Source organism: Biomphalaria glabrata, chromosome 3 (genome assembly GCF_947242115.1).
Source record: "Biomphalaria glabrata chromosome 3, xgBioGlab47.1, whole genome shotgun sequence".
Classification (NCBI taxonomy): domain Eukaryota; kingdom Metazoa; phylum Mollusca; class Gastropoda; family Planorbidae; genus Biomphalaria; species Biomphalaria glabrata.
This window is the reverse complement of record NC_074713.1, coordinates 28,066,166-28,138,254: the sequence shown is the minus strand read 5'-3', so window position 1 is coordinate 28,138,254 and position 72,089 is coordinate 28,066,166. Positions and strand designations below refer to the sequence as shown.

Genomic DNA, 72,089 nt, shown 5'->3' with positions numbered 1-72,089 from the left:
AGGCTACACTCTTAAAACGGCAGGTGGTAAACTGTTACCTATATTAGGACATATACGGCTTAATTTTGAAATAGGAAGTCAACCATTTAGTCATGATTTTCTGATCGCCAATGTTGTCGACGATTGCATCCTTGGTCTGGATTTTATGCAGGAATTCGGTTTATCTCTAAACATTGGAAGTAAAACTGTAGAATATGGACACATAGAGTTCCCATTGCTTGATGATGGTGTGGAAGGCATTCAGGTGAAACGAATCGAACATACGACCATACCAAAATGGTCTAATCTGTCAGTAAACAGGTATCATAAAAGGGACAAACTGGAAGGCCAGCTACATCCTAGAAAAGCGGAGAATGAAACATCAACCAATCATTGTTGTGGCTGTACGGGTAGTTACAAGGAAAGTGTTGGTGGTGGCAGCACTGTCATTGATCATAATGACAAGTCGTATGAGTCTAGCTTTCAAGATAAGGAAAGTGACAACCTTCTCAACGATAAATGCAGACTTGAAAATAAAGATGATGAAACTATAAGAGGGACCTATAATCAGAGTGAAACTATTGCTTTCGATGTCCCTGATATGAGTGCTTCAATGGGCATGACCAATGTTTATCTACCAGTACTAACTGCAGACAGAAATTTAATAAGAACTGAACGGTCGGCACCTCGAATGGACAATTCAAATGCCAGAAAAATCATCAACAGGTCTGGACTTGACAAATGTGTGTACGTCTGCTTTCACCAAAAAGAATAAAAGATGAATCAATTTCAGCGGAACCTGGACACTAATAATGTGGTTAATGAACATGTATAGAGGGAAATACCTTCTTAAGTTGGCTAAAAATGACTGTGTGTTTTATGGCCTGGCCTCCAGTGGAACTATAACTTTCTTACCAGAACTTCATCTGCGCTGACAATGCTGCTGCCCTGTCGTAAATCTGGTCATGTTCGGGACGAACATAACTAAGAAGGGGGCAGTGTTATGACTCTACATTGCGCACTGTCATTTGTCGCGATATTGTGTACCGTAGGACAGGATGGAGAAACAGATGAAGTCAACGATGGCCGATTTAAAAAAGTGTTGTTATTACTAAGAAGTGTCGTGATTACTCTAATTCACATTTGTGATCCGACTATTATTCTATTATTAAACTGCTGTTTTGATCTATCCCTTTCGTTGAGGTTCTTTGGGCTCGCTCTAGGCAGAGTTACAACAATACATATAGAAATGTATATGCATACGCCTTACATTCTACTTTATAGTATATAAATATATATATTTTGTTGTGACTCTAAGGTAGGCACTCAACGAAAGGCAGGAGGTAACAATAAACTAGGTATTTATTTACATTACAGACAGGCTTGGACTTCAGCCATCAAGTCCCAGAATGTCAAGTGACACCAGTCCTTTCCTACCTACATACCAATACAGACCACGACACACTTCCCAGTGCCGCCCCAGGTCTTCAACACAGTTCATAGATAGCACAAAGGACAGACCATACTTCCATCACTTTAGCCGGATCCACAACAGTCCTTCTTCCTGTCTAAAGTTGTCTCCCACTCCTTGTGTTGAATGGCGCTGTGATGCACACCATCAGTGTGGCTCGGGAGTTTGAGTTTTGAGTTTTTGGCACATCGGCACAATTTAGGTCATGTCGTGCCTGTAATCCTTCAAGGATTACTCTACTTTACAAGAGCTAAACTCCATGCTCGGGAGCGGAGTTACAATATATAGATAGATAGATATAGATATTTATTTATTTATTTATTTATAGACTTTTTGAGGAACACGTTTAGTACCATGCTTTGCCGTCCGTCACGATACTGCACGAAAGTCGCTGCATAAAAAGTCCATTTTAAAAAATGTGCGTGATATTTACATACAAATTGCATTCTTAGCCTTTATAATCAAACAGAAATGTTTTCTTTTACTGTTAGCAGCTAGTTGACCAGAAAAAAACAGTGAACTAATATTTATATTTGTTGTGAACATGTTTTTTTTTACATTATAAACATATTCGACTTTGTGATATTGAAATACAAAAAAAATCTTTGTTTGTTGACATATTGTAACGTTACATTTATGTATAATTTTAGAATTTTATGAAAAAATCTCTTGCATAATCAGTTTTATAAACTCAATGGTTTGTTTTTAGAAAACAAAAAGAGCCGTTGCACCTAAACTTTGAAAGTCATTACGCATGGTGAAATAATATTTGTCATTTCTCTTCTAGTTTTCGACCTTGTGACATGTACAGACGGACATTTTCCTCTTACGGGGGCCGCTGAGAAATGGAAACTATTCCATTGAAGTGTCTTGAGGGCGCGTGGAAGTATCGTACAGTATTAGGGACCTGGATGTTGCCTAGTGTTTTGTTAGGAGTTGTGTCTAAAAACAAAGATTACGTAAGAGGTGTCCGGAAGATCCACCCATGATTTCTCAATGCAACATTTTTTTTAAAGCAAACCTCAGAATTTGCGCTATTCATTTTTAGCTTTATCATCATAGGAATCCTTGGGCCTTTTCTTCGCCTCTTTTTTGGTATATTTACATTTTCAGCAAAAAGTTTAAAAAATAATTCCTCCTTTTAGATATAACAATCAGAAAACAAACTAGTGTAAAGAGAACCTCCAAGTAAGCATTCGAACCAGAAGATATGGATGATATGCAACATCAGGTGACAGCTGTACTTATGGGTTTTCAGCTATGCTCGAAAATATTGGGTCTATGCGAGAACAGTTGAACTTAGGGCTAGGAAACGTCAATGACAAGATAGATGCCATGGACACCAAGATAAATGTCATGGAATCGGTAATCAAAACCGAGTTATTAGCTATGAACCAACGCATACATGCTGTGGAGGAGAGAATCACCAACATTGACGAACAGATGAATTAAAGGGTCGACGCAGTGGAAGCTATTGCTGTACCTGTTATGAATACCACTACAAGCAAGACAGGTGAATCGGTGTGTACCATGCTCGGCAAGACTGATGAACCGATATATGATCTGTTGAACAAGGCAGACGAACAGATGGCTATTATATCGCGAAGAATATGCGATCCGTTACTCCTCGGAGACGCTGATAATGGTAGTGCTGTCAGTGACTGTGATAACGAGTTGTGCAAGCGTGGCTCTCACGACAAGAAGCCTGGCGATTGCTTCGAATATCACAACGATGAGCACAGACCTGCTCATGTCCAAGTGATTTCTGCTGCCTACACCCAGGCTTTCTACGCTGTGTTGACGGGAGCTTGCAGGGAGAGGGCAAGTACCAGAAGATCTGCCAACAAGGTCTTGACCCAACAGGCGCTTGTCCAGAGGCCATAACCAGCGAGAGAAGCCCTGAAGGTGGCCAGAGGAAACCAGTAAGACGTGATGCAGCAGCTGTTGAAGTTTTGCACATTGGACGTTACCCACGTGCCCTACAGGCATATCTTCCAGATGCTGCTGGGTTTGGTGACCTGTTTGATAACCAGACCTCCTGGGGGCCTTCGACTAAATTGCAAATCATTCAACGAGAAAATCTGCTGAAACGACATTCTGGATCATCTGCAATAACAACAAGAGATGTCACCTATGCTCTACGTGTCAGGTGGCTGCATTAACAACAAGAGATGTCACCTACGCTCTACGTGTCAGGTGGCTGCATTAACAACAAGAGATGTCACCTACGCTCTACGTGTCAGGTGGCTGAATTAACAACAAGAGATGTCACCTACGCTCTACGTGTCAGGTGGCTGAATTAACAACAAGAGATGTCACCTACGCTCTACGTGTCCGGTTGCTAACGCCAGCAACAGTGGTCAAGATGGAGAGATAACGATTGCGACATCGTCTCGAGAGAAACTTGGTCAACTGGAGATAGCAGTGTGGATGACTTTGTGGGGAATACGCTCCCTGCCGTCTGTCGCTCCCACAGACCGACTCCACCTGCACTGACCGACGTCCACTACCCTGTAGGGCACCTGAATCTGTTCGGGACGAACAGAGCTGAGAAGGGAGCAGTGTTGTAACTCCGTTCCCGATGGTGCGCACCAGAGCGCCATTCAACACAAGTAGTGGAAGATATGTGGAGACAGGAAGAAGGACTGTTGTGAGCTGGCTAAAAGGTCATAGGAGTCTGGACAGTCTGGTGCTGACTGCTGTCCTGTGTGATACTAAAAAACTGTATGGGTGACCTGGAGCGACACTGGGAAATGTGTCGGTAGTCAGTTCTGTGTTCTGGTATGAAGTAAGACTCTTAGAACTTAAGACATATTACTCCCTGTGACTTTATAGAAGAAGTCCAAGTCTAACTAGTAACTACTACTATTTGTTGATGCTTATAATAATTAAATACATCGTTTACTGTTGCCGACCTGCCTTTCGTTGAGTGCCTGCCATAGAGTTACAGCAATAAAGCGCTTGACTTCCGAACCTGGGTCCGGGGTTCGAATCCTGGTGAAGACTGGGATTTTTAATTTCGGGATCTTCGGGCGCCTTTGAGTCCACCCAGCTCTAATGGGTACCTGACATTCGTTGGGAAAGGTAAAGGCGATTGATCGTTGTGCTGACCACATGACACCCTTTTTACTGTTGGCCACAAAATCAGTTGACCTATAGACCACACGGTCTGAAATGGAAACTTTACTTTATGTACCTCGCACTATATTTAAATGTTTGCATGTATAGAGGAGATTTTCATAATGGCGAAAAAAAAACTATAAATGGCTCAGCTGTTTAGATCTCCAGTGTACAAACTAAAGGAAGTGGTGGATAAGTTAGCTGGGTTTTTTTTTAAATGTCTTTAATTTTTTTGTTATTGCTTTTTTTAGAAATGCATAACAATATTTGTTTTCCATGTTCATCCTTCTTTACAAACAAGGCAAGAAGTAGTTTTATTTTAAAGTGTTTCTACTGACAACTTGGGCTATAATTAGAAAGGTAATTAGTATTAAAACCTCGGTCACGACAAAGGTCCAGTTGAAACAGGAAAGTCCACAAGGCTAGAGAGTCAATCGATCATCGTAATGCGACCCTCATGATAAGAACCAGCCCAAGTCCATTTCTCTGTAACTATGTTCCTTGTTGAATCAGTCAAATAAACTGACTGACCTCCCTGGAATGCTGGCTTTAGTTTCTTACTTTAAATAGAGTGGAAATTTATGAGCAAGCAAAGCAACCTACTTGAATAGTGACAAACAACATTGATAATGTACTGCTTGTCCGTTTTGATGAGCATTTATACTTCGTATTGTTACGTATTTCTGAATCTTCTGGCTAGAAGTATTAGTAGGCACACAAATAAAAACACTGCAAAGAACTTGACGACTAAACTTTCAGTTTCATATAACTTTAATGACTATTAACTCTAACAATTCGTCGCTGTAACATGTAGCGTAGAAGAATGTACAATATCTGTCAGTTTACAGTTAGCTATACTTCGTTGCAATTCATCTCTTCAATTCGTTGCAATTCATCTCTTCTCAACTTGCACCGAGTCGTATTCCACAGAACAGAACAACGACACACTTCCCAGTGTCACTCCAGGTCTCCAAAAGCTGAACCAAGTCGTACTCAAGTCTACCGAATCAGAGCCGCACAAGTCTTACATCGACTGTATCGACTGTAACGGCTCAAGTCCACTGTAGTTCGCTGTATAGACTTTAACGACAGTAGTCCACTCCAGTTAACTCTACCCTAGTTAACTTGCATCGAGTCGTACACATTTCACTTCCACTAGAGCCGCACACGTCTTACATTGTCTGTATCGACTGTAACGGCTCACTCACGACTCCATACGACTGACTTTCACATTAACTCTCTGGCTTATATAGAGTCCCTAATCGCTTCTCCAAAGTTGCACAAACACTCCTAGTATCCTCTGGAATAACATGTCAGGAAACGTCACATCCTGTCTTTATTTATACATGTAGATTCCAGAAAACACTCGCTGCAGTGTCATCAAGTCGGGGTCACACGTAGTGACCTTTATCTGTCACTGTTCATTAGTAACTGTCCCCCTGGAACAACACGTGTGGACACGTCACATCCTGTCTTTGTTGATACATGTAGATTCCAGGGAACACTAGCTGCTGTGTTATCTCGCCGGGGTCATACGTTGACCTCTACCTATCACTGTTCATTTGTAACAGTATATTAGTTAAAATGGATAATTTCATTATACAAACAGGTAGGAATACTAGAGACTTAACTTTCATTTTTTCTATATTATATATACAAAAATATATAATATAAAATACAAAAAAATAATATAAAATATTACTTTTAAAAATAACTATCTAAGGGTAAGAACCACAAAATCACAGCCATATTTCTTGATACAGCTGGGTTTGAACTGTTTAACCCTTAAAGTGCTGAGCTGTTATACGATGAGTGCAGACCAAATGGAAGTATAATTCTGATGTTTAGAGGCGAATCTACCACACGTGTTTGTACTTCATTACCAATAATTGATACATTTCTTTCTTTTTTTTTTTATTGATTCACGTATTGTTATTGACTATGAATAATTATGTAAAGCTTCAACCTGATTCGAGGATGAGAAGTGGACACAGAAAGTGTAAACGATGTGTACCTGACAGAGGAAGTAAATGTCAGCTTTGTACAAAATACGTTTTTATACAACAGATCTTAGAAAAGGAAAAGAAACGCTCAATTACTGCCATCTTTCAACATTGCAAGATGTATATCCCTTTTTCTATATAAAACATACAATTTTATTGGCTCTTTTTTTAGATTGATTCATGTGTTGTCATCGCCAATGAATTTTTGTGCAAAGTTTCAACTTGATCCGAAAATAGGAAGTGAAAGAAACAAAGTGTGTACACAATGTGTACCAGACAGACCAATTGTACACTACTTGATAGTAAGTTTTGTAACAAGAAATTCTGGTATGGAACTGAATTAGTCATGGTACACATGAGTGCATGCTGGAGGAGAGGAAATGTTTGAACAGAAGTGGTCGGGATCAGCTTGCATATTGTACCGGGAGAATAGACCACAAGACGCCAGTATTCCATTGAGCATCGGAAAGTAGAGGAGCGGGAGAGAGAGAGAGAGAGATGTCACTCTTTCAGTGTTAACAAAGAAGAGAGTCCGCACACAAAAACTCTAATACCTTCACAGTGCGAATATTAAGTCCAACATTAATTGAATATAGTGTTGTTTTTTTTGTTGTAAAAGAAAAGGTGCCGGTACTCAGTGATGGATTGCCAAACTTTAACCACTAATAAATTAATAATAAGCGTTATAATACAAGAAATGTATTAATTGTTTCCCCACATTTAAAAAGGTGCCGGTACGCCCCGTTCTTTTGCGTACCGTCACAAAAAAGCTCTGTACATATATATACATACATATATTTATTTATTTATATATAGACTACACAAATTAGTAAAGGCGATCTAATGGTAAGATTACACTAAGATTTACAGAACAACTGCGATGCCAAAAAAAAAAAATAGGAAAACATGAATGTCGCTTCGTTCATTGACTTGACCAAAATGTAATGCCATATTTAAATGTTTAAATCTCCTTAGTCGAGAATACTAGGAGGTAATGCGGATCCAATTATTTCCCTTTACTTAGACCCTGGGCTACCCATAGATCTAAGTAGTTTCCTACAATCTCAAACGCTACAAAATAGATCTAAATCGATTTTGGCTAGCCCTGAATGAAAGGGAAACTAAAGCTCTTAGCATGATAATGATCGAGAAAAGGAAACTTAAAATAACGCAGGGGGACTTCAAAAAGAGTGAACAGCTTTGAATGTCGACAGCGTGTAGTTGGGGGGTGGGGGTTGTGAGGTTAAATCTGCTCAGATAAGAGGTTGACGACAGGTTGTCTGTGACTACATCTGACTAGTGAAACTCGTTCAACGCTCTGTCAGTACCTCCTGTAAAGTGTTTCCCACTGAGACAAGACTTAAAAGAGATTTATTCCAGAGTTAAAGGCTTGAAGTCCTGTAGATAGTTTTAAGAAAAAGTTAAAGCCACTCTAACTACTTGCAGAAGTGTAGAACTTCAAGTCATCAGAAATAAATTCTATTCCCCAAGGTTACAACTCCTGGAGATTATTTCTTCTATAAGTCGTAAGTTCTTTAAGCTTCTTTCTGCGTCTATGAATACTTTGAATGATGGATTACATTTTAATAAGCTTTGTAGGTCACGTACACTTCATTAAGTTTTAAAATCTGTAAAAGATAATAGAATAGACTTAACACATTATTTACTTGAGATTCACATTTAGCCTACATCAAGTATGGTATATGTGTAACGCTAGGATGGATTCTTCCTGTATTACTTTGATATCTTAATGCTACAGTGTACACAACGACTCTGTCTGACTGTCCAGGTCAGTTTACAATTCAGAGACAAAAAAAAAAGTTTAATTTTATGGATACTGTTCTTCAAAAATGATCTTTTCCAGATAAATAGTGTATATAGTTGTAGTAGTGTAATGAACTAGTATATATAGTTGTAGTAGTGTAATGAACTAGTATATATAGTTGTAGTAGTGTAATGAACTAGTGTATATAGTTGTAGTAGTGTAATGAACTAGTGTATATAGTTGTAGTAGTGTAATGAACTAGTATATATAGTTGTAGTAGTGTAATGAACTAGTGTATATAGTTGTACTAGTGTAGTGAACTAGTGTATATAGTTGTAGTAGTGTAATGAACTAGTATATATAGTTGTAGTAGTGTAATGAACTAGTATATATAGTTGTAGTAGTGTAATGAACTAGTGTATATAGTTGTAGTAGTGTAATGAACTTGTATATATAGTTGTAGTAGTGTAGTGAACTAGTGTATATAGTTGTAGTAGTGTAATGAACTAGTGTATATAGTTGTACTAGTGTAGTGAACTAGTGTATATAGTTGTAGTAGTGTAATGAACTAGTATATATAGTTGTAGTAGTGTAATGAACTAGTATATATAGTTGTAGTAGTGTAATGAACTAGTATATATAGTTGTAGTAGTGTAGTGAACTAGTGTATATAGTTGTAGTAGTGTAATGAACTAGTGTATATAGTTGTAGTAGTGTAATGAACTAGTATATATATTTGTAGTAGTGTAATGAACTAGTGTATATAGTTGTAGTAGTGTAATGAACTAGTATATATAGTTGTAGTAGTGTAGTGAACTAGTGTATATAGTTGTAGTAGTGTAATGAACTAGTGTATATAGTTGTAGTAGTGTAATGAACTAGTGTATATAGTTGTAGTAGTGTAATGAACTAGTATATATAGTTGTAGTAGTGTAGTGAACTAGTGTATATAGTTGTAGTAGTGTAATGAACTAGTGTATATAGTTGTAGTAGTGTAATGAACTAGTATATATAGTTGTAGTAGTGTAATGAACTAGTATATATAGTTGTAGTAGTGTAGTGAACTAGTGTATATAGTTGTAGTAGTGTAATGAACTAGTATATATAGTTGTAGTAGTGTAGTGAACTAGTGTATATAGTTGTAGTAGTGTAATGAACTAGTGTATATAGTTGTAGTAGTGTAATGAACTAGTATATATAGTTGTAGTAGTGTAGTGAACTAGTGTATATAGTTGTAGTAGTGTAATGAACTAGTATATATAGTTGTAGTAGTGTAATGAACTAGTGTATATAGTTGTAGTAGTGTAATGAACTAGTATATATAGTTGTAGTAGTGTAGTGAACTAGTGTATATAGTTGTAGTAGTGTAATGAACTAGTGTATATAGTTGTACTAGTGTAGTGAACTAGTGTATATAGTTGTAGTAGTGTAATGAACTAGTGTATATAGTTGTACTAGTGTAGTGAACTAGTGTATATAGTTGTAGTAGTGTAATGAACTAGTATATATAGTTGTAGTAGTGTAATGAACTAGTGTATATAGTTGTAGTAGTGTAATGAACTAGTATATATAGTTGTAGTAGTGTAATGAACTAGTGTATATAGTTGTACTAGTGTAGTGAACTAGTGTATATAGTTGTAGTAGTGTAATGAACTAGTGTATATAGTTGTACTAGTGTAGTGAACTAGTATATATAGTTGTAGTAGTGTAATGAACTAGTGTATATAGTTGTACTAGTGTAGTGAACTAGTATATATAGTTGTAGTAGTGTAATGAACTAGTGTATATAGTTGTACTAGTGTAGTGAACTAGTGTATATAGTTGTAGTAGTGTAATGAACTAGTGTATATAGTTGTACTAGTGTAGTGAACTAGTATATATAGTTGTAGTAGTGTAATGAACTAGTGTATATAGTTGTAGTAGTGTAATGAACTAGTATATATAGTTGTAGTAGTGTAATGAACTAGTATATATAGTTGTACTAGTGTAGTGAACTAGTATATATAGTTGTAGTAGTGTAGTGAACTAGTGTATATAGTTGTAGTAGTGTAATGAACTAGTGTATATAGTTGTAGTAGTGTAATGAACTAGTGTATATAGTTGTAGTAGTGTAATGAACTAGTGTATATAGTTGTAGTAGTGTAATGAACTAGTGTATATAGTTGTAGTAGTGTAATGAACTAGTGTATATTGCACCTGATAGCTAACAACTATATATATATTTATATATTATAGATACCATGGGCGTAGCCAGGGGGGCAACCCTCCTCCCCCTCCTGGGGGGGGGGGGATCGGAATTATGTGAATGATTTTTGGCTTTGATTTTGTTTATTTTAGGTGAAATTTTAATACTAAACCATCACTTGCCCCAGCACAACCAATGGGGTTTTGAGTTTAAAACCCCCTACCAGGGGGTTTTGAGTTTAAAACCCCCTACCAGGGGGTTTTGAGTTTAAAACCCCCTACCAGGGGGGTTCGAGTTTTAAAACCCCTACCAGGGGTTTTGAGTTTAAAACCCCCTACCAGGGGTTTTGAGTTTTAAACCCCCTACTTGGGGTTTTTGCAGTTAACTCCCCCTCTTCTATAAAACAAAAAAAAATGCAAACGAAAATCCCCTAATTCCAAGAGCACAGTTAAGGAAGATTTTGATTTTAAAACCCCCTCCAAAATTTACGATAAACCCCCTCTTCAATATAAAAAAAAGCTAATTACGCACTCAAAATGTTATGAGCGTAGCTAAATGGGTTTTGACTTAGTTTTGAGTTTAAACCCCATTTCAGCGGGGTTCGAAGGTAAAATAATAAATAATAAAAACAAAGCAAATTAAACACTCAAAATGTTTTGAGTGTAGTCAAAGGGGTTTTGAGTTTAAACTCCCCTCCAGTGGAGTTTGAAGCTAAAGAGTACCTCTTCAATATAAATAAAAGCAAATTACTCACTCTAAAATCTATGAGCGTAGCCAAAGGTGTTTTGAGTTTAAACTCCCCCGCCAGGGGGGTTTGAGGCTAAAAAATACATCTTCAGTGTAAGAAAAAAAGCAAATTACGCACTCAAAATGCTATGAGCGTTGCCAAAAGGGGTTTTGAGTTTAAACCCCCATTCAGAGGAGTTTGATGCTAAAAAAGACCTCTTGAATATAAAAAAAAAAGCAAATACACACTAAAATTATTTGAGCGTAGCCAATCCAATCGGGGGTTTTGAGTTTAAACCCCTCTTCTACAGATGGCGTTTTTTAAAAGTTTAAAACCTCTTTAGATGGTTTTGAGTTTAAGATCCCCCCTACAGAGCATTTTGAGGTGGAAAACCCCAAACAGATGATTTTGACGATAAAACTTCTCTTTTCGATAAAAAATCTAAAGCAAACTACTGGTGTCTACAGTCACTTAATTCCAAGAGCGTATTCAAGAGAGATTACACATTTTTACCAGTGGCAGGGCTCCCTTAATAAACTGCAGTGAAGTCATCTGCCGAAATTGAAAAACACTAAATGAGGCTCAACAAAGATGGCTAAGACAAATTTTAGAAGTCAGTTTTAGAGATCGGGTTTAAATCAAGGAAATCCTATGCCGAACTGGGAGTCGACTCCATAGTAAGATTGTGAGAGAGCGACGCTTGAGGTTTGCGGGACATGTTCTCCGACAAAATGAGTTACGCATAAGAAGAGTTGCAATGATATCCTAGTACAACTTGACGCCACTCATTCATTGAGGTCCTTATGGCAGGTGGGAAGAGGCTTCAGACATTACCAGTGACAGATTTTTATGGAAACAGCTTGACGTCAAGTGCTCCGAACGGAGCGGGAGGGTGTAAGTCAGTAAGCATAGCACATTAGGTTTTTGAAATAAAACTTTTTAATAGCAGGAAAATGCACTGTAGATACATCAGAATATGCATTTTGTTGGCTTTCAATATCAAAAATAGTGCTCCCCCAGACCACATTGCTGGTAATGGCAGGGAATCTACAATTTTATGGAAACAGCTGACTACAAATGCGCAAAACGGCGCGGGAGGGTCTAAGTCAGTAAGATAAGAATAGCACATTAGGTTTTTGAAATAAAACTTTTTAATAGCAGGAAAATGCACTGTAGATACCTCAAAATATGCCTTTTGTTGGCTTTCTATATCAAAATTAGTGCTTAGCGGCGGGGCTTCGCCCGCGCTGGAGGAGCTTCTAGCGCTCCCCCAGACCCCCTTGCTAGTAATGGCGGGGAATCTACTAGGGCACAATAAACGTCTTCCGAAAGAATGAAGGGTCGGAATGCAATAAAGATTATGTACACACACACATAAATACATATAAAAAAAAAAAAAATTCGCGGAGGGGGGGGGGGGGGGGTCGGGGGGGGGGAGAAAAAAATCCTGGCTACGCCCATGATAGATACATTTTCTAAACAGAAGTGCAACACTCTTGGAGATTGTCAGACATGGAGGCATATCCATAAATAGAAAGTATTTTTTTTAAATATCGAGTGTAGAGAATTCAGAAGTATTGATTTAGACAGACTAGTATTTTTAATAAACTTTAGAATTATATTTGTGCACTTTAAGAACCGTAGAATCAGATTTCTAAATCCTTTCGCTGGTAGCATAAAGTAATTTTTTTACAAACCTGATATCAGCTCACTCTGTCTATCAGGTCAAAGGGTTCGTAAACTTTATTTCTCCCACACCCAATCTCGGATCAAGCTGAAATTGTGCACACTTATGTCTTTTACCTGACAACACAAGAATCTGAAAGAACCGGGCCGGGCATGGGCATAATAAAAACTACTATTACCCAATTAGCTTTATTGTATCATGATTCTCTTTTTTTTTTTAATAAAATAAACAGGTTTTTTTAGATTTAAAATTTATTTTTCTGAAATTCGTAAAAAATGTTTTAATCAAAATTATTTATTTTGTCGGTAGATTGTTTCAGGGCTTTAACGTGAAGTATCTATATATACAATTCTCTTCATGGCTCAAGAGATTGAACAAGAAGAAGAAGTAAAGAAAGATCACTTTTTTATTTCTCCAAGTCGGACGGATAGAGTTACCCTACGAAAAAAAAGTGAGGGGCTGAGAACAAGTAGTATTCATCCGTCACAAAATAGCAGGCCAGGACTTAACCGTTGTGACCAAGAAGTCATTGAAAGATCACTCTTTTTATTTCTACCCCACGTAGTTTTAGCGGCGAAAAAAGAGTGAGGGGAGGAGAACAAGTAATCTACTCAGTATTCACCCGTCACTAAATAGCAGGGCCGACTGTTATCTGTTTTAAGTTATAAAATGATTTAATTTAATAATTTGCACCTAAAATTAGCGCGGGTCCTATGTGTGGGGCCAATTGCGGTCGCTTAGGTGGCAGTGGCCTATGGTGGGCCCTGCAAATAGCGGCGTATCTTACGCCGTAGGTTGACTATATATATATAATTCTCTTCATCGCTCAACAGTTTTGACAAAAAGAAGTAAAGGAAATATCACTCGTTATCTCTGAATGTCGGACTAGAAATACCTCAAGTAAAAAAAAAGAGGGGAGTTCAGAACAAGTAATCTACTCTGTATTCACCTGTCACTAAATAGCAGGGTGGGACTCAACCTTTGTGGGGTTCTATGCTAAACGGATTTTGCTGGGCCTAGTTTGGGTAGGGATACGGATAATAAGTGAAAATTAAGAGTTTGTATTAGAAAATAAATTTGTCTTTACTACGTACAGAATTACCTTACGAGCCATACAGTATATCATAAAAATTCTGTTTCCTACATAGATCACGCTCAATAGCAAGAATTACCAGATATTTCAATCTATCTTCGAGAATTGTTGACCATAAGTAATTCTTCATTAGTTTTAGGCGCGAGAAGCTTCTTTCACCAGATTCCACAATAACGGGTATCGCATAATGCAGGTTGTTTTTTTATCGCATTTTTAATGACACCCCAAAATTAAAATTTTTGTCTCAATATTTCAGGAAATTTTTTTTTTGGAGTTTTCAAAATATTTTAATAATTTCCGGTGATTTCCAATACTTTTTCGTATATTTTGCAATTTCAGGAAATTTTAAGGAGCTACTGGTAAATCAGGCGGCCGCGGGAATTCTCTTATAAGTTATAAAATGGTTTAATTTAATAATTTACACCTAGAATTAGCGCGGGTCCTTTGAAAGTGCGGGGCCCACTGCGGTCACATAGGGGCATAAGGCCGGCCCTGCAAAATAACGGCGTATGCTACGCCGTGGGTCGACTAATTCTACTTAACGTTCAAACTTTTAATAGCTTATATCTTCTTTTTTTTCAAGATAACCAAATGACTAGATGACCAGATGGCTAGATGACCAGATGGCTAGATGAACAGATGTCAAGATGACCAAATGGCTAGATGACCAGATGGCTAGATGACCAGATGGCAAGATAAAAGATGTCTCCTCAGCAAACAAACTTGGAACCGATTGTTGGCAAACTTATCAATCTGTCACTCGCAAGTGACAAATGTCAATCACCGAACAGAGCCGCTACAAGAGGTGTAGACCATGACAAGGCAAAGACACCCTGTCAGTCTAGGCGTGACCCAGTCCTTCACTTGTATTCACATATTAAGTACTCTCAGAGGCTAGAGAAGCAAAGACAGACCCGCACTGCCAGGGCAGAAAGAAAGAGGCGAAAGGAACTCATTCTGTCTGGTACCAAGTCTTTTGAGGTGGACAGACACAGTGGTCGATGGCTGAGTACGGATTTAAACTCAGACCACCAAGAGCAAAGTCTCTCAACCAACAACAGCTATTCGGGAATCCGTCCAAACGAGTCTGCAAAAAATAATGGGAACATTCTAGAATTCCCCCAGGAGTCAGAACATTCTCTTTTTTTTGACGAGTGTCAACATTCTAAAGAAATCATCAAGAGCCCTGACAGTCAGTATAGCGCCTTCATGCCTATTAAAGACAGAAATGCTCACTCTCCAAACAAGAATCAAATTCATATCCGCTCAACAGAAACAGGTGCATCTGCTAATCGATCGAAAATTCATTGGAATAGTGTACAACCTGGTAGAGTGACTCCTGCTCGAGTACCAGTCATTACAATCGATAGTCAGAGACTACTGTAATATACATGCCCAATTATTTGTGTAAATACATATTTCATAATATAGTAATGTTTTAAGATTTTTATTGTTTGTATAAAATATTTTGTAAAATAAAACAATGTGTAATAATTTTGTAATATTCTTGAGATCTTGACGGCGTTTACACCGTTTAGGAAAACAATAATACTTGCTTGTAATTTATTGACTACGTTTTATAGGTTCAAAATAAGCCAACGGCAAAAGCAAGAAAACATGCCATTAGTTTTGTGAGGGTTGTTTGTCAGCTGGTCTGTCTGTCTGTCATGTTCAGATCTCAGAAAATCCGATCTCATCATATTTTATAGCATGCTGAAAATTGTACTATTGGTCTGACAGAAAATCTTTTGGTTTCTTTAATTATTGAAATACTTATATAATTTATCAATGATATATTATTGATTGTTTTGTGATCCAAAGATTAGTAAAAAAAAAAGTCTTTATATTTGTAGTAGCTACTAACATTTGACCGAAAATACTTATTTTGTTTAAAAATTATATTATATATTTTATTCACTAACCGAAACATATTATTAAAAGAAATATTTCATAAGCTGCTCGCTTTATTTAATAGTGTTTCATGTACACCTGTACATGTCCAAATAGAGTCGAACGAAAATCATTGGGACCTTAATCCACATAGAATGGTTTCTTCCAGCGACCAGGAATGAAATATACGCTATTCACTAACACCACAAACTAAATGTCCCCCATTAACTAGATGATTGTTTAATTAATTAGTCCATATGTTATGACATGATTAGGAATTAGTTATTTGTTTCGGGAATAGGGTAAAGTTTTACTTAGCGACGATGACGTAAAGTGGGTTAAAAAACAAGAACGCTCTAAGCGACGCAAAAAGGAAGACGTTTCTTGTAGAGCAGTAGAATAGATATACGGATTTACGGACATAGCTGACATCGGACTATCCCTTCGTGATTATTAAATATATTTGTAGACCAACATCAGCGTCGAATACATATTTGATTGTTTCGGCCTTTCGCCGGTGTTACTGAAGTAGTTTGAGTTCAGTGTTTCTTCCAGTCAGACGTAGATCTACACTAGTTATATTTCAAAGAATCAACACCGCGCGGAAGCCTTAACACATATCATTGTCTAGCTGTAGAAAATGATGTAAAGTTTTTGGTGGTCTTTTTCCGACAGGCGACGTAAAGCAACTTTTGTTTCACAGTTGTAAGTTATTGTAGGCAATCATTCTCTGAATGTACATTCTGTAAGTTGTTGATTGTTTTCAGCTCATAGTTTCTGATAATAGTGATAAAAATATCGAAACCTGCCTTTGTATCTGCATTGCTTAGTAAATAATGGACCCATGGGTTAACCAATTTGGACCAACCAGGAGTTTGTGTTTTTACGCAAACTCTTGTTATCTTGTTTATTGTTTATATTTAGCGGTAAGAATTCTTGAAATAATTTTTAGTTTACATTTCATAATTATTTCGAAAATTACAATAAAATCATAAACTTATTAAAATCTGTTTGCAGTCCTATTACTCCTTGCTCGAGTTTGTCTTACAAAACTTATATTCATTCTGTCTGCCTGCCTGTCTTCCTGCCTGTCTGCCTGCCTTTCTGCCTGTCTGTCTGCCTGTCTGTCTGCCTGCCTGTCTGTCTGCCTGTCTGGTAAAAGTTCGTACACGTTATTTCTCCCACACTCAATCTCGGAACAAGCTGAAATTTTTCTTTTTTTTTTCTTTTGCCTGACAAAACAAGAATTACTAAAAAAAAAATAACCAATTAGTTTATTAACTATTGATAATTAATTTTTTTGTTTGCTATCGAACACGGTAAAGAAATTGTACTGATGTGGTATAGCATGAATTAGCCCCCTTTATAGCTCGTTGTGTGAGTCTTAGTGAATACAACATGAAAACTAGGAGGAGACTATAGAAACATTCGATAACTCAGTACCAAGGAGATAGAGTAGTGGCGACAAGGAACAGCTGGTAACACCAGGACAACGTGAGAACCCCCGCCAAGCAGATCACAACTCCAGTATAGGTCCACCAATTCAACTCAGTTTGGCATGCAACAAAAAATGTATCTTATTAATGTATATAAAAGAAATATTTTACATACAAAATACAATGTTAGCAACAATACTATGTCATAATGACATTGATAAATCTCCCACAAAAAAATTGCAGTGCTTATCCTGTGTAAACAAGGTACAATCACGGAGCACTTTACTGAGTATCACAGTAACACAAACAGGTGTCTAGAATCTGAAAAATATACTATAACATAATACATTGGCGAGCCCCCATAAAATCTGCCAGGTCTTAGGATTTAATTTACTAAATTAATAAATTGTCTAAGTATTAAAAGTAATATTAATTGTAATGTGTGTGTGTGTTATAATTAATTTATAATTTTATTTATATTTATAATTTATAATTTATTATTTAAGTCCCAAAGCTCAGCCTAACAGACACACCATGCACACCCAAGTGTACATAAACTAATAAATGATGTGTATGATGATTTGAATTAAACTACGGATTTAATTCGATGACATTTATACAATGAAACGGCATGTGACTAATGGTAATGATAAATGGCCATCATCGTTGTTCGTTTGTTTTTCTGTTCTCCCACGATATGTGCTGTTGTTCGTTTGTTTTTCTGTTCTCCCACGATATGTGGGTGTTGTTTTCTTCAAGGTACTGTACGATTGCAAGAATGTTTACTAAGACTGCGCGCTAATGCAGTTTTTATTTTCTAATTTGTTCTTGCATCATGTTATTCGTTGTGCTACCATTTGACATTCTCAGAGCTAAATCCAACCACGCAGTCACACACTTGCCACCCCCTAAGGCCGCTACTGCCAAGGCCAACGATAAGGCTATCCAGTACCAAAGACATACGGAGAATTCAAGAACTCAAAAGATACAGCCTGCTTCAGTCGAGCAACATGGCGTGAATGCTCCAAACGACCAAGAAGAAACGTTTTTGACGTCATATGAAAAAATACGACGAAGCGACAAGGGTATAGCAACTACTGCACACTAATAAAATAACGCAAATGACGTCATCGCCTATTGATGAAAGCGGCGCTTTTAGATTAAGAACATTTTTACTATACAACTATTTAAATAGTTGCGACCAACCGCCTTTACTAATGTCAGGTACCCATTAGAGCTGGGTGGACTCAGGGGCGCCAAAAGATCACGAAATTAAAAATCACAGTCTTTACCAGGATTCGAACCCTGGAAACCAAGCGCCTCCTTTTTTTTTAAGCTTGATTTTAACTTTGGCTTAGTTTATTTATTTCAAAATATCTTCTAATATGCCTCTTGAAGTCTTTTCATGTTTTCAAATCGTTACTTTTTTAAAAATTGTAATCAGTGTTATTTCTTAAATATTCCTAAATAGAAATCATTATATTTTTTATGCTAAAATACTAATATAAAAATTCCTGATAATAATGTTCTCATCAATTATTTTAATTAATATCATGAAATGGTACTACAAAAAAAGCTTTGCCTATAAAGAGAAGAATACTATTACAGGTTCCTTAGAATAGTTCATTTTGAACTTCATCGTTTGTACACTCTCCATTGTAGTTTCTATCACTTCATCTTTACTTTCTTCAATCAATAATATCTTGGGATAGGTACATCGGAAAAAGTGGGAAAATATGTAGGTCACAGCTAGGAGTGCGTAGACACGTGAAATACTGTATGCCCTATTAATCTTAGGGCTCGAAAACAAAAAAAGCCTTATTATTATTGGCACCGCAGAATCAAATTTAATTTCTCTTCCGTCCGTAGCTCATTTGTTTCTGAGGTGGACAAGATTAAGATTGCATTTCGTATCCTTGACATTATCATGAAAATGCCCATAATGCAGGCGTGTTTGAAACTAATCTATCCATCTTAAAAGATAGTCTACCAATTAAAGTAAAGTACCCCCCCCTTGCGATCATTGAGGCAGATGTTGTAAAGGTCGTATGTTACTGCGGCCCACGGTTCAAGGCCACCAAGAGATTTTTTTAAAATAATAAAACTGTAATCTCTCTTTCGTGTTGATTAATATTAGTCCTAATGTTTGTATCTACATAGTTCAATGTTAATCTTCTGGATACACACGTGTTCCTTAAAACAGCGTCATGTTTTAGAGCGATAAAGTACTTGCATGTATTTTTCCTCTAGATAAAATAAGAATCTGGTATTTTTGTAAGATTCTTGCTCTTTTTTTCTCTATATATTTCAACACTAAAATTAAACTGAATTTTTTTTTTAATTTATGACACACATTGGATACTTTTAAGGTCGCATGTATCCTGAGAGTGTTGGACACGTGACAAATATAACTAGGATAAATATTTATTGAGAATAAAAAGACAAGTATTAGAGTTTCTGTGAAGTCGCTAGTTTTGGTATCCAGGAACCAATGTCAGACCACTGGCGGATCCAGGAGAGGGGGGGGGGCGGTAGAGGCGATCGCCCCCCCCCATAGCCTGACCCCCCCTCCCCCACACCCGAAGGGGTAGGGGCGGACGAATTTTAGTAAAGAAATCACACAATTCGCATACGAATTTATTAGTTATCTTAATAATATATACTAATTATTTATATTTTCAACCTATTTTTTAGATTATTTCGCCCTCCCCCTAGTAGTTGGCCTATTTGGTAGGGTGGGGAGGTGGCGATGGCATCAATCCCGCCCCCCAACCACCATAAACTTTCGAGTTGGGGGGGGCGGACCAATTTATTTGTAGAAATCACAGCTTGTTAACGGAATCAATTAAATATCTATATAATTGAAACTTGTCATTTATATTTTAACTGATTTTTATAAAATGTCGTTGGCTAACAGCCAATTGGGTGGGGTGGGGCGAATAATCTACTGAATTTCCAACCTAAACCCTTTGAATGGGGGGGGGGCGGTCCTACTTTTATTTAGAAATCATAGTTTTTGAACAAAATTAGTTGCATTACTATATATATTTTTTTATGTTATGTCGCTACACTTCTAGGATCTTAGCCGATTCGGTGAGGAGGCTTGGGGGGGGGGGGCGATTGCTTCTACTGCCCTAACCACTCTAGCCCTCTTAACGGGGGGAGGCGGTGCTATTTTCATGGACAAATCAAGTCAATCATTTGACGTCATTTTTTCGTCTGGAAAGGGGAGAGGGCGGTAGAGTGAAAACGTTAATCCTCGCTCCTTTTTATGATTTCTGCTAATGATTGCATTTGGTATGAAAGAATAGGGGGTGGGGCGACTCGATAAAAGAATGTAATTTATAGCATATTTAAAATTATATTGGTGTCAGATTTTTTTATATTTAGTAATTTCTTAACTATAATACAAAAAAAAAGTATTGGTTTGTCCGATGGGCGGAAGGCAATAGCAAGTCTCGCCCCTCCCACCTAGTACAACCCTTTTTCATTTATATTTACTAATGATAAAATTTGAGATTAGGGTGTGTGCGACATAATATACAAATGGATTAAAAAATCAATATGAAGCTTTTATTATATAAATATTCAACTAATTTTTTTCACAAACTATGATTTGTCCATGACCCATATCGAAGGTTCCGCTATAACTTACAATATATGCTAAAATTCTAACAAGATTACAAAGAGAGTTTGTGTTACACAAACTCAGAGGCGGCCCCCGTCGAAGTCGGATCCTTGTCGGATCTGCATATTCGCAAATAATATTCAAGAGGTGATTTAATTTTGATGGTCAAAAGTAAGCCTAATAATGTTTCAAAGATTCAATTACCGTAAATTTAAATTTAAATTAAATAAAAAATAGTAGATTAGTTTTAGTATATTATAACATTGCAATATTGATCAAAACGTTTGGAGATGAAAATCTACACTTTTTTTTTACACTTTAAGTTTAGAAATTGAAATTCCACATCTTAATCTAGTCTATTTTAGTCTAAACTAGATCGAGAAATTCTAGATCTAAAATCTAGATCTAGTTTAAAAAATCTAGATTAGATCTAAATTAAGATATCATTCGTTTTTTAAACGCGAGTCACATAACGAGGCTTAAAAACATTACTGTACCGAGTTCTTTTTTCATTTCATTTGAAGAATTAATTCCATATAATGTCAGAGGGAAAAAAAACACTACGTCACACGGCCTAGCTAGACTAAAAATCGCATTCATCAATAGGAGCCATTTATCGAGTGTTCATTGACTTTGGTGCACCAAGAGCGTTCTTTAAGCATTTCATTTAAAGAATTCATTCCATATGACGTCAAAGGAAAAAAAAACACTACGTCACACGGCCTAGCTAGACTAAAACAACCTTCATCAATACGAGCTATTTATCGAGTGTTCATAGACATTGGTGCACCGAGTGCGTTCTTTTAGCATTTCTTTTAAAGAATTCATTCCATATGACGTTAAAGGAAAAAAACAACACTACGTCACACGGCCTAGCTAGACTAAAAATCCCCTTCATCAATACGAGCCATTTATAGAGTGTTCATAGACATTGGTGCACCGAGTGCGTTCTTTTAGCATTTCATTTAAAGAATTCATTTCATATGACGTCAAAGGAAAAAAAACACTACGTCACACGGCTTAGTTAGACTAAAATATGTTTTCATCAATACGAGCAATTTTTTGAGGGTTAACAGACATTGGTGCACAGAGTGCGTTCTTTTAGCATTACATTTAAAGAGTCCATTCATATGACGTCAAAGAAAAAAAATTCCATTACCTCACAATAGGGTAGTAGTACCGGTACCATAAAAAAATGTCTTTATTTACACGAGATATTTAACGAGGGTTCATAGACATTGGTGCACTGAGTTCTAATAGAATTTATTTAAAGAGGATCAAAGCCGCATTGTTTTTGCGTTTTGTCCGTCAGTCGGTCTGTCCGTCATCTTGATATAAAAAAAACAACAACTAAAAGTTATTAAAAATTGATTAACCTTTATTCTACGTTTCAAAACATCGCAATAATTTTTAGGTATGAACACAATTGAAAAGTTTATATAATGGATTTTCCGGATGTTTGTATAAATAGTAAAAGAAAAAGAGAATTTCAGATAAATGTAATACCGTTAATTAAATTTTTTGGATGGTCTCGTATAAAAATTAGATGTACTACAGCCATGTGGAGAGATTTTCATACCTTACTTTGGTGTTTGGATTCTGTTTTCCTTAAAAATCGGAACATTATATTAAAGATAATTAGATTTTTTAATGTTTTAGGTAGAAAGTTAAATGTACTGTAAGAGAGAAGTGAGTTAAAATATTTTTCACAAAAAATTCGTAAAAACATTATTTTGTAAATGAGAAGATTATTTGTTTATTAATTAGAAGAGGGAGTTCAAACAATTATTTGGCGTTAGTAGATTTTTAAATAAATTCGGAAATTTCTGGCGACGATTTGTAAGAAACAAAATCCGGAACATTCTTTATCGATTACAAAACTTCTATGTTATGTTTCAGCAAGAAAATTAAGTCTAAAAAGTAATTTTCATTAATCAATTTTAGTAAATTACTTTTTTTTAAAGCCCTGAACAACCTATTGTCGATATTTTTAAAATTTGTTTAAAGATGAAAATACGGAACAATTTGATATTGATAACCAAATTATAGTGACGCATTGTCAAATAATATAAGTGTAATATTAGTAAATTATGCGATTTCAAACAATCATTAGGCATAATTCATGTTTTATAAAACAATATCCGGAACATTTTTACACTTAATGAAATATAAGTCAGTTTAGAGATTTTGATTTAGCATTAATATGCTATTTACATAAAAAACGGAACAACATATTATTGATAATGTGTTTTTGCAACGTTTAAGCATGGAAATTGAATGTAATATAAGTTAGAAGAGCAAACAAACATTTGTTAGCGTTGATTAGTTTTGCACACAAAAAAATCCAGAACAATCAATTTTAGATACTTAAAACTATTGAGATGTTATGGGAGGAACATTAAAGGGTAAATCCGATTTTCAATAGCTTTTAGAGTTCTAGTTTTTTAAATCTAAGCGTGACGGACAGACCGACCAACAGACAAAACGCACAAAAATAATCTTCTTTTATTCGGATGGGGGCACTAAACAAAAAATAAATAAAATCTGATTTTTAAAAAAAGTTTAAGGAATTGGTTTAGCACCTGATCATGTTGCGACCTTACGCTACTGCACGAAAATCGCTGCATAAATAGTCCATTTAAAAAAATGTGCGTGATATTTACATACAAAGTGCATTATTAGCCTTTATAAACAAACATAAATGTTTTCTTTTAATTTTAGCAGCTAGTTGACCAGAAAAAACGTCTTTAACTATTATTTATATTTGTTGTAAACATTTCCTGTACATTTTAAAAATATATTTGACTTAGTGATACTGAAAATACACAAAAATTGTCCAACTTTGTTAGCATATTGTAACATTGCCTCCCTTACATTTACGTAATTGTTTTAGAATTGGTGTATTTTTATGAAAAAATCGCTTGCATAATTAATTTTATAAATTAAACGGTTTGCTTTTAGAAAACCAAAAGTAGCCGATGCACCTTAACTTTTCAAGCCGGATTTAATGATGAAATAATATTTTTCATATCTCTTCTAGTTTTCGAGATCTGAGTGTGACAGACGGACAGACGGACATTTTGCACAAACCTAATAGCGGCTTTTTCCCCTTACGGGGGCCGCTAAAAATGCAAAAAAATTAACGTAGAATCTAATTTGTTCACTTAATTTCTCCTCCCACTTCCGAGATTTTTTGCTTAGTGTTTTGAATTAAAGTTCTGTAACAAAACAAAGTTACAAAAATGCCTATTGAACAAAATGAATCACTTACAAATGAGCATTTTATTATTTATTTTTTTTTTCCAATACATTTTTATTCGGCGGCGATCCTCAAAGTCTTAATCTAAATATGTGGGGTATCTTATCTTTTCAAGGAACAAATCGGTTGCATTTGCAATATGGTAAGGGCCTGTAAATTCATATTAAAACATTATTCAAAATGTCCTTTTTTAATAGGATGAATAATGAGCTGTAGATACCAGGAGAATGCGTTTCTGCAGTGATGAATGCAAGAAAAGCTTTTGACGTCTGGACTTCGCCTCGATCCCCACTGGGAAAGCTTACAGCACTCCCCAGACCCCTAGCTGTCAAGAAAAAGGCATCAACATGGCTGTTTTTTGATTTTTTTGGAAAGTTTTTTTTTCGGCGGTGATCCTCAAAGCCTTAATCTAAATATGTGGGGTATTTTATCTTTTCAAGAAACAAATCGGTTTTATTTGCAATGTAGTAAAGGCTTGTAAATTTGATAAGAATATTTTTCAAGTAAATCATTATTCAAAAGGTCCTTTTGCTGTAGATATCCGGAGAATGCCTTTCTGCATTGAAGAATGCAAATAAACGTTTTTGGCCTCTGGGCTTACAGCGCTCCCCCAGACCCCCTAGCTGTCAAGTGAAAGGCCTCAACACGCCTGTTTTTTTTTTATTTTGTTTTTTTTCCGCCGAAGGTTGAGAAACACTGCTTTTTTCAAATTCCGCCTGTGAGGTTTCACACAAACTCTCTTTATAACCTTGTTGTTTATGTGTTTTTTTTTAAGCTATCTGGTTAAGACCAGCAAAAGCTTGTCTTTTTTTTTCTTAAGAGTAGTAATATTAGCGTAGGCTAGTTATTAGTTACATAATAAATGGCTTCGTATCATTTGAAACTATAAGGTTAGAGTTATCAGACATAACTGCACAAAGTTATAGATTATTTTATATTATAGTTTAATTTTTTGTAATAAACTAGTGTAAGTGTACGTCGGATGGTGTAATACTGGGTTCTTACTTCCTTAAGTACTCTAGACACGTGACGAGACAAACACTATACGACTGACTCAAGTCCGTTCAGCAGACAACATGAAGTTTATTTACAACATAATAATAATATACTGCACTCCTTGTTAGTGCTACAAGTCAAGAAATAATAATCCTATCCGCATAACAGCGGTATCAAAAGTATCAATCACGTCCGCATCTCAGCGGGTAACAATAAGAACAATTACTACTAGTGACACTGGAGCTTCAACTATAGATATCCATTGAAATACGAATAATACCTTAATATCCAATAAGCACATTATGAAATCAGCTCTCAAATATAATTAATCAACAATCCTTAGTCCATCGACTTTCATGCTATATACATATATATACACCAGTCCAGGAAGAAACGTCCAACCTTCCTGGACCGGGAGCAAGACCTTACTGACTTGACTTGACTGAACTCAAAGTCAACTTTTCATTCTACTTCCTGTTTTCTACATCAGGAATTCCACGTGTCTTTTAAACTCTTAACATGATGTGAACTTTAGATCATGCAATGTCAACTAAGACTGTGACAACTAGTTGACCTACTTTGTACTTTTCGTCTTATAGTCTTACAGAGAAAGTAAGTTGTCAGATTGGTAACTTATCTTATTGAAATACGGTAGTACAGTGATGCCCAACCTTATTTGGTCTGCGGGCCATTTTATTTTCGGCATTCGTGTCGCGGGCCATAACACCAAAAAGAAAAAAAAATACAATAAGTTATTTTTAATAGTTTTATTTGTGGACCTACTTACATAAATTAATATGATGCATGAAGTTTATCCAAAACCATTTTCTGAATATTTGGCAGCATAGATGAAACACCAAGTCGGAGCACTGAATCTAGATGTTCATTCGTGAGGCCATTACGTCACTTGGTTTTCGCCAGTTTCATCATTGAAAAAGTTTGTTCACACAAATAAGTGCTTGAACATTGTGATCATCCTTAGCGCTTGTTTTCGAAGATTTGGAAACGTTTCTGCATGTAACATGGAGTAGAAGTCAATGGTGTGCATCACTTGAAATTTGTCAAGCAGGAATGTCTGGCTTTGTAAGTCAATCAGTTCCAGTTGCAGATCTGTCGGAGCACTTGACACATCGGCAGCAAACGGATTTTCAAAAAGACGGATTTCATTTTTTAAATTCTGAAAATCCAGAAATCTTTCACTGAAATTATTCATCAAGAGCCTCAGAAGTTGCATCATTCTTTCTTTAGGAAAAGACATATTTAGCTGCTTATCATTTAGTAGAGTGGTACAGGTTGGAAAGTGGACAAGATGCACCCTTTCCGCCTGTTAAATGAAGAGTTGCAGTTTTGTTTGGAAAGCGCTTATATCTGCATACACATGCGAAATCATTTTGTCTTTCCTTTGTATTTTGGTGTCGAGTTCATTTAGATGTGATGTGATGTCGCATAAAATAACAAAATCACACAACCATGAGGGTTGTTTAGTTGTAGCACTTGTTTTTATTTATCGGTCATAAATATTTCAATTTCGTGTCTCAAATATAAAAAAACGTTTTAATACCTTTCCTCGGCTTAACCAGCCCCCCCCCCCCCGCACTTCACTGTGAAATAGAAAATCATCACATGGTCTAGATTCAAAACCTTTCCACAGAGATTTTGTTGGTGAATGATGCAGTGAAGCCGCAGGGGTTCCATTCCATTTGACTCAACATTTTTTTTAATAACTCTTGCTGTCATTCCGCTGTGACATCCAACCATATTTCTAGCACCATCAGTAGTCACTCCGACTAATTTATTCCAAGGAAGAGCAAGGTCCTCTATGATAGTTGACACTTCTTTGAACAGGTCTTCTCCAGTTGTAGTCCCATGCATGTTCCTCATAGCTGCTAACTCTTCTGATATATCAAAATTGCTGTTTGTACCGTGAATAAATACCGCGAGTTGCGCAGTATCCGTTATGTCAGTGGACTCGTCAGCAGCAATAGAAAACATTTCGAATTCTGCTGCTCTGTCTTTTAATTGTAAATGAAGATTTACCCCCATATCTTCCTCTCGCCTTGTAATTGTCATGCGAGAAAGGCTGACAGCTTCTACTGTATTCTTCTTTTCAGGACACATTTCTTCCATCACTGCTAGCAAGCACTTTTTTACACATTCGCCATCGGAAAAAGGCTTCATTGCTCTACTTAAGATGTGAGCAACTCTGTAGCTGGCTCTTGTCGCAGACTCATTTTCTTGTCTCTTTTTGTTCTATATTCTTGTCAATCTTCCAATCTCTAGTCGTAAATTGGCAATCTTGTCTTCGCGGCTCAAACCAAGAATGCCACCATATGTGTTTATGTGTTTGGCTTCATAATGCCTTTTAATGTTATGTTCTTTAAAAACAGCCACACTTTCTTTATAAATCAAACATGTTGACTTACTATCATATTCCATAAAAGTAAAGATCTGTCCACTTTTCCTGAAAGTTTCTACATTCAGAGTCCACATTTCGTTTCTCTCCCATTTCATTAAATCACAAACAATAAACACTACGGTACCAATCGCTTTGACATCAAAAGAACACGACCCAAAATGATACATCAATGATGCTCTGTGCTGCACACACAAGCTGTCAAGGACACGGCTAGCTCAAGACAGTAGCGGAATTTTCCAAGAATTAAAAATAGCTATCTAGTTTTATCGCCATTGAAAAAAACAACAACACTTGTGTTCTTGCAAACAAAAAATATTTACTGTGAATACCAAACATAAAGATGGAATTCATCAAAGAATGAGTGAGAATCCTAACTTAAAGAGAATATTTTTTCAACATTCAAATTTTGAATTTTTTTTTTATTTTTTTTTTTTACATTCTGTTCCAATGTTTTGGCGGGCCGGATAGAAGCACATCGCGGGCCGGATCTGGGCCGCGGGCCGTAGTTTGGGCATCACTGCGGTAGTATATATTCTGGCACATAACTGTGGATCTATTAACAGGACTTTCAAACGTGACTGAAGCAAGGGAAACAATCGTGGCTATCTCATCTACTCACTCTGCTTACTTCCCCTTAGAACTATTATGAGTTAAAATGTGTAACACAGCGATGTCCTCTTAATACGCCCGCCGGCCTGATGTGACCCTCAATGTGGTGTTATCCGGCCCGCCGAAAAATCGGAACAAAAAATAAGAAGAATACCCCCCCCCCCCAGCACCACTAGAAAAAAGGCTGAACAAATAATGCTTTCCTTAAGGGCTATTACTTTTTATGGATCTGAATGAGTGTTTGATCCTTGACATCCATTAATAGATAATCATTTAATAAGATCTGTTAGGCCAGGTTCAAACTGAACCATATCTTTATAACAATCAGGTCATTGAATATTAACAGTGTAATAAAAGTAACATGAATATATCTCCGTACCCTGTGGTAGCATGTCAGAAGGCCTGGTGCACGCTACCTACAAAGTAGGTCTCACTGTAGGACCAGTCCCCTACTTAAGTAGGTTCGAATCCCACTTGTGCCTGTTATGGCTCAAGTTATGCCCATTCTCAATTCAAAGATGGTTATGAAATCCTCACATTGAAAAGTCAGCAGCACACAGGACACGGTACGTAAGTGTTGGTCTCTTGCAGTATTGCCTTAAAGCTTTTCTTATATTATTATAGATCTTAGTTCTATGCTGATGGCTGACATCACATTCATATCTAGGAAATATTAGCGAGCGCTTGATCACTTCACAGGGCGTGGAAACGTGAATGTCAATGTATTAGGCTACGAGGATTATCATTTAGGTCTACTTACCGTATAAGATATATCGTCTAATAAATTATGTTAATTGGTTTATTTCCTGTTGTAATAAATGTTCATCTCGCTTCTTAATTAATATGCAATGTTGTGTTTGGGTTTTTTGTATGTTTCTCCCTCTCTCTTTCTCTCGTCTGATCTCTCTGTTTGTGATCTCTTTTTTGATTTCTTTGTCCTTTATTTAGTTACTTTCTCTCTCTCTTTCTCTCTCCATGTTCCATTATTTCTCTCTTTCTCTCTCTCTATGTCTGTCTCTCTCTCTCTTTGCCCCACTAAATGGCGTCTTCGATTGATAATGCATGGCTTGCCTTCAATAAGTGCAGCATTCCATTGTTGAAGCTATCTGAACTTAACCTAAGTTGTATCCCATAGGCCTACTTCCTTGCCTCCTTTTCTATATGTATTTGTGTATCAACACGTGTAGCTAATTTAATCCCATGACCTAGTTTTCAACTCGCCTAAAAGATTCACAGTTTTCATTGTCTACGGATGTAAGTTTCTAGATTATAATCTTCCTCCCTCCTCCCCCTTTACTTCCATGCTCAGAGAATGTAGAAAGAAATGTTTACATCAAATTAAAATGTGTCTAGATGAGTGCGTCATTTAAACTCTTGTGTTTAGTGATAGAAGCGTGGTCGAGAGCTTGGCTTGGCTAGCTATGAAGGGGGCTCGAGGTTCGACACCCGACTCGAGCAGAATTGTGTTTACTGAGCACCTAAAGGCAGCACGAAAACCTTCTCCAAGATTACCCCCCCCCCCCCGAAACTGGTCCACAAACAAGATTAGGCCATAGCTATCAATGTTTTGTTTATGTCTGATATGCACTTAGAGCGCTTTCAGCTTACATTATGTTTGTTAACTGCGCTATATAAATTACATCATTATTATTATACAACTACTTTCAATATATCATTATATATAGAAGGAATAAGCGCTAGCTTCTACCATTTCTATCGCTTGCTACTTACAAGAATCATGAAATGAAACTTATCTTGAACAAAAAACTCTGAATAAAATACATTTCTTCTCTCTCTCTCTCTCTCTCACTTGTCCCGTCTTTCATTTCTTGTGTTAACAAATTAATGCGTGTATACATTGACAATATTTACAATAACAAAATGTCAAGCCCTTTACCGGTGTCAAAGAGTTAACAGATCCATCACTCACACCCCATTGCACAGTGATCCATCAAGATTTAAGGGGGGGGGGCAGTGCGATGTTTGAAATACAACAACACCTATTAGCACCCTCCCTGCACACAACCTTGAAAGTCAGATACGCCACTGGTTAAATATTCTTCTAATTAAGATATAAACAATAAAAGTACACTAGCAGATGACAGTGTTTGTTTGTTTCAATGTATGACTGCAGCGCTGTCTTGACCTCCCTTTGATGGTAGTCTTACATTACTTGAACGAACCATTGAATGGTTCAATTGTTAGGTAGGGACTGAAAGCGTGACCACATTGGACACGTGATCCTCTGTGTGCAGGCGAACCTGAGAATTGAATTTGACAGACTTTTTCTGTGGCGCGCTCTGTTGGCTTGCTTCACTCCTTAATGAGACAGCGTCGGCGTCTTCTGTTCGCGACGACGGATCAGGAAGTTCATCGTTCTTGTGTTTGGCGTAGGAAACAAGGTCACTGTTGGTTTTGAGGATAGCGCTGAAGTCATAGTTTTGGTCAGTTTTGGCAGACGGGTTAGCGATGCTCTGAGGGCGCGGAATGTGAATGGGGCGAGCATTTTGGTGCCATTCGGGCGCGACTTCCGGTTGAGCTTGATTTTTCAGAATGGATTTCGGGCGGACGTTATTACTAGGAGTAGTCTGTTTAGACAGCGGTGTGTCCGGCTCTACTCTGTAAGACTGCCTGGAGGAGACACTGCTGCTCCTAGGTTTAACCACGAAAAGATTGCCATCGGGTTGCATCGTTACGTAGCCACCAGGGACCGTCGTCTGCCAAGTCACAGGTACAGCGTATCTGGGAGGTGCGGTATAAGATTGAGGCCTTTGCTTTCCTGTAGGCGCTGCCATACGCACCTTCGTATGTGCGTATCCGGAATCCGAGTTGACTGGGACAAGTCTTAGAGCTTTCGCTACGCCATGGCCTGAAGCCTGTGGATAACTTTGAACTCTGTTCTGTTGAAGAGGTACTAGCCTGAATTCTCTCAAATGGTTTCCCTGCTCTGAATAAACTATTTGATGTGGTATGGTTTGCACTTTCTGGTACTGAAGAGAAGAGTGATTTGGTAAAGTTTTAAATTGTTGAGAATTTATTGCAGAAGCGGCTCTCACACCTTTGTCTGGGTGTCTCAGCACTGAAGCCTCATTATCAGTTTTCTGCATGGATATTGTTTCACCTGGTCTCACTTCTGTTGCTTTGAGCTGAGAACCTGTAGATGCTTTAGGGGTTTCGGGCGTTTGAATCTGACCAATGGTCATTTCCCGAGCACCGCGATATATACTGTAGCCTTCGAACTGTTCAATTTTTGCAGTATTTGATGAATTTTTGTCGTCTGAGACAGGCTTAGCAACTGCCTTCTCGGCGTATGCCACATCTTTATATACATTGTTATTATGGACATGAGAATGGCCAATAGGCGGGTCATTATTTTTAGCAATGAATTTCACTTCAGTGTTACTAGTGTGAATGAGCTTGTCAGACTCGGGGTCTTTTTTTAGCTCTAAAGTTTGAAATTGAAGGTCAGACACTTGTTTTCTGTCAGACACTTGTAAAGTGTTCAGATTTGAACTCAGCTTCTCATTGGCGAGCACGTGAGATGTCTTCACTACACCTTCACCAAGCTTGCTCTCTTGCTGCACTAGTGTTACCCCCTGCCTTTGCAATGCCTGCTTTTCCAGCAGTGGACGCTCCTGCATTTTATACTGCTGCGTTTGTTGTGAGCCGCCTACATTTAGCACATCGCTACGATTCTGGCCGCCGAGCGTTTGGCTTTGCAGTCCCGCAGCGCTGCCGCCAACCGACAGAGCGACCCTCGGGATTTGTGTCCCTTCATTGCCCGAACTTTTGGTCGAGTTCTGTTGCGACTTGTGCGAGAAAACAAGTTTTGGTTCTTTCTTTGATTGAGACTCAAACATCGTGACCTGGGGAAGACAACACACAACAGACTAGTTTTCATCTTGTAATGTCAAGCTAGAAGACCTACATAAAAGATGTGTTACACATCGTGAACAAACAAGGTCAACCTGTTTTCAATGCATGCTTTGTATTCCTTAGCACAGCAAACATTGATTCACTGTAACCCATTCTGCTTGGCTGCAGTCTAATAGACTCCATTAATAACTAACGCCGTCCGTTCAAACAATAGGACTGGTTGTGTTGCCTATAAAGTATTTAGATTTTAAGACGAGGGAAAGTTATAATGGGTCACGCATGATTTCCTCTTACAAGTTTTCTGTGGAATGCGCAAAAAAGTTTCTCCAGATGTTGAAATATTTGGTTGTTGCAATTTGTGAAGCATTTAAATATAGGAAGTTTAGGGCATTGCACGTTGTATTGGGGGACGTAGTTGGTGGTGTTTTTGTCTGTCTGTCTGTCTGTCTATCTATCTATCTATCTATCTCTCTCTCTCTCTATCTCTCTATCTAACTATCTATCTATCTCTCTATCTATCTCTCTCTCTATCTATCTATCTATCTATCTATCTATCTATCTATCTATCTATCTATCTATCTATCTATCTATCTATCTATCTATCCATTAGCCAGGGGCCCATTCCTTTTCAATCATCGTTTTCCAGAGGCTGATTCAAGAAGCCCCCGACTTCTGGTTGTTACCATCAGCTCACCATACAAATATTAGGAGCTCTGCTACACATTCTAATGTACTGTACCATACGTTATAGACCTACGTACGGTGTGATGGATAGGTTTAAAAACATTTCTCATTTTAAAAAAGGACTTGCTACTCCATTTTAGCATTGTTAAACCATTTCCATTATCTAATCTAATTACATTGAAAGCTCTTATTTTGGGCTAGAGTAAGGGTTAGGTCCCGCATATATAACTCGCCCTGGGCCCTGAGGACTGCAAAGTCAAAAGTCTGCGCGTTCCACTTAGGAATGATCAACTAGATTCCTAGCATCTAAATCTAGCTATCATGGAGTTTTATTTAATAAGAAAAGAACTATTTGTATTACTATCTACTTACTTGTTGATTTAAACCATTAGTCAAAGAGAATCTTACACTCAGTCAATTATCTTCATACAATGTGTTTACACTGACGTGTCCATCTGAAAACAAGAAAAGTTAAAAAAATACTTTTTAATTTTTTGTTTATATTTCGTTAGACTGCATCAATTATGACTTATGTCATTCATCATGTCATTCATCTGTCATTCATCTGTCATTCATCATGTCATTCATCATGTCATTCATCTGTCATTCATCATGTCATTCATCTGTCATTCATCATGTCATTCATCATGTCATTCATCTGTCATTTATCATGTCATTCATCTGTCATTCATCATGTCATTCATCATGTCATTCATCTGTCATTCATCATGTCATTCATCTGTCATTCATCATGTCATTCATCATGTCATTCATCATGTCATTCATCATGTCATTCATCATGTCATTCATCTGTCATTCATCATGTCATTCATCATGTCATTCATCTGTCATTCATCATGTCATTCATCATGTCATTCATCATGTCATTCATCATGTCATTCATCTGTCATTCATCATGTCATTCATCTGTCATTCATCATGTCATTCATCATGTCATTCATCTGTCATTCATCATGTCATTCATCATGTCATTCATCTGTCATTCATCATGTCATTCATCATGTCATTCATCTGTCATTCATCATGTCATTCATCATGTCATTCATCATGTCATTCATCATGTCATTCATCTGTCATTCATCATGTCATTCATCTGTCATTCATCATGTCATTCATCATGTCATTCATCATGTCATTCATCATGTCATTCATCATGTCATTCATCTGTCATTCATCATGTCATTCATCATGTCATTCATCATGTCATTCATCATGTCATTCATCATGTCATTCATCTGTCATTCATCATGTCATTCATCTGTCATTCATCTGTCATTCATCATGTCATTCATCTGTCATTCATCATGTCATTCATCATGTCATTCATCTGTCATTCATCATGTCATTCATCTGTCATTCATCATGTCATTCATCTGTCATTCATCATGTCATTCATCATGTCATTCATCATGTCATTCATCATGTCATTCATCTGTCATTCATCATGTCATTCATCATGTCATTCATCTGTCATTCATCATGTCATTCATCATGTCATTCATCTGTCATTCATCATGTCATTCATCATGTCATTCATCTGTCATTCATCATGTCATTCATCTGTCATTCATCATGTCATTCATCATGTCATTCATCATGTCATTCATCATGTCATTCATCTGTCATTCATCATGTCATTCATCATGTCATTCATCATGTCATTCATCATGTCATTCATCTGTCATTCATCATGTCATTCATCATGTCATTCATCTGTCATTCATCATGTCATTCATCTGTCATTCATCATGTCATTCATCATGTCATTCATCATGTCATTCATCATGTCATTCATCATGTCATTCATCTGTCATTCATCATGTCATTCATCATGTCATTCATCATGTCATTCATATGTCATTCATCATGTCATTCATCTGTCATTCATCATGTCATTCATCATGTCATTCATCATGTCATTCATCTGTCATTCATCATGTCATTCATCTGTCATTCATCATGTCATTCATCATGTCATTCATCATGTCATTCATCATGTCATTCATCATGTCATTCATCTGTCATTCATCATGTCATTCATCTGTCATTCATCATGTCATTCATCTGTCATTCATCATGTCATTCATCATGTCATTCATCATGTCATTCATCTGTCATTCATCTGTCATTCATCATGTCATTCATCATGTCATTCATCATGTCATTCATCATGTCATTCATCTGTCATTCATCATGTCATTCATCATGTCATTCATCTGTCATTCATCATGTCATTCATCATGTCATTCATCATGTCATTCATCATGTCATTCATCTGTCATTCATCATGTCATTCATCTGTCATTCATCATGTCATTCATCATGTCATTCATCTGTCATTCATCATGTCATTCATCATGTCATTCATCTGTCATTCATCATGTCATTCATCATGTCATTCATCTGTCATTCATCATGTCATTCATCATGTCATTCATCTGTCATTCATCATGTCATTCATCTGTCATTCATCATGTCATTCATCATGTCATTCATCATGTCATTCATCATGTCATTCATCATGTCATTCATCATGTCATTCTTTTGTAAAGACTCGCCATTCAACCGAATACAAGCAACGCCATATGGGGTTTTGTCCAAAAAGGAGAAACAGTTTGTTGTATCACTAGTCTTGTGTGTCGGGGTGTCACTTATTTCCGCGATTTAGTACACTTTCCATATAAAACAGAATTAATAAATTACGACAAATAGATGAACTAATTAGTTAATTTTATTTATAAATGTGTTGTCATCGACAATGAATAATTGTGCAAAGTTTGAACTTGATCCGAGAATGGGAAGTAGGAGAAATAACGTAAACAAGATTTGTACCAGACAGACAGACAGACAGGAGGAGTAACTTGGTACAAGGTATGCAATTTTTGTATTGAGACTGCATTCTGCTTACTCTCTAGACTGAATAGACGTGATGGATCCAAAGAATTGAAAAGACAAAAACGTGTTCATATTGAACGTTGATATCTTTCGTAATGACTTTGAAGATACTCACAAAATGGCTGAATGTTGGTTTTGTGTAGTCTATCCGTCCGTCAGTCACGTTCCGATTTCAATAACTTCCTCTTGACAGTTAACGTACATTTTATTTCTCTTTAAAAGCTATGTATGTCTATTGTATGAGTATTTCACTTTATACACCATACACTCCAGGTATTTACATAATTACTTTCTTTTAAAATAACAAATGATACATCGTACAATATTTATTTAAACTAGTGATCACAGGCGAGTGTATCTTAAACGGAAACTCTGATAGTTTTTTTTTTTTTTTGAGTTATTGACAAATTTAAATTCTGTGTAAAAAGTTGTAATAGTAAACATTTTACCATTTTTTTATTTAAATGCTTAAAAACATTTGTATTAATGAATTAGACTGTCAATTCTTGACATCTTAAAAAAAACGAAGTTCTTTGAGATTTTGTTTTTAGGTTAGTTATACGTCACTTCCTTCAACAATACTGAAAGTAAATCTAGACTTGCCAATCGTATCGCTTCATTTTGACACTTGGCTGTTAGGCTGACTGATTCTAACAAACTAGTCAGTGTAAGGCTAACCTAGGCTACGTGTAGTCGGTCATGACAAGAACCAAGCGATATTGTTTGTTGTGTGTTGAGTGGTTAGGCAAGAAAATACACACTGCCATAGTTAGTCAAGCATGGAGATCTAATGGTAACACTTTTTGTTCTTTGCTTAAAAGATCTAGATCTAACTGCATAGACCTAGATCCTAGATCTATTACTTTGAAGATATTGTAAACTTTACTGTATGGTTTTCTGTTATACAGTAAGTCAATAGATTAAATTTATAGGTTTGTGTGACGTCACATAGAAACCCGTCGAAAATGTGACCGTTTTGGATGCGCAGAAAAATTACGTCAGAAAAATATCAATTACTAAGTTATTATTGAAATAAAAAAAAAAGAATAAAATATTCATTTTCCGTACATCTAAACACATATTATAACAAAAATTGTCAAACCATCGGAGTTTCCATTCAAACATATGGTTTCCTGTGAGGTAATGTTTTATGATTTATTATAACCATACATGACTTAAGAGTCATTATTATTAACTAATATTACTAAATCTACACAAGGCCTAGTGGTTGGTAAAATATTTATTTCACCAAAAATAAACCAAAATGAAAGTTCTGTTGTATTCTGATTTCACCCTTATGAAAACCTGTGTTTTGACTGTACACGTACTTAACCAAACAGCGGATCCATAGGAGTCTTTATAATCCGATCACAATGAATGATATGTTTGCCAACTACTAGGCTAGTGTGCCTAGTTGGGCCTGAAACCTCTAGGCAAGTTCTTAATTCAGAATGTACAAATGATGGCCTTTAACTACTCACACCTAACACAAGAGACAGCAGCTCCTATAAAACATCTAGTTCCTCTCCCTGGTCAACGAGTTCTAAACATTCCAGTATTTAAAGATCTTATCGATAATCATGAACATTGTCATTAGTTCACGTTCGTCAAGGCCCAAAAAAAAAAAATCCGTTTAGAAAAAAAAACAAAACTAAAGTTAAATACACTTTTTAAAACTGTTGAACTAAGAGACATGATTCGTGATTCATAAAAACTTAAATTAGAAATCACATAACGTAGCTTCATAACAGAACATTATAAATAGCATACAGAAGTAGATGTAATAATTAGAATTAGATTCAAATCCAAGTCACCTAGAAGAAACTATTTACTGATACCATGACAATGAAAGCACACTTCCGCTTGCTTCAGCAGTCATCTTGAAACAAAAATAACACCCTTCGATTTAAATAGATCTCAACATGCCATAGGTTATAAGATGTGCTCTAAGGGCGTCAACTCTGAATTCAATGCTTCTCTACTTATAGTTTTGTTGACTCTTGTCCTAATTACGAAAGAGTTCAGTCAACAGACAAGTTCAAAGATTCAATCATGTAGACTTGTCTGTAATGAAAGCCTGTTACCAATCCCCCCCCCCCTTTTTTTTTAAAATGTGTATATACATTTGATTTATTATTAGAGACAACGTTTTTCAGTTTTGGTTACTACGTATTACACGCTGATACACACACGACATTCAAAAGCCGGACTCACGTGATCATCCGTGCTTCTATTGAGAGTATTTTAGCGTGGCTGAGTCAGCCGAGATTTTCAACCAGTAGTTAAGCAAATACTTTAGTTTTATATAGAAACTTCAAAGAAAATATAGAAATATTGCCTTCATTATAGATCGGAGACAAAGAGAGAGAAAGAGATAAAGAAAGAGAGAGAACGAGGAGAGAGAGAGATGAAGAGAGAGAGAGAGAGAGATGAAGAGAGAGAGAGAGAGAGGTGTTTAATGGTGCTATAACTTTATTAGTTTGTAAAATCCAAAATAAGTTTTCATTTTAAAGAGAGCTAACTGTTAGGAGAGAACTTCATTTTTCTTCCTGGCCTGCTTCCTGTCCCACCTATATTTAAATGATTGCGAATAATCCGCAGTTGGTAAAAAGTTGTCTAGGAAATACAATCTTCCTGGCCTGCTTCCTGTCCCACCTATATTTAAATGATTGCAAATCAGTTGGTAAAAAGTGGTCTAGGAAATACAATCTTCCTGGCCTGCTTCCTGTCCCACCTATATTTAAATGATTGCAAATCAGTTGGTAAAAAGTGGTCTAGGAAATACAATCTTCCTGGCCTGCTTCCTGTCCCACCTATATTTAAATGATTGCAAATCAGTTGGTAAAAAGTGGTCTAGGAAATACAATCTTCCTGGCCTGCTTCCTGTCCCACCTATATTTAAATGATTGCAAATCAGTTGGTAAAAAGTGGTCTAGGAAATACAATCTTCCTGGCCTGCTTCCTGTCCCACCTATATTTCAATGATTGCAGTTGGTCAAAAGTGGTCTAGGAAATACAATCTTCCTGGCCTGCTTCCTGTCCCACCTATATTTCAATGATTGCAGTTGGTCAAAAGTGGTCTAGGAAATACAATCTTCCTGGCCTGCTTCCTGTCCCACCTATATTTCAATGATTGCAGTTGGTAAAAAGTGGTCTAGGAAATACAATCTTCCTGGCCTGCTTCCTGTCCCACCTACAGTTGGTAAAAAGTGGTCTAGGAAATACAATCTTCCTGGCCTGCTTCCTGTCCCACCTATATTTCAATGATTGCAGTTGGTCAAAAGTGGTCTAGGAAATACAATCTTCCTGGCCTGCTTCCTGTCCCACCTATATTTCAATGATTGCAGTTGGTAAAAAGTGGTCTAGGAAATACAATCTTCCTGGCCTGCTTCCTGTCCCACCTACAGTTGGTAAAAAGTGGTCTAGGAAATACAATCTTCCTGGCCTGCTTCCTGTCCCACCTAAATTTCAATGATTGCAGTTGGTAAAAAGTGGTCTAGGAAATACAATCTTCCTGGCCTGCTTCCTGTCCCACCTATATTTCAATGATTGCAGTTGGTCTAAAGTGGTCTAGGAAATACAATCTTCCTGGCCTGCTTCCTGTCCCACCTATATTTCAATGATTGCAGTTGGTAAAAAGTGGTCTAGGAAATACAATCTTCCTGGCCTGCTTCCTGTCCCACCTACAATTGGTCAAAAGTGGTCTAGGAAATACAATCTTCCTGGCCTGCTTCCTGTCCCACCTATATTTCAATGATTGCAGTTGGTAAAAAGTGGTCTAGGAAATACAATCTTCCTGGCCTGCTTCCTGTCCCACCTACAGTTGGTAAAAAGTGGTCTAGGAAATACAATCTTCCTGGCCTGCTTCCTGTCCCACCTACAGTTGGTAAAAAGTGGTCTAGGAAATACAATATTCCTGGCCTGCTTCCTGTCCCACCTACAGTTGGTAAAAAGTGGTCTAGGAAATACAATCTTCCTGGCCTGCTTCCTGTCCCACCTACAGTTGGTAAAAAGTGGTCTAGGAAATACAATCTTCCTGGCCTGCTTCCTGTAACACCTACAGTTGTTAAAAAGTGGTCTAGGAAATACAATCTTCCTGGCCTGCTTCCTGTAACACCTACAGTTGTTAAAAAGTGGTCTAGGAAATACAATCTTCCTGGCCTGCTTCCTGTCCTACCTACAGTTGGTAAAAAGTGGTCTAGGAAATACAATCTTCCTGGCCTGCTTCCTGTCACACCTACAGTTGTTAAAAAGTGGTCTAGGAAATACAATCTTCCTGGCCTGCTTCATGTCCCACCTATATTTCAATGATTGTAAAAAGTGGTCTAGGAAATACAATCTTCCTGGCCTGCTTCCTGTCCCACCTACAGTTGGTAAAAAGTGGTCTAGGAAATACAATCTTCCTGGCCTGCTTCCTGTCCCACCTACAGTTGGTAAAAAGTGGTCTAGGAAATACAATCTTCCTGGCCTGCTTCCTGTCCCACCTACAGTTGTTAAAAAGTGGTCTAGGAAATACAATCTTCCTGGCCTGCTTCCTGTCCCACCTACAGTTGTTAAAAAGTGGTCTAGGAAATACAATCTTCCTGGCCTGCTTCCTGTCCCACCTACAGTTGTTAAAAAGTGGTCTAGGAAATACAATCTTCCTGGCCTGCTTCCTGTCCCACCTACAGTTGTTAAAAAGTGGTCTAGGAAATACAATCTTCCTGTCCCACCTATATTTCAATGATTGTAAAAAGTGGTCTAGGAAATACAATCTTCCTGTCCCACCTATATTTCAATGATTGTAAAAAGTGGTCTAGGAAATACAATCTTCCTGTCCCACCTATATTTCAATGATTGTAAAAAGTGGTCTAGGAAATACAATCTTCCTGTCCCACCTATATTTCAATGATTGTAAAAAGTGGTCTAGGAAATACAATCTTCCTGTCCCACCTATATTTCAATGATTGTAAAAAGTGGTCTAGGAAATACAATCTTCCTGTCCCACCTATATTTCAATGATTGTAAAAAGTGGTCTAGGAAATACAATCTTCCTGTCCCACCTATATTTCAATGATTGTAAAAAGTGGTCTAGGAAATACAATCTTCCTGTCCCACCTATATTTCAATGATTGTAAAAAGTGGTCTAGGAAATACAATCTTCCTGTCCCACCTATATTTCAATGATTGTAAAAAGTGGTCTAGGAAATACAATCTTCCTGTCCCACCTATATTTCAATGATTGTAAAAAGTGGTCTAGGAAATAGAATCTTCCTGTCCCACCTATATTTCAATGATTGTAAAAAGTGGTCTAGGAAATACAATCTTCCTGTCCCACCTATATTTCAATGATTGTAAAAAGTGGTCTAGGAAATACAATCTTCCTGTCCCACCTATATTTCAATGATTGTAAAAAGTGGTCTAGGAAATAGAATCTTCCTGTCCCACCTATATTTCAATGATTGTAAAAAGTGGTCTAGGAAATACAATTATCCTGTCCCACCTATATTTCAATGATTGTAAAAAGTGGTCTAGGAAATACAATCTTCCTGTCCCACCTATATTTCAATGATTGTAAAAAGTGGTCTAGGAAATACAATCTTCCTGTCCCACCTATATTTCAATGATTGTAAAAAGTGGTCTAGGAAATACAATCTTCCTGTCCCACCTATATTTCAATGATTGTAAAAAGTGGTCTAGGAAATACAATCTTCCTGTCCCACCTATATTTCAATGATTGTAAAAAGTGGTCTAGGAAATACAATCTTCCTGTCCCACCTATATTTCAATGATTGTAAAAAGTGGTCTAGGAAATACAATCTTCCTGTCCCACCTATATTTCAATGATTGTAAAAAGTGGTCTAGGAAATACAATCTTCCTGTCCCACCTATATTTCAATGATTGTAAAAAGTGGTCTAGGAAATACAATCTTCCTGTCCCACCTATATTTCAATGATTGTAAAAAGTGGTCTAGGAAATACAATCTTCCTGTCCCACCTATATTTCAATGATTGTAAAAAGTGGTCTAGGAAATAGAGTCTTCCTGTCCCACCTATATTTCAATGATTGTAAAAAGTGGTCTAGGAAATACAATCTTCCTGTCCCACCTATATTTCAATGATTGTAAAAAGTGGTCTAGGAAATACAATCTTCCTGTCCCACCTATATTTCAATGATTGTAAAAAGTGGTCTAGGAAATACAATCTTCCTGTCCCACCTATATTTCAATGATTGTAAAAAGTGGTCTAGGAAATACAATCTTCCTGTCCCACCTATATTTCAATGATTGTAAAAAGTGGTCTAGGAAATAGAATCTTCCTGTCCCACCTATATTTCAATGATTGTAAAAAGTGGTCTAGGAAATACAATCTTCCTGTCCCACCTATATTTCAATGATTGTAAAAAGTGGTCTAGGAAATACAATCTTCCTGTCCCACCTATATTTCAATGATTGTAAAAAGTGGTCTAGGAAATAGAATCTTCCTGTCCCACCTATATTTCAATGATTGTAAAAAGTGGTCTAGGAAATACAATTATCCTGTCCCACCTATATTTCAATGATTGTAAAAAGTGGTCTAGGAAATACAATCTTCCTGTCCCACCTATATTTCAATGATTGTAAAAAGTGGTCTAGGAAATACAATCTTCCTGTCCCACCTATATTTCAATGATTGTAAAAAGTGGTCTAGGAAATACAATCTTCCTGTCCCACCTATATTTCAATGATTGTAAAAAGTGGTCTAGGAAATACAATCTTCCTGTCCCACCTATATTTCAATGATTGTAAAAAGTGGTCTAGGAAATACAATCTTCCTGTCCCACCTATATTTCAATGATTGTAAAAAGTGGTCTAGGAAATACAATCTTCCTGTCCCACCTATATTTCAATGATTGTAAAAAGTGGTCTAGGAAATACAATCTTCCTGTCCCACCTATATTTCAATGATTGTAAAAAGTGGTCTAGGAAATACAATCTTCCTGTCCCACCTATATTTCAATGATTGTAAAAAGTGGTCTAGGAAATACAATCTTCCTGTCCCACCTATATTTCAATGATTGTAAAAAGTGGTCTAGGAAATAGAATCTTCCTGTCCCACCTATATTTCAATGATTGTAAAAAGTGGTCTAGGAAATACAATTATCCTGTCCCACCTATATTTCAATGATTGTAAAAAGTGGTCTAGGAAATACAATCTTCCTGTCCCACCTATATTTCAATGATTGTAAAAAGTGGTCTAGGAAATACAATCTTCCTGTCCCACCTATATTTCAATGATTGTAAAAAGTGGTCTAGGAAATACAATCTTCCTGTCCCACCTATATTTCAATGATTGTAAAAAGTGGTCTAGGAAATACAATCTTCCTGTCCCACCTATATTTCAATGATTGTAAAAAGTGGTCTAGGAAATACAATCTTCCTGTCCCACCTATATTTCAATGATTGTAAAAAGTGGTCTAGGAAATACAATCTTCCTGTCCCACCTATATTTCAATGATTGTAAAAAGTGGTCTAGGAAATACAATCTTCCTGTCCCACCTATATTTCAATGATTGTAAAAAGTGGTCTAGGAAATACAATCTTCCTGTCCCACCTATATTTCAATGATTGTAAAAAGTGGTCTAGGAAATACAATCTTCCTGTCCCACCTATATTTCAATGATTGTAAAAAGTGGTCTAGGAAATAGAATCTTCCTGTCCCACCTATATTTCAATGATTGTAAAAAGTGGTCTAGGAAATACAATCTTCCTGTCCCACCTATATTTCAATGATTGTAAAAAGTGGTCTAGGAAATACAATCTTCCTGTCCCACCTATATTTCAATGATTGTAAAAAGTGGTCTAGGAAATAGAATCTTCCTGTCCCACCTATATTTCAATGATTGTAAAAAGTGGTCTAGGAAATACAATTATCCTGTCCCACCTATATTTCAATGATTGTAAAAAGTGGTCTAGGAAATACAATCTTCCTGTCCCACCTATATTTCAATGATTGTAAAAAGTGGTCTAGGAAATACAATCTTCCTGTCCCACCTATATTTCAATGATTGTAAAAAGTGGTCTAGGAAATACAATCTTCCTGTCCCACCTATATTTCAATGATTGTAAAAAGTGGTCTAGGAAATACAATCTTCCTGTCCCACCTATATTTCAATGATTGTAAAAAGTGGTCTAGGAAATACAATCTTCCTGTCCCACCTATATTTCAATGATTGTAAAAAGTGGTCTAGGAAATACAATCTTCCTGTCCCACCTATATTTCAATGATTGTAAAAAGTGGTCTAGGAAATACAATCTTCCTGTCCCACCTATATTTCAATGATTGTAAAAAGTGGTCTAGGAAATACAATCTTCCTGTCCCACCTATATTTCAATGATTGTAAAAAGTGGTCTAGGAAATACAATCTTCCTGTCCCACCTATATTTCAATGATTGTAAAAAGTGGTCTAGGAAATACAATCTTCCTGTCCCACCTATATTTCAATGATTGTAAAAAGTGGTCTAGGAAATACAATCTTCCTGTCTCACCTATATTTCAATGATTGTAAAAAGTGGTCTAGGAAATACAATCTTCCTGTCCCACCTATATTTCAATGATTGTAAAAAGTGGTCTAGGAAATACAATCTTCCTGTCCCACCTATATTTCAATGATTGTAAAAAGTGGTCTAGGAAATACAATCTTCCTGTCCCACCTATATTTCAATGATTGTAAAAAGTGGTCTAGGAAATACAATCTTCCTGTCCCACCTATATTTCAATGATTGTAAAAAGTGGTCTAGGAAATAGAATCTTCCTGTCCCACCTATATTTCAATGATTGTAAAAAGTGGTCTAGGAAATACAATCTTCCTGTCCCACCTATATTTCAATGATTGTAAAAAGTGGTCTAGGAAATACAATCTTCCTGTCCCACCTATATTTCAATGATTGTAAAAAGTGGTCTAGGAAATACAATCTTCCTGTCCCACCTATATTTCAATGATTGTAAAAAGTGGTCTAGGAAATACAATCTTCCTGTCCCACCTATATTTCAATGATTGTAAAAAGTGGTCTAGGAAATACAATCTTCCTGTCCCACCTATATTTCAATGATTGTAAAAAGTGGTCTAGGAAATACAATCTTCCTGTCCCACCTATATTTCAATGATTGTAAAAAGTGGTCTAGGAAATACAATCTTCCTGTCCCACCTATATTTCAATGATTGTAAAAAGTGGTCTAGGAAATACAATCTTCCTGTCCCACCTATATTTCAATGATTGTAAAAAGTGGTCTAGGAAATACAATCTTCCTGTCCCACCTATATTTCAATGATTGCAAAAAGTGGTCTAGGAAATACAATCTTCCTGTCCCACCTATATTTCAATGATTGTAAAAAGTGGTCTAGGAAATACAATTATCCTGTCCCACCTATATTTCAATGATTGTAAAAAGTGGTCTAGGAAATACAATCTTCCTGTCCCACCTATATTTCAATGATTGTAAAAAGTGGTCTAGGAAATACAATCTTCCTGTCCCACCTATATTTCAATGATTGTAAAAAGTGGTCTAGGAAATACAATCTTCCTGTCCCACCTATATTTCAATGATTGTAAAAAGTGGTCTAGGAAATACAATCTTCCTGTCCCACCTATATTTCAATGATTGTAAAAAGTGGTCTAGGAAATACAATCTTCCTGTCCCACCTATATTTCAATGATTGTAAAAAGTGGTCTAGGAAATACAATCTTCCTGTCCCACCTATATTTCAATGATTGTAAAAAGTGGTCTAGGAAATACAATCTTCCTGTCCCACCTATATTTCAATGATTGTAAAAAGTGGTCTAGGAAATACAATCTTCCTGTCCCACCTATATTTCAATGATTGTAAAAAGTGGTCTAGGAAATACAATCTTCCTGTCCCACCTATATTTCAATGATTGTAAAAAGTGGTCTAGGAAATACAATCTTCCTATTTTAGATTCATTCTTTTCGACTTCGAACTATTTCCTTCTAGACAAATGAAAGCAACGTGTTAGCATTTCTGTCAAGTTTAATCACCATCTCTATTTCTGTTTCTCAAGTTTTAGTAGTCAGAGGCGCATCTACCCTGTAAGTCCACGGGGAGTACATTAACCCGTCTTCTTGTAGTGTTGATCTTCGTGACGCCTAATTAACATTACAAAATGACCTAGATCAGAAATCGATGATATTATGAAAATAGGAGCTGGATAAGTAGTGAAAAAAACAACAAATGTATTAAAACGAAACTGGCCACAACCAGCAGTGTTGTCACATCATGGGCGTAGCCAAGGGGGGGGGGTTCTTGGGGTTCAACCCCCCCTCCCCGAAATGAACTACAGGGGGGGGGGGGAAGAAATTAAGTGAATGATTTTTGCTTTCATTTTGTTTATTTTAGGTGAGATTTTACATCACTTACCACAGCACAGCCGTAGGGGTTTTGAGTTAAAAACCCTGTACCAGGGGGTTTTGAGATTTAAAAAAAACCCTATAAGGGGGTTTTGAGTTTAAAACCCCCTACCAGGGGCTTTGAGTTTTAAACCCCTTACAGGGGGTTTTTGAGTTTTAAACCCCCTACCAGAGGTTTTTGCAGTTAAATCCCCCTCTTCTATAAAACAAAACAAAACAAAATGCAAACGACAATCCCCCAAATTCCAACAGCACAGTTAAGGAAGATTTTGATTTTAAAACCCCCTCCAAAATTTACGATAAGCCCCCTCTTCAATATAAAAATTACACATTCAAAATTTTATGAGCGTAGCCAAAGGGGTTTTGAGTTTACCCCCCCCCCTCCAGTTGGGGTTTGAAGCTAAAAAGTACCTCTTCGATATAAAAAAAAAAGCAAATACACACTATAAAATCTATGAGCGTAGTCAAAGGGGGTTTGAGTTTCAATCCCCTCCTCCAGATGGCCTTTTCTTGAAAGTTCAAAACCCCTCCAGATGGTTTTGACTTTAAAAATTCCCCTACAGAGCGTTTAGAGTTGAAAACCTCTCTCTTCAATATTATTTTAAAGCAAACTACAGTCACCAAATTCTATGATCGTAGCTAAATGGGGTTTTGAATTTAAAAAAAAAACAAACTCCAGAGATTTTTTAGTTTAAAACCCCTCAACAGATGATTTGACGAAAAAACGTTCCTTTTCGATATAAAATCTAAAGCGAAATACAGGCATGTAATTCCAAGAGCGTAGTCAAGAAAGGTTACAAATTTCTACCAGTCGCTTGGGCTCCATTAATAAAGTGTGAATAGTCTTCTGCCGAAACTGAAAAACACTAATTAAATGTGGCTCAACAAAGATGGCTAAGACAAATTTTAGGAGTCAGTCATAGAGATCGGGTCTAAATCAAAGAAATCATATGCCGAACTGGGAGTCGAATCCTTAGTAAGGTTGTGACAGAGCGTCGCATGAGGTTTTGCGGGACATGTTCTCCGACAAAATGAATTACGCAAAATAAGAGTTGCGGAAACAGCTTGCCGGAAAATGCGCCGAACGGCGCGAGAGGGTCTAAGTCAGTAAGAATAGCACATTATGTTTTTGAAATAAAACTTTTTAATAGCAAGATAATGCACTGTAGATACCTCAGAATATGCATTTTGTTGGCTTTCAATACCAGAAATAGTGCTCGGCTTCGGGGCTTCGCCCCGCGCTGGGGGAGCGCTGCGAGCTCCCCCAGACCCCCTTGCTAGCAAGGGCGGGGAGTCTACAATAAACAATAAACGTCTTCCGAAAGGGTCAGAATGTAATAAAGATTAATTATGTACACACACACACACATATATAATTTTTTTTCCGCCTGGGGGGGGGGGGCGGGGGAATCCGCAATTTCTTTGACCTGACAACACAAGAATCAATAGAAAAAGATAAGCCAATTGGTTAATTAACTATTGGTCATTAATTATTTTGTTAGATATCTCGAACAAGGGAAAGAAATTGTACTTGACTGATGTGGTGGTATAAGTTGCATTAGCCGCTTTAAGATTGAAGCTAACAATAGATAACTATAAAACCTTTTTTATTTTCATAGGCGATTCGCTGGCAGAGTGGTTAATGTATTGGCATGAGGACGCTGAGGAGGCCTTAGTCCTCGAGTTCAAATTCAGGTCGTTCACCATTTAAACACTGAGTACCCAAATATCCCCTTTCTTCTCCCCCATCCTTTTCAACTGGTCCAGATATGTAATAGGATCGATAAGTAATCGGATCGATAAGTAATAGGATCGATAAGTAATAGGATCGATAAGTAATAGGATCGATAAGTAATAGGATCGATAAGTAGTAGGATTACGGGGCACTGAGAACATTAAAAGCATGAAATCGCGATAAACAAAAACAATTGGTAAAAACAAATATTTCTACGCTCACAGATTTATTGTTGTTGGTCTAGATCAGGGGTGGGCAACCTTTTCCTATCTAGGGACGCATTAAAAAAAATTTGGGGAAGGGGGCTGCATATATATTTACTTACGACTTAGAAAAATACGCTAGCTAATTTTAATGTGAAGCAATTAAATGTTTACACTTGTGCATAATGTTCCGGAACTGCGGAACAAGCTTACTAGTTGTTATCCTTATGAATGCTGTCAAATTATAGTCGGTCAGCATCGATCTGTTCTTAAACTTGTTTACTTAAATATAAACAAAACATACATGTTCACAGATGTAATTAGACTATTGGACCCAAATAATGTGAAAGTTTAGAAGCTAATTTTTTTCTTAATATGGAAATACAGCTTCTGGCACCCATAAAACTCCAGCGGAAGAACAGACTGGAACTTCTCTTTCATGTTATATTTTACATGTAGGTATGTTCTCTGGAGCTGAATCACATCTGCATTAAATAGTGAAGTATTGGTATTTAAATTGAATTTATATTTAAAATTCCACAATTAAGTAATCCAAATAGGTCTTGTACTTATCAACCATTTCACTAGAGATAGTTTCACCTTTCAGCTAAGGACAAGGACAAAGGCTGTTTTCATTGGTTTGCCTGGAGAAGCAGTACCTGATTTAGAGCTTTCAATCCCCCTCCAGATCCACAAACCACCATACAATAGTTACAAAGGCGGCTCAAAGAAAGTGGTGATAGTTACAAAGATGGCTCCAATAGAGAGGTGATAGTTACAAAGGTGGCTCCAAGAGAGTGGTGATAGTTACAAAGGTGGCTCCAAGAGAGTGGTGATAGTAACAAAGGTGGCTCCAAGAAAGTGGTGATCGTTACAAAGGTGGCTCCAAGAAAGTGGTGATAGTTACAAAGGTTGCTCCAAGAAAGTGGTGATAGTTACAAAGATGGCTCCAATAGAGAGGTGATAGTTACAAAGGTGGCTCCAAGAGAGTGGTGATAGTTACAAAGGTGGCTCCAAGAGAGTGGTGATAGTTACAAAGGTGGCTCCAAGAGAGTGGTGATAGTAACAAAGGTGGCTCCAAGAAAGTGGTGATAGTAACAAAGGTGGCTCCAAGAAAGTGGTGATCGTTACAAAGGTGGCTCCAAGAAAGTGGTGATAGTTACAAAGGTTGCTCAAAGAAAGTGGTGATAGTTACAAAGATGGCTCCAATAGAGAGGTGATAGTTACAAAGGTGGCTCCAAGAGAGTGGTGATAGTTACAAAGGTGGCTCCAAGAGAGTGGTGATAGTAACAAAGGTGGCTCCAAGAAAGTGGTGATAGTTACAAAGGTTGCTCCAAGAAAGTGGTGATCGTTACAAAAATGGCTACAAAAGAGTGGTGATACTTTCTTTCAATCCTTGTTGTTAAGGGCGAAACCAATCTATAGTTGGGTATTGAGGCCGGTAACTGATTAAAACTTGTCCACCCCATTCAAGTGTGAAGACAAAGAATAAAGTGGTGAATCCGGAACATGCAATCGCCCCATTACAAAGAATAAAGTGGTCAATCCGGTACATGCAATCGCCCCATTACAAAGAATAAAGTGGTCAATCTGGTACATGCACCCCCGCCCCATTACAAAGAATAAAGTGGTGAATCCGGTACATGCAATCGCCCCATTACAAAGAATAAAGTGGTCAATCCGGTACATGCAATCGCCCCATTACAAAGATTACAATCATTAAATACAAAAGGTTTGTATGTAGAGACGCACTTTAGGTGACTGTTATTGAACTCACAATGTGATATTAATTCAAAGTGAGACTAAAGATTAGATATAGATTAATGACAGTTGAGGCTAGGCTTTTATAGGAGCAACATCTTTCTTGCAGTGATTGAGATTAGACCGTTCCCGTTCTGGATTAAACATTCCTATTGGATCTACACCTGTTGATTGATTTTATTGTATTTTGTCTTGATCAGTAAGTCAGTTACTACGAACTCAAGAGATATATTACGCGTACAGAAACACGCAATCAATGTACCGAGCATCCCAAACTCTACATCTTCTCTACATCAACGTACAAAAACAATATTTTGACGACTACATTTCTAGATGTATCCGCCATGGCGGTCTGCTTGTCTTGAAGTGTGCACAGTCAAGCACAACTCAACCTAACACTCAGAAACATAAATTGTATAAGTTGTACAGCTGTTGTACAGGTAGACAGGTTTTTCTCGTTTCATCTTGCAATGTGAAGTAAATATCAAGCATGTTAATTGACACATGATAAGTGACACATGATAAGTGACTCAAGGATACGCGTTTCCTCAGAAATTTGCTTTCAGAAGATACCAAGTAGATTATTTTAAATAAAAAGTTTCTTGTATGTGACCAGTGAACAGGAACAACAGTTTTGGTTATCGAAGCTTGCTACTTCAATCGGTGATTGAAATCAGTCCTTCAATCAGTCCTTCAGTCTGTCCTTCAGTCATGTCTTTGGTCTAAAGGGTCTGTACGAGCTGGGGACACATCGTGAGGGAAAAAATTCAAGATGGTAGGTGTCCCCACATTCTTCTGATAGTTTGGTCTGCTAGGTCAGATATAAGATATCTCGATGTTTCTCAGGTCCCAAAGTGACAAGTGTGATGACCTTAAAACTTACGCAAACTACTTTAATAAGAATTTCAATAAGAACATTATAAAATTGATGGAAACATTAAATGAAATAGCCACAAGAAAAACACTAAACACACACACACACATATAAAGTGGTGTAGAGTTTGTGTCCCGCTCAGAAATAGTGTCACTTCTGTCATTATATACACAGTGTAGGGAATTTATGTTTGTAACAAATATTTCAACATCTATAATATAAAGCATAAAGTAAGGAGTATGTATGTATGTATGTAAGTATGTCCCCAATAAAAAATACAAACCGTTTGACCAATCTTGATAAAACTTGGCATAAATATTCTTTATATCATGGCGGAGACAGTAGTGTATGTTTAATGTCTCAACCACAACCGGAAAGATGCAAAAATCAATAAAAAGTACCTAATTGTATCTCGATTAAATAACGAAACCTTTTAACAAATCGGGTCAACCCGTTTGCACATATATTTATAGTGGATATGTGTTTAGATAGTTTTTCTTGTGTTATAATTTTAGTGTACATTTAAATACATGAATTAGACAAACCTAATGCTGCATTGCAATGTGAATTACGTCACCTTCTAATTGTGTGATGAGACTTGTAATTATGTATTTTCTCTATTCCCAACAGTATTTATGTAGTGCGAGATGTCCATGTAGCGTCCTGAAGGCGCATACAACCAGATGCTCTCTTCTATGTCAGTACTGGAGGTCACTTCCAAAGGCCGCAGGATACACATTTGAGACCAAAAAAAAAAAAATCCGCTGCCGAGGACAGACGTAGACGTCGAAAAGAAAATCTAATTAGAACACCGACGGACAATAGTTATGCCTGCGCTGGATGTAGCAAAGTATGTAGGTCACAGCTGGGGCTGCGTAGCCGCGGGTAATGCTGCATTCCTCATGAATCATCGGACTCGAAGATAAGCCTTATTATGTACTAGTATATTTCCATATACATTAATGTGTTTCACTGTGCATGTATGCAATATGCAATGTAATATGTATATGTAAATTATGTATGTTATAAAATGTATTAATACAAAGTAAAATGTATCTTTATGTCAAAGTTCAATGAACAATACTATGTATACATATATATATATATATACTAAAAAAAACTGGTTTTATAATACACAGTGGCGTGACAGACTCTTTTTCTTTCCCATATTATAATAAGAGGTGTTAATAAATAATAAAGGTGATATCTTTTCTACTTAGAATGCCTCTTTCTAAATCTGGCATGTTTGCATTTGGGAACAACCCAGTAAAAACTCTGAGGCGTTAAGCAACCTTGGAATGCTATAAGAGGGAATAGAGGGGGGAGTGTGGCAAGGTCACACGAGGAGATCTGGGTGTTGCCGTTTCTTTCTCTGCAGAAATAGTTCAATATAAGAAGAATCTTAGTACGGGTATTATTGGAGTTATCATCAACTGATTAGACTTATCTCTCGTCTTAGTCAACCTATGGCCAAAGTAGAATGTCACTTCTGCTTCATCATCTATATTTAGATTGGAAGTTTTAGAATTGTACTAGATCTAGTATTTATTATATTGACAATAGCACACTGACATACAACTATTTAAACAAGAACCACACAAGCCATAAAACTAAAAAAACATAGAACTTTTCTTGTTTAATTACTTTTACAGGATCTCGACGACTAACCGAGACGCTGCTTCGTTTAAAAAAAAAAAAATTATAAAAGAAGGCGGGACAGGGCGTTTTTATTTCTTGAGTTTGAAAAATAAATGATATAACAAGGGCGTTCAATCATTACTCCTTCCTTTCTATCAATTGAATAAATAGCAGTTATCTCCCAGTGAGGTTTGAGCCTCCTCGGGTAGGAAAGATTGAATAGAAACTTGGAAGATAATATTGACTTAATCTTGTCTTCTTGACTTTCAGCAAGTGTCTACATAGACTTACACACTGCACACACACACTCAGACGTACACATACTCATCACAACTAAACACACATACATGCACACTCTAAACACACAGCACATCCTCGTGTTGCCCTAGAGAGATAGTTCTAAGGTAATTTTGGACGATATCCTAAGTCAGACACAGTATATATATATATATATATATACAGAATACAGGGCCAGTCTTACAGATTGCGGGGCCCTATGCGAAACGGATTGCGCGGGGCCATTCTGGGTTGTGATAAGGATAATAAGTGAAAATTTAGATTTTGTGTTAGAAAATAAATTCGTCTTTGCATTTTATTCATACTTTACTAAGTACAAAACCACTGTCAAATTAACTTTACGAGCCATCTTCAGTAGATGATAGTTTTCCAACAAAAAGCCGGTTAACATTTAGATGTACCTTTTAGATTTACTATTGACTAGCAAAATATCGCTTTTGTCTTTTTTTTTTAAAGATTTGTATGCTAGGGACTATAAAAGTAAATGAAGTATTTGAACTTCTTGTTTTGGTTAAAATTCGCCCTATTATTATAATTTCTATTACAATGAAAGTTGACAATGCCGTTTTATTTTATCGCGAGTAGGATTGGCGTTGTCCATATTTAATGACACCCCGAATGACTATTTTTCTGTTTTAAGGAGATTTGCATCAGTTTTCAGAAGAATTTAATGATTTCCAGAGATTTGCATCAGTTTTCAGAAGAATTTAATGATTTCCAGAGATTTGCATCAGTTTTCAGAAGAATTTAATGATTTCCAGAGATTTGCATCAGTTTTCAGAAGAATTTAATGATTTCCAGAGATTTGCATCAGTTTTCAGAAGAATTTAATGATTTCCAGAGATTTTCATGACTGTTTCGTGTTCGTATATTTTAGAATTTCATGAGAATTCCAGGAACACTTGAATAATAATTTAAAATGGTTTAATTTAATCATTTACACCTACAATTCGCGCGGGGCCTATGAAAGTGCGAGGCCCACTGCAGCCGCATATGTTGCAGTGGTCTAAGACAGGCCCTGGTTGTTGGATCCTTCGTTCCAAAATAAAAAATGCCGCCCCCCCCCCCCCATTTTTTGTCTACAAAAACAAATGTATTACGACTGAGCTGGACACTGGACCAAAAGCGCCGGTTAATTTAAATCCATTTTTTGTAGATCATTACTTTTTTTTTCCCCTTTCATAGTCGTACCATTGTCGTATCACCTCTTGTCCTCTTAGAAGTTTGATTTCCGATTTGAACATTGCATTTTTAGCGGGCCCCGTAAGGGGAAAGTACAATGGTACACAATGACTTGAAATAAAACACATTAAGGCAGTGTTTCTCAAACATTTTGTGTGGCGACCCCTACATGACAAATTTTCGTACGAGCCCCCATTAGAACCTGAAAAGGGGGGGGGGGGTGGTTAAGCGCTGCATAAAGTTCTTTCTGGAGCTAGAATTGAACATTCGGCGGCTTTCCGCTCAAGTCGGCAAGGGGTCTGACATCAGTGAGTTTTGTTTTAGAACGCACTATTCATCCTAGTAAAAAAAAAATCTAGTAATAAAGAGGGAGCCCTGGTCAATAGTATTATTCGAGGGACATTCTAGGTATATATAGCGCACGGACATCTGTAATGGTCGTGGCCTGTTTTAAGATCATCTTTGTACTACGTAAGACGTCTTTGTCGCGGACCTTTTTCACACAAAAACAGTCACTATAGTGAAGTGCAATAGTCGGAAGAAATTCGACCAATCTCAGATAAGAAAATCTAGAAAAATCACACTAGCGGAGACGTTTTGAAACGTTATTTTCTTTAAAGTTTTAAACTATATTGTTGAATACGTCTCTCGCGAAAACTGTCAACATTTAACAAAGTCTTATTAGAAGATGAAATGACGTGAGAATATTTGTTATTTTTTTTAATTTGTAAACATTGGTCATATTTAGCGACAATGAAAATATAAAAAAATGTTCGCCTCTCCCACCCCTTAATTGTTGGTCGGTTGTTGGCTTGTTGCTCCAAACAGCTAGTAGCCTACAACTAGATGTAGATCTACATCTATGATGACCAAAGAATATTCTACGTTTAACTAGCAGCCATGAAACATAAAAGCGGAAATGTTTTTAACATTGAGTTTTTAATTACTAGATCTACTTACAGGGTGGGGTATTAACTAAACAACAATATTTATATGAAGTAAGTAGATACTAAGAAGAAAAAAAAATGTTTTGACTGATCTGCTTCTGTAAGTATCATTCAAAACTAATGTACAGACAACCCGCGAAAATTCAAGGTCAAAGATATGGAGGCGCCTATGGAAAAACCCTTTTGGGAATCGCTCGCGAGCCGCTCTAGTTTTTCTTATTAAAAGTTTCCGAAATTGTGCCCCCCCCCCCCCCACAACTCCTATAATATTGATTTAGTGGTCTTTAATCAACTCAAGTAATGATTCAGAAACACTTTGCAAGAAAAATCAACAAACAAGATAATAATTTATTCTATCGTGGGACTTATTCTAGCGCAGAACCTGGTGCGATTGCCCCACTCGCTACCCTCCTTCAGGCCGCCTCTTTGGTATCAAACTTCCAAAAGTAGAAGACACGTTTATTTAGGAAAAGTCGATATTGATAGAATATCAGAGATTAAATAAAAAAAAAGGACTCAGTTATTTAATTTAGACATTAAGCAAAATTCATTTTAGGCATGTCAACTTTGAACGAGATTGACTAGAACACGTTTCTTCCAATTAGGCTCCATATCTAGATTAACTGGAGATTTCAACTATCTATTTTAATAAGAGTAGTCTTCTCTTTGTTTCATTTTCCTTTTTGAAGATCCGGTTGACATTTTTTAAGTAAAAATCTAAAAATAGAAAAAGAAGAGAAAGCGAAACCGAAAGTAGAAACAAAAGGAAATGACAAGAGGAAGAGTGGGAGTGATTTGTAAATAAATTGATAAACTAAACAAGGTCAAGGACATCATATTGAATGATCACTGTTACCTACTAAATGATAACTAATCGATATATAATCGATTTATCACAATAAATATTGTGAATTTGTGTAAGAGTCTTTATTCAGTTGTCGAATGTGTTAGACTTCAATTTTGAGTTGACACCTGTATCCGGGTCATACATCAACAATTATAATTACTCATAACAATTTCCGTTTTTTTTTTCTCCAATCATTTCAAAAGTCAATGTCATTCGGTCACAAGCATTGAAACTTTCTAAAGCTTGACTCCACATTAATAACACAACTTTCCTCTTGGTCAAATATGTGAAATTTTCTTGTTTCAATTAGTTGTTTTTTAAAGCACATTTTGTTTTTTAATTCAGTATTGAAGAGATGACACTGCCAACAACACATTAGACACTAACGTCAGTTCCCGGTTTACACCACAATTTACGTTAACATTGTTCATGAACTGTCCAAACTTGACCATCACTGGGTTGTCCATTGTCCTGTGTTGTAGACGAACGCAGATATTGGGACTCTATCGGAAGGATCTGTCCTTTATTTCCTACGGCAGCCCAGAGGTTGCAAGAAATAGAAATACTTTTGTTGGTGCGTTCGACTTCCTAAAACTGTTTGTATGTACCACAAAGTTGTCACATATGTTATAGATGAACTAATCAATCAAATCAAACGAATGTTATTGCCAAACTATTCGTATAATTTTTTTATTATCTTAAACATGTATGTGCTATCTTGCATACAACTATGTAAGTTAAAAATGTACTATGTATTATAGTTGAGATGTCAGCACTGTCTTACTAAGATGTGGTGGATGAGAAGGGAAAATAAGATATCGAGAAGTCTTGTTTATTTTTAATGTCACGCGGGCGCGTCATATTATCAACATAATGGCACTTATAACTGCATGGATACTAAGGATTATTTTTTTTTTGGGGGGACGCAATGATTCCTGACTCATTGGGCGTCACATTGATAACGGTTTCTTTAATACATAGAAAATAACAGTGCCATCTCCTTCAAAGCTGCTGACTTTATCGAGAGAGCCGAACCAGAACACTGGTCCCAAATACACATATATACGAACAACTAGATGGAAAACTGCCTGATCTAGTAACCACTGCGTAGTTCATCTTAAATATAAGACCAGACGTTAGAAGACTGAGAACCTTCCAACTCGATAGTGAGAACGCAGAAGAAAAGTTGCACCAGTGCAGAACTCACCTCTTTAGTTCGTGTCAGCCTCTTTAGTTCGTGTCAGCCTCTTTAGTCTGTGTCAGCCTTTTTAGTCTGTGTCAGCATCTTTAGTCTTTGTCAGCCTCTTTAGTTCGTGTCAGCCTCTTTAGTCTGTGTCAGCCTCTTTAGTCTGTGTCAGCTTTTTTAGTCTTTGTCTGCCTCTTTAGTTCGTGTCAGCCTCTTTAGTCTGTATCAGACACAAAAGAAGGAACTCAACACCAAATTGTCACCAATAAATCTTAATGCCTTGGTGGCCGAGTGCCTTGTCTTCAGAATCGAAGGGTCAATACATTTTAGACTTCGGGATTTACTTTAAAAAGATCTTTCGTTCACCCAACTCTAAACGGGCCGTTGTGCTGGACACATGATACCCTCGTGAAACATAGAAACATGTTGTCTAATTGTATACAATCAATATATGAATGTATTGAACATCTGTGACTTAGTGTATCAATGTTTTTGGTCATCGGGGAATCAATGAATCATAATTGGTGAGATAATTAATTAACGCGAGAGGCTTTAAAGAAGATTTTTTTTTCCAAAAATTAAAACTTTGGGAAGGGGGAGATTGATCGGTCTTACGTTCTTGGGGACAGGGGTTACTGCTTGTAGTAACCTTTTAAAACACTACAGGAAAACAGGTCTTGATTCTAGGGTTTATTGTACAAGAATGACAAAACAGCTTACAATAACACGTACACACAAACACACAAGCTGACCTGGACACCAAGACATTTTGACACACCAGTACAGCACAACTAGATGACCTATCTCTAGAGCATCAGGGTGTGTAATGTGTTGAAGACATGAGGAAAAGAAAGGCGTCTTTCGTGTCCCGTTCAATGTTCATTGAATCAAGGCTTCAAATAATCTCTAATTTGGTTGATAGAGAGGAGGTAAAAAAAAGGCAAAGAAGGCTCCTTGAGTTTGTTGAAAGTGTTGAGACAAGTGCAACTCTTTTTATCCTTGACCTTCGCTCGATCTGCCGGAAACGAATGATTCACTCTCATTCCTTCTTTCCCTCCGGAGCCTAACCTTGACCTAATTACATAGAAGTACACTTACTTATGCGTCTACAGTGTTCCAGCATCAGTTAACTAAGCAGACGCGTTAGTTGACTAACTGCATTTACTCACCAGGTGGACACAAAGTCACGGTGACACTCTATGGAATGAGATGACTGCTAATCAAATTCAAAATTTAGAAAACCCGAACTTCTAAAGCATTGGAAGAAGAAGAATTACTTGCGCTTGACGGACGACATAGATTGTCTGCCAGGAACATAAGAAGATTTAGTAACTTGCTGATGCACTAGATAATAATTCCGCAGCATTCGGTCTGCAAATCTATGCCGAAAAACACAAATTATTGGAGGCTAAAGGCTGACAACCGTCTGTAATTTTAAATACCTCGGAGCTACCATTTCAGATGAAGAAAAGAATCCTGAAATACTGCAGACCACAAACAGATGACAGTTGATGACAGTTGATGACACATGAATAGACACTTCCACGGTCGCAAAACTCAAAACAATCTGACAGACAAAGGCATAGCCCACGACGCTAAAATCAGATTGACGCGCTCCTTGGTCATGGGCACATTCTTGTATGCATGTGAATCTTGACGATAACTGCAGAACTAGAGAGGAAGATCTTAGCAAAGAATATTGAGGATAACTGCAGAACTAGAGAGGAAGATCTTAGCAAAGAATATTGAGGTGCTGTCCGGGTTTTCAGAATGTCATGAACAAGAAAAGGCCTAAGACTGAAAATATCCATTTTCCTAGATTCGGCTTCAAAAAGAGTTACGTACCTAACAATCTCTTTCTCTTTCTCTCTCTCTCTCTCTCTCTCTCTTTATATATATATTTATTATTATTATTATTTTGCAATTTTTAGATAAATAATCTTGAAAGATCTAGTCATCAATTTATTTAAATGTACATGTGATGATTTAAATCAGCAGACGTGAATTATTGCAACCTAATCAAAACTAACAGGAAATGGCTTTATTTCATATATTTTCGTGAATCATGGAACTTTACTTCCATGATATATAGTTCTGTGATTAATAGACCATTCTATTTTTAAAATCCGCAAAATGGTATTGCATTATTTCTAAGCTTTGAAAACTAAAGATCATTACTTTTCTATGACAATCTATATATATATAGGTCTGTGATCTGATCATTATCGGATAAAAATTTGTTTCCGTTTTCCAGTCTAGGTCTACTATATTTGGTCTATGTTTTGTCTATATTTAGTCTATGTTCTGTAATCATATAGTTGAACAGAAAAGAGTCGATCAAAATCAAGAATCTTTAATGACGTGTACATTTAGACGAAAGCAATAACAATAATTAAAAAAAACATAAAAAAAAAATAAATCAAACAAACCATGAATAATAAATTCAACAGAACCTCAGAAAATAGAAACAAAACTATCAACACAGAAGCTTAAACGCGTTACAATAAATCAAATCACACAATAATTAAGCAAACAAGTAAATGACTTTCATTCTTGTACTTAACAAATAGGTCATCGAATTTAATATCTCTATAGGCAAATATAGGCAGAGATGTAGTTAGCATCGCTGGCTCCTAGGGCGCCCCCCCCCCCACACACGCACCTATCTAAACTATCTACAATTACTCCGCTTATACAAAAATACGATACTACTATTTTTCGTATTACAGTAAAAAAAAACAGAACACCAACGCTCTGTTGTGTTTGTGATTCACATTTAGTTGTGTGTTTTTTTTTTTAACTGATGTTTTTTTAAAAATTCAATCATGAATGTATTGCAACTAATATTAACCTGCATAAAGTATATGATTATACAAAATCTTTCACTTTAATGGATGTAAAATATGGAGACTTCAACATGGTAGGCCTAAAGTGTTAAAAAGACAATTATCGCTAATTAAACTTGTAGTTAAGTTTGAACGATTACCGTTAAATTTATTTTTTACAAAACTTATATCAACTCACTCTGTCTATCTGTCTGGTAAAAAGATTGTACACGTTATTTCTCCCACATCTCGGATCATGCTGATATTGGGCACAATTTTTGTTACCTAACAACACAATAATCAATAACAAGGTTACAAAGACAGTTTGTGTGTAAACACAAACTCAAAATCCGCACCCGAAGTGGTCCACCCAGGCAAGTAAAAAGAAATAACATCAGAATGAAATTCTATCAAAGACAAATGACAAAGAAGAATGGAGAAAGAAGGTTGACAGATCTTGTGTGGTGCCCCAGTGGTCCAGCAGACCAAAGAATAGGTGAAAGTGAATGTGAACTTAAATGCGATCCTGGTCTAACTGATGTCTTATAATGAATATCTGATTGGTCTAATTGTTTTGTAAAGGGTCAATCTCTTATTCAAATCCTCAAAAAAAGAGAAATTCCTTTAGATGAGTGTTCTATGTCTAGTGTTTAGCATTGCAGTTCACGCGATAATATGAAAACCTACTTATTAATTGTTGTTTTATATTTATGTCTAGCTTATATGCATACTAAATATATTTTTTTCTCTTAAAAAAAAGTAAACATAATTTTTGGGTAAGTGTAGTAGTTTGTAGGACAGAACTTACATAACGTAGCAATAAAATTTATTTTTTTTAAATAATATTTTTTTAACAAAAAGTCTAAAACCATTTGCATAAATGTGTTAAAAATATGGTAGACTTACGGTACCCCTACCAAAGAGCCTCCCGTGTCTGTTAATATTTATAATGAATAGTTGTATTTAAAAAATTAGATTTTTGGCTTTTAGAAAAGAAAAAAGTAGCCGTTGCAACAGAACTTTGAATGATCTAAAATATTGTGATGTCAGATTTTCACTATCTTTTCTAGTTTACGAGATCTAAACGGGACGGACGGACGGACAGATATTTCACACAAAACTAATAGCGTCTTTTTCCCTTTCGGGGGCCGCTGAAAAAAACAACAAATAACCAATTAGTTGATTTGCTATTATTAAATAATTTGTAGAGGGAAATAAATGTTTCTTGACTGATGTGGTGGCATAAACTGAATTAGCCCCATTATACTTTGTAGGTCGGCGCATTTAAGTTTCAAGCTAACAATAAATAACTATAAAACCTTCTATTTTCATAAGCAATTCGCTAGCACAGTGGTTATTGTGTTGACTTGAAGAGGCTTTACTTGAGCTTTCAAGTCTGAATTCAGGTCTTTCAACTTTTTTATAAATACATTTAAAAAAACAACAACTATTAGCGTAACATCTGCACAGATACCGCCTTCTTTCTTCCTCTCCCTCTTTCCCAGCTGGTCCAGTCAGTGAGAGGATCAGAGCGCAGTGACAAAGCTAAAAGCATGAAATAGCGCTAAACTAAAACAATTGGTTACAATATTTCTAATCGCACAGATTTATTATTGTTAGTTTAGATCTATTACAAATTTAATTTCATGACTGATACAAACTAATTGATACAGCTTAGTATTTTTATTAATTTTCTTGTTAGCATTTTTAGTTGGCTAATACTCAAATATGGATTATAACTACAACAGCACCCTAGGAACTTTGCATGGGGGGTGGGGGGGGGGGTGAGACCACAGTTTGAGAAACGTACTCTTAAAAATTTAAACCAAAAAAAAAAGGAAAAAAGATACTTTTAAATTAAAAAAAAAATATTGATAGTAGATCTAGATGTAACAAAAAAAAAAGTCTTCTAATTGTCTACCTAATTATTTTGTTGATTTGTTCACTGATTTAAAATTCATAATCAGATCTGTTATTAATAAAATAAATATACATTGAAAACGGTGGTAAAGTATATGTACCTATTGACAAATTATTATAATATAGCGCATAGTATCGACTACCCAACATGGTGAATACATCAGATTTAACGCGAGTAGAAGTCTCTTGTAGATTTACAATTAACATAATGGTATATTATAAGACAGATCAAGTAATAAAACCAAATACGTAATAAGACCTATGCGAAAAATACTTGTTAGTGAAAAAATTTTTTTTTCAAAAATTGAAAATGTCCAGAGAATCGTCTTTGTCTATAAACCTTGTTGACGCCCCACTGCGTGTGGATCCCTCTGAGAGTGGCGCCCTGGGCATGATGCCCCCCCCCTTCCACACTACGCCTCTGGGCGTAAGGGACATCTGATAATGATGTATGTTATTTCTAAAAACAAAATATCTAAGTCTTTCAACAAGAGTTCCACAGAGGCGAGACAGCGAATTTGTCATCTTACGACTAATTGTCGTATCAAGATATAATTGTCCTGTTCCTACAAGAACAAAACACTACATCATAGAAAGATCACATCAAGAGCAAAACACTACATAATAGAAAGATCACATCAAGAACAAAACACTAAATCATAGAAAGATCACATCAAGAACAAAACAGTACATAATAGAAAGATCACATCAAGAACAAAACACTAAATCATAGAAAGATCACATCAAGAACAAAACACTAAATCATAGAAAGATCACATCAAGAACAAAACAGTACATAATAGAAAGATCACATCAAGAATAAAACACTAAATCATAGAAAGATCACATCAAGAACAAAACACTAAATCATAGAAAGATCACATCAAGAACAAAACAGTACATAATAGAAAGATCACATCAAGAACAAAACACTAAATCATAGAAAGATCACATCAAGAACAAAACACTAAATCATAGAAAGATCACATCAAGAACAAAACACTAAATCATAGAAAGATCACATCAAGAACAAAACAGTACATAATAGAAAGATCACATCAAGAACAAAACACTAAATCATAGAAAGATCACATCAAGAACAAAACAGTACCTCATAGAAATATCACATCAAGAACAAAACACTAAATCATAGAAAGATCACATCAAGAACAAAACACTACATCATAGAAAGATCACATCAAGAACAAAACACTAAATCATAGAAAGATCACATCAAGAACAAAACAGTACATAATAGAAAGATCACATCAAGAACAAAACACTAAATCATAGAAAGATCACATCAAGAACAAAACACTAAATCATAGAAAGATCACATCAAGAACAAAACAGTACATAATAGAAAGGTCACATCAAGAACAAAACACTAAATCATAGAAAGATCACATCAAGAACAAAACAGTACATAATAGAAAGATCACATCAAGAACAAAACACTAAATCATAGAAAGATCACATCAAGAACAAAACAGTACATAATAGAAAGATCACATCAAGAACAAAACAGTACATAATAGAAAGATCACATCAAGAACAAAACAGTACATAATAGAAAGATCACATCAAGAACAAAACACTAAATCATAGAAAGATCACATCAAGAACAAAACAGTACATAATAGAAAGATCACATCAAGAACAAAACACTAAATCATAGAAAGATCACATCAAGAACAAAACACTAAATCATAGAAAGATCACATCAAGAACAAAACAGTACATAATAGAAAGATCACATCAAGAACAAAACACTAAATCATAGAAAGATCACATCAAGAACAAAACACTAAATCATAGAAAGATCACATCAAGAACAAAACAGTACATAATAGAAAGATCACATCAAGAACAAAACACTAAATCATAGAAAGATCACATCAAGAACAAAACACTAAATCATAGAAAGATCACATCAAGAACAAAACACTAAATCATAGAAAGATCAACTTACCGTTAGGTCCTTACTATTTCTCCACGTGGTTACTAATAGGTTCTGGCTGTTAGGTCCTGACCTCTTGTTTCCTATCTAGTAATTCTTCTCCTGGTGCTTGACTCAGCTTGACCAGGGGAACAGCACAACAGAAAGATGCTGCCCCGTGAAACTCAAACGCCCGGTAATAATGTGATCGGTTAGAAAATGGTGGTGGTAGGGGCGGAGTGGCAGTGGGGGGGGGTGTCTCAAAACGCCCTTGAATGCTGTAATTGAAAACAGTACTTAGGTAATCCCTTTTTTTTTCCGACAGCGTTTAAAAAGTTAAACTATAGAAATATTCAAACAGTACACAGAGGTATTCTTCAGTTGTGTAACCGGTGCATTCAATAATACACACACATATATCATTCAAACTCTGACTAAGAGAGACCTAGACTAGACCCTGTTATTATGTAGTAGAAGCCGTCAAAGTGGAAAAGCGAGTTTGGTTTTTTTTCCCTTTGACTCCCCACCCCTCCACATCGTAAGCCTTTAATATCCACCTCCCACCCCACCCCCGCGTCCTCTCCTCGCACAGACACGGCATTGAAGGCTGGCGAACTTTGTCGTCTGTATGGGCTGTGACGTCACCGCCAGGTAGTGATACAATATATTTACAATATGTCCTGGTTTAACGTGCCGATGATTTATTTTTAGAATGTTAGAACCTAGATCAGGTGGTGGAGGGGAGAGTGTGTCAGACAAGACGAAAGGGAAAGAGGTTCAAGACAGCGGCGCCTATGGTTTGGAGTCGGGGGCTAACCTCATAAAAGTGAAAATATCAAACAATTTTTGCCCAATTATTTTTTTTACCAAACAACACAATTAGTTTATCTTCATGCATAAGTAGATCCTAACCTCAATCTTAATCCAATTTTTAAAAAAGCTTATATCAACTTACTCTGTCTGTCTGTTTCTCTGTCTGTCTGGTAAAAAGTTTGTACATGTTATTTCTCCCACATCCATTCTCGGATCAAGTTGAAACTTTGCACAATTATTCATTGGCATAAACAAAACATGGATTAATTTTAAAAACAACAACAATTAATCAACAAATTACCGGTCATTAATTATCCTGTTAGATACAAACAAGGGAAATGATTCCTTGAATATTCACAGATATGGCTGAATGTGTAGAGCCAGGTTATCAGATCCTTTTATATATATATATATATATATATATATATATATATATATATATATATTATATAAGATAAGAAGATAAGATATATAAATGCATTTAAAAAGCGATCACCCAGATAACCCCTTACTCTCCCCCCCCCCAAACCCTTTCCAATTGGTACAGACAATTGATAGGATCATAGCGTATTGAGAAAACTAAAAACATCCATTGGCCCGTTTCAAAACGTCCTGGTTGGAAACAAGACCCTTCCAGGAGTAGTGGGATTCATAACAAATGAATATTCCCATTTGATTAGAGTAACACCTTTAGTAATATCATTAAATTTAGAGACCCTTCAGGATAAAATACTTAAAAGTAGTAATTATACATAAAACACTGTACCATATAAAAACAAAAAAAACAACTAATAAAATACTCAGAAAGACACAAAGATAAGATACACAGTGTAACCCAAATGATAGGACAACATTATATAAATACTCCTTCTTCCTTAGTGCTATTACAGCAAGGAATGGATTGCCTGAATCAGTCAGGAAACCCTGTGACTTGGCTGAGTTTAATATGCATGAGGTAGTCATCTTCTTTTTTTGAAGTAACGTTTGCAATTTATAAGATCACACTGTTCTACTAGACTTTCAATGTCTTTACGACCGCTGCTAAAAGTATCATCTGGAGGAGAAGAGCATTGCTCTTTCACATCTCCATTTGTCATACATTCCATTGAAACATAATTGTAATGGTTTAAATTGCATCTTTTTGTATGTCATTCTGCGCTACCGCAAGCATTAATGACGACAATTGTATGGATGTTATATATAAAAAAATTACAGTTTTTTAAATGGTAATTGGTTAAGATCACATTTAAACTTAAGAAGTGTCTCAAATCGACTTAATTTCCGATTGATTTTAAACTACTTCAATGAAAGAGGCTTGGTAAAGCAGAAAATCTACTATAAAGTCGTCTCGCTAAGAGAGAATCCCTGATGGGGGCAGTCGCCCTGATTAGTAACAAAACAAAACTAAACCAAAATAAATCCCTTACCCACTAGCGGATCCAGAACTTTTGAGGGTGGAGGGGGGGGGCGATTTTTTTTTCAAACCCTAACCCTAAGTGTAAAACACAAACCAAGCTTTCTCTTATATTCTTCCATGCTCAGGCGTATTCTCCTAATGTCTATATGTCTACAGTTCACTTATCCACTCTATTAAAAGTTGGCGGGTTATATTAATGTAAATTTTAAGTTTGGTGTGGAAAAGGCGGATACAGAAGTGTGACAATCGAGACAGGTGTAGCGTAAGTTTGTCTTTATTTTGGCATAGTCATCCTGAGATTATCTTCATGTTTAGTGAAGCCTCTTGTTATAAGCCTGGTTTTGGTCTACAGAAGACTCCAATAGAAGTTGCAGAACGATGGTCAAACGCTCTGGGGAAATTTGTCCATTTTTAACGCGCGCAAAACGAGTAGAATTCGTTTGAGGGATACATATTAATTGTCTAATTTATGAGAACCTTTTCAGTACTACTTTTAAATGATGAAATATGAATTTAAAGGCACTGACTACATTGCAGCTACAACCTATTTCTTTCCCATGGAAAAATTCAAATACCTTCAACCCCCATCAGCAAAATGTGCCCCACAGGTTGAGAACAACTGATTTAGATTAAGAGGAGGATAAGCAGTTTATAAACTTCGTTTTGGTACAGTTGTACATTTAGTCTTGCTACGTAACTCTTTCTCAAGTTGGGGAGAAAGGAAATGAAGTGCATTCTTAATTGTGAGTATTTTAAACAGTTTCTGTTTAAGAGAGTAACAGATTCAAAGTTTTTTAGAACAATCTAGGCTTCAGAAAAGTTCGGAAAAGATAACTATGATAAATGTCAAAGTAAAGTAAAGTTCCCCTTTCAGACCTTGCGATCTATAGGGCAGATTATGCTAAGGTCGTCTGTTTCTTTGGCCAACCACCAACCATTAACGAGCAGGGTGTCATGTGGCCAGCACAACGACAAACCGCCTTTACTTTCCCCAATTTAAGTCAGGTACCCATTAGAGTAGAGTTGACCCAGGAGCGCAGTTAAAATCTCGAAATTCACCGAATTTCGAACCCAGGACCCCAGATTTTTAGTAATGTTTAAATAAATTATTAAAGAGGCTTCTGTAGCATCATCGACCCAAAACCTTTTTTTTTTTTACAAAAACAATTTAGTAACCTACCTTTTAGCCAAAACGATACATCTAGTCTTGATGGCGTCAGAATTGGCCAATTTCTTCTAAAGTGTCGTGCCATCCTTCTTGTGACGTCTTTTCCGTACAAAAAAAAAAATAAAAATCACGCCACAAGACGTCTTGCTTTAATTTGACAAGAAGATGATTGAATGACAATCACGACTATTACTGATACTCTTTGTACCTCATGCCTTCATTACTTTCATAGATATGTGCAGGGCCGGATTTACCGGAGGGCATGCGGTGTTACTGCCCAGGGGGCTTCGCAAGACAGGGGCCCCCACAACAGAGACATAACAAAAACGTGTCAGAAACCTGTGTTTTCTTTGCACTTCTATTGACAACACTGTCCTGGTTTAAACACGTGTACATAGGGAAAGTAATACTGAAGGAACAAATAAACACAAAATGTTTGAGTCCTAAATATTTCCTTGTTGAATCCATATAATAAGCGCAAAGGGCACGGAATAATTAATTAATTGACTATCACAAATTCTCTCACTTCTCCCTCTACTCTCACTTCTCTCACTTCTCCCTCTACTCTCACTTCTCTCACTTCTCCCTCTACTCTCACTTCTCTCACTTCTCCCTCTACTCTCACTTCTCTCACTTCTCCCTCTACTCTCACTTCTCTCACTTCTTCCTCTACTCTCACTTCTCTCACTTCTCCCTCTACTCTCACTTCTCTCACTTCTCCCTCTACTCTCACTTCTCTCACTTCTCCCTCTACTCTCACTTCTCTCACTTCTCCCTCTACTCTCACTTCTCTCACTTCTCCCTCTACTCTCACTTCTCTCACTTCTCCCTCTACTCTCACTTCTCTCACTTCTCCCTCTACTCTCACTTCTCTCACTTCTCCCTCTACTCTCACTTCTCTCACTTCTCCCTCTACTCTCACTTCTCTCACTTCTCCCTCTACTCTCACTTCTCTCACTTCTCCCTCTACTCTCACTTCTCTCACTTCTCCCTCTACTCTCACTTCTCCCTCTACTCTCACTTCTCTCACTTCTCCCTCTACTCTCACTTCTCTCACTTCTCCCTCTACTCTCACTTCTCTCACTTCTCCCTCTACTCTTACTTCTCTCACTTCTCCCTCTACTCTCACTTCTCTCACTTCTCTCACTTCTCCCTCTACTCTCACTTCTCTCACTTCTCCCTCTACTCTCACTTCTCTCACTTCTCCCTCTACTCTCACTTCTCTCACTTCTCCCTCTACTCTCACTTCTCTCACTTCTCCCTCTACTCTCACTTCTCCCTCTACTCTCACTTCTCTCACTTCTCCCTCTACTCTCACTTCTCTCACTTCTCCCTCTACTCTCACTTCTCTCACTTCTCCCTCTACTCTCACTTCTCTCACTTCTCCCTCTACTCTCACTTCTCTCACTTCTCCCTCTACTCTCACTTCTCTCACTTCTCCCTCTACTCTCACTTCTCTCACTTCTCCCTCTACTCTCACTTCTCTCACTTCTTCCATTCTCTCACTGCCGTAGACGAAAACACGAAAATTTCATCTGTTATTTTCCGTGTGCCTAGAGTACAACTAAGCAACTTTCAGGAGCAAAACCGAAGTGGTTAAATTTACCAAAAACGATTCTCTATGCGGTATTTGGACCCAATATATATTTGAAAGGCAAAACATATCGAAAAGTACATAATGATTCCTTCCGCACTATCTAATACTTTTTTTTTTGTGAGTACATTTCTCCTTGGCATGAAACTTGGTTTAGTAGATACTCCATAAAAACAATCAAATTTTAACTAAGTATATTTTTAATCGCATAATTACATGATTTCATTTTTCATGTTTCAATTTTCATGACGTTGAACACTTTCCGTCGTGGTTGTTTTGATTTCATCGTCAACAAGAGAAGAAGTCCTTGGCATCTGAAGTACTATTCTATTACGACTATTTTCTGTTCAAAGGAACGTCTATAATTTATAAGGAAAGATTAGATTTAGCTGGACGTGTATAATAGAACAAAAACTTAAGATCTTCACAGTAAACATGACATTATGAGGCAATCAGAGGCATAGTCATCTAGATCTTAGTTTTATTTTATGCTTCAGTATTTTAGCACTTTACATTTTGTGCGCGATTTCCTCTAGTATTAATGATACTCAGTGAGCATAGTCGTTAGAGCAATAGACTTTAAATTGGATGGTCAGAGTTTCAAGTCCCTAATCAAACAAAATATGTCTTTTTTATAAATACTTTTGAAATAGCGTTTTTCGCACTATTTAATTTTAACAATTCGATCTACCTAAAGGTTGAAACGGAATTTATAACCTCGATCCTAGGATGTTTTGTTTAACACTTGATTAAAACATTGATGGTGTTTGAAAGCATCAGAAAGCCTTTGAAATATTTCGATAAAAAGCTGAGGCGAAGAATATTCATATTGTATAAGTGATAATGTTAATTGAATTCTCTGGCAAAGAATATGTATTGGGGTGGGGGGTGGGGGGTAGCGTTACAAATCGGGCCGTTCTATTCAATGTATCAGATACTAAAACTCAAGCATTTGGAAGGACGGGACGAATTTAAAAAAAAGGGGGGGGGGGTGATACAGAGTTCAACAGACCAATGAGTGTGTTGGGGGGGGGGGTGATACAGAGTTCAACAGACCAATGAGTGTGTTGGGGGGGGGGGGTTTAAAGCGGGCCGTTCCAATTAAGAGTTACCTATAAAAGAATACATTGGCCTAAAGAGGGTTTGTTGAAATGCTGGACGTTTTATTGAAAGAGACAAAAAATAAAGATGTGTGTGTGTGTGAGGGGGTATGGCCAAGCATGTGGCAGGGTGTGGGGGGGGGGTATGGCCAAGCATGTGGCAGGGTGTGGGGGGGGGGGGTATGGCCAAGCATGTGGCAGGGTGTGTGAGGGGTATGGCCAAGCATGTGGCAGGGTGTGTGTGGGGGGTATGGCCAAGCATGTGGCAGGGTGTGTGTGGGGGGTATGGCCAAGCATGTGGCAGGGTGTGTGAGGGGTATGGCCAAGCATGTGGCAGGGTGTGTGAGGGGTATGGCCAAGCATGTGGCAGGGTGTGTGTGGGGGGTATGGCCAAGCATGTGGCAGGGTGTGTGAGGGGTATGGCCAAGCATGTGGCAGGGTGTGTGTGGGGGGTATGGCCAAGCATGTGACAGGGTGTGTGAGGGGTATGGCCAAGCATGTGGCAGGGTGTGTGTGGGGGGTATGGCCAAGCATGTGGCAGAGTGTGTGTGGGGGGTTATGGCCAAGCATGTGGCAGGGTGTGTGAGGGGTATGGCCAAGCATGTGGCAGGGTGTGTGAGGGGTATGGCCAAGCATGTGGCAGGGTGTGTGTGGGGGGTATGGCCAAGCATGTGGCAGGGTGTGTGTGGGGGGTATGGCCAAGCATGTGGCAGAGTGTGTGTGGGGAGTATGGCCAAGCATGTGGCAGGATGTGTGTGGGGGGTATGGCCAAGCATGTGACAGGGTGTGTGTGGGGGGTATGGCCAAGCATGTGACAGGGTGTGTGTGGGGGGTATGGCCAAGCATGTGACAGGGTGTGTGGGGGGTATGGCCAAGCATGTGGCAGGGTGTGTGTGGGGGGTATGGCCAAGCATGTGACAGGGTGTGTGAGGGGGTATGGCCAAGCATGTGGCAGGGTGTGTGTGGGGAGTATGGCCAAGCATGTGGCAGGGTGTGTGTGAGGGGTATGGCCAAGCATGTGACAGGGTGTGTGTGGGGGGTATGGCCAAGCATGTGGCAGGGTGTGTGAGGGGTATGGCCAAGCATGTGGCAGGGTGTGTGTGGGGGGTTTGGCCAAGCATGTGGCAGGGTGTGTGTGGGGGGTATGGCCTAGCATGTGGCAGGGTGTGTGTGGGGGGTATGGCCAAGCATGTGGCAGAGTGTGTGTGGGGAGTATGGCCAAGCATGTGGCAGGATGTGTGTGGGGGGTATGGCCAAGCATGTGGCAGGGTGTGTGTGAGGGGGTATGGCCAAGCATGTGGCAGGATGTGTGTGGGGGGTATGGCCAAGCTAGTGGCAGGGTGTGTGTGGGGGTATGGCCAAGCATGTGGCAGGATGTGTGTGGGGGGTATGGCCAAGCATGTGGCAGGGTGTGTGTGGGGGGTATGGCCAAGCTAGTGGCAGGGTGTGTGTGGGGGTATGGCCAAGCATGTGGCAGGGTGTGTGTGGGGGGTATGGCCAAGCATGTGGCAGGGTGTGTGAGGGGTATGGCCAAGCATGTGGCAGGGTGTAATAAGAAACAAGAAAAACATCAAAATACTTTAAAACAAACAAAGCTTAAATCAAGTTGTAGTTGTATCAATTAGTTAGCACCAGTCGTTATATTTTGTGGGTATAATCTGGACATATAAATCAGTGCGGTAGAAATACTTTTACTAATTGTTTTTGTCTAGCTTTTAGTTTTCTGAATGCGCTATGATCCTATCCCTTGTGTGGGCCAGTTGGGAAATGAAGAGGGAAGAAGATGGTATGATCGTTTTTTTTTTAAAGCATTTTTAAAAAATTCCTCAAGGCAACTAATTCAAATTATACCACTACAGCTGTTTAGCACCATTTCTTTCCGTTGTTCAAGATACCTTACAAAACAAATAATTACCAATACTTAATTGACTAATTGATTTTAAAAATAGATTCATGTCGGTCAGGTTAAAGAAATAATGTGCAAAGTTTCTGCTCAATTCAAAATAGGGAATGGACGAAATAATAAGTACACACTTTTTACCAGACAGATAGACAGACAGTGAATTGATATAAGCTTTGTAAAAGTGGCCCATGACCAAAAAAAAAACAAATATCTTAGAACCTATCAAATAAGTCAAAAAAAAAAAAAGAACTGAAAAGCTAGTCATATAGTGTCAATAAAACTAGATCCTATTTGTTAAGTAGGAGTTGTTGTTGTTTTGGGGGGAGGGATACTCGAATCTACGGGCTGGTCCAATTAAACGTAATAGATACTAGAATCTAAGGGCTGGTCCAATTAAACGTAATAGATACTAGAATCTAAGGGCTGGTCCAATTAAACGTAATAGATACTCGAATCTACGGGCTGGTCCAATTAAACGTAATAGATACTAGAATCTAAGGGCTGGTCCAATTAAACGTAATAGATACTCGAATCTACGGGCTGGTCCAATTAAACGTAATAGATACTAGAATCTAAGGGCTGGTCCAATTAAACGTAATAGATACTAGAATCTA

The 72,089-nt window shown here is 37.1% G+C and overlaps 2 protein-coding genes across 9 annotated transcripts; one reads left to right on the top strand and one right to left on the bottom strand.

Annotated features, from left to right (window-relative positions):
- Positions 1 to 7,812: 7,812 nt before the first annotated feature.
- LOC106068627 (uncharacterized) lies at positions 7,813 to 16,354 on the top strand. 2 transcript variants are annotated; one of them, XM_056024570.1, is made up of 2 exons: positions 7,813 to 8,099; positions 14,678 to 16,354. In XM_056024570.1, exon 2 carries the CDS (start codon positions 14,733 to 14,735, stop codon positions 15,414 to 15,416), a length of 684 nt encoding a protein of 227 aa, XP_055880545.1. In that variant the 5' UTR covers positions 7,813 to 8,099; positions 14,678 to 14,732; the 3' UTR covers positions 15,417 to 16,354. The 2 variants fall into 2 exon arrangements, with proteins under 2 accessions (XP_055880545.1, XP_055880544.1); XM_056024569.1 differs by having other exon boundaries at positions 7,814 to 8,099; positions 14,614 to 16,354.
- Positions 16,355 to 27,514: 11,160 nt separating this feature from the next.
- Positions 27,515 to 63,961, bottom strand: LOC106052997 (uncharacterized). Of its 7 annotated transcripts, XM_056024358.1 has the most exons (4): positions 63,514 to 63,961; positions 56,818 to 57,016; positions 33,197 to 33,279; positions 27,515 to 32,130 (listed from the first exon to the last, which is right to left on the bottom strand). In XM_056024358.1, exon 4 carries the CDS (start codon positions 32,122 to 32,124, stop codon positions 30,466 to 30,468), a length of 1,659 nt encoding a protein of 552 aa, XP_055880333.1. In that variant the 5' UTR covers positions 32,125 to 32,130; positions 33,197 to 33,279; positions 56,818 to 57,016; positions 63,514 to 63,961; the 3' UTR covers positions 27,515 to 30,465. The 7 variants fall into 7 exon arrangements, with proteins under 7 accessions (XP_055880333.1, XP_055880332.1, XP_055880339.1 ...); XM_056024357.1 differs by lacking the exon at positions 56,818 to 57,016; XM_056024364.1 differs by lacking the exons at positions 56,818 to 57,016; positions 63,514 to 63,961 and adding an exon at positions 37,579 to 37,599.
- Between the last annotated feature and the right edge of the window lie 8,128 nt (positions 63,962 to 72,089).

Coding starts and splice junctions, on each gene's coding strand:
- LOC106052997 (XM_056024358.1), bottom strand. CDS start 32,124: ATGTTTGAGTCTCAATCAAAGAAAGAACCAAAACTTGTTTTCTCGCAC.
- LOC106068627 (XM_056024570.1), top strand. CDS start 14,733: ATGTCTCCTCAGCAAACAAACTTGGAACCGATTGTTGGCAAACTTATC.